At 41.9% G+C, this 52,015-nt stretch overlaps 2 protein-coding genes across 26 annotated transcripts; both read right to left on the minus strand.

The window, feature by feature from the left end:
- Positions 1-2,046: 2,046 nt before the first annotated feature.
- Positions 2,047-27,953, minus strand: LOC133555771 (gamma-parvin-like). Of its 24 annotated transcripts, none has more exons than XM_061905131.1 (13): positions 27,801-27,953; positions 25,978-26,060; positions 24,941-25,005; positions 24,448-24,553; positions 20,145-20,279; positions 16,270-16,385; positions 16,153-16,208; positions 16,058-16,089; positions 13,816-13,847; positions 8,593-8,637; positions 8,410-8,511; positions 4,318-4,390; positions 2,047-2,342 (listed from the first exon to the last, which is right to left on the minus strand). In XM_061905131.1, exons 2-13 carry the CDS (start codon positions 26,057-26,059, stop codon positions 2,272-2,274), a joined length of 915 nt encoding a protein of 304 aa, XP_061761115.1. In that variant the 5' UTR covers position 26,060; positions 27,801-27,953; the 3' UTR covers positions 2,047-2,271. The 24 variants fall into 24 exon arrangements, 20 of the variants coding, with proteins under 20 accessions (XP_061761115.1, XP_061761120.1, XP_061761113.1 ...); XM_061905136.1 differs by having other exon boundaries at positions 8,410-8,472; positions 8,564-8,637; XM_061905129.1 differs by having other exon boundaries at positions 13,807-13,847.
- Positions 27,954-36,272: 8,319 nt separating this feature from the next.
- LOC133555774 (beta-parvin-like) lies at positions 36,273-51,664 on the minus strand. Of its 2 annotated transcripts, none has more exons than XM_061905139.1 (5): positions 51,273-51,664; positions 51,117-51,185; positions 48,205-48,399; positions 48,056-48,128; positions 36,273-36,605 (listed from the first exon to the last, which is right to left on the minus strand). In XM_061905139.1, exons 1-5 carry the CDS (start codon positions 51,465-51,467, stop codon positions 36,529-36,531), a joined length of 609 nt encoding a protein of 202 aa, XP_061761123.1. In that variant the 5' UTR covers positions 51,468-51,664; the 3' UTR covers positions 36,273-36,528. The 2 variants fall into 2 exon arrangements, with proteins under 2 accessions (XP_061761123.1, XP_061761124.1); XM_061905140.1 differs by having other exon boundaries at positions 48,205-48,306; positions 51,273-51,563.
- Between the last annotated feature and the right edge of the window lie 351 nt (positions 51,665-52,015).

Below are 52,015 nucleotides of genomic sequence, written 5' to 3' on the forward strand. Positions count from 1 at the left end.
TTCCAGTAGCAATGTTGTAGACACATGAAACAAAAACCTCTATGTAGGTCTCAGTTAGACATATATTTCATACACTCATACCTTTTTTTTTTAATTGATGCCGTTTGACTATTTCTATGGATATTCCTTATTTTGTTTCGACTAGTTTTTTCATTTTCATTCATTGGGACGTTTTTTGGTTAATTTGTTTAACCTTAACTTTTGGGGGCGGCAGTGGCTTTTTTTTTTTTTTTTTAAATGGTGCCTTAAATAAATAAACCTGGGCTAAAAACGCCGCACATACTGAATACCTCATTTCCAACAAATTGTGTTTTACTCTGATTACATTTGTAAATGCCAAAATAAATAATTGAATCGTTAACATTTAGACCAAATGAATTTGACTAAAATTGACGATTCTGTTGTAGTCATTTGGAAAATGTGAGGAATAATCCACCCCCCCCCCCCCCCAAACAACAAAATCTAGCAAAAGAACCGCTTATTTTTATTTTATTTTTTTTACAGAAAATGTTTTAAGCTGTAATAGTTAGCCCAAAATAGTTTGAACAATGTTGACAATTCTGTAGGAATTAAAAAAATGTGAGGAACATCCCGCCTATATTTATTTTAAAATTTTTGTTTCGATACAACATGTGTAACTGTGAAAAATCAACTTGTAAAAGGTGACATCTTTAACTTGAAAAAAACATAATAATAATCTCTAACAGTGAGACCAAAGTAGTTTGACTAAAACTGACAATTTAGTAGTGGTTTGCAAAATGTGAGGAATCTAGCAAAAGACACTTATATTTTTGCCATTTTTTCTGTAATTAGGGACCGATGTCCCTTTGGGACAGAGGACCATATTGAATTTCTAAAGTTTTATTATTATTATTATTCTTTATTATTATACCGCCGCCTCTTTGAGCTGTAATTTAACCCCCTTAACATGCTTCAAAACTCACCAAATTTGACACACACATCAGGACTGGCAAAAATTACAATCTAATCAAAAACTGTCTCTAACTTCTAGTAGGAATGTCGGAAAAACATGAAACAAAAACCTCTATGTAGGTCTCAGTTAGACCTATATTTCATACACTCATACCTCGCACCTTAAATCAACAGGAAGTTTGCAATGCCAACTTCAATACAAAAGTTGGCTTAAAATTTTTCGCTTTTTTTCAAACATTATCTCCTCTGAGGCCGTTTGTTGTTTCCGCTTCTAATGAACACAGAAGAGAGATTGAACCCCTCTGATTAAAAGTTGATGAAAGAGTTTTAATTACTACCCCGGTTTGGATTTTATGAGCCCGCAAAGAACCGGAACGCTGGTGCACTGCTGTCACAAAATGGTGGATTCCTGCGTCTAACTCAATGTAGGATAGTCATACACACTTGAAACAAAAACCTCAAAATAGGTCTCACTGAGACCTATATTTCATACATTGACCGCCCCCAACTAAAATCAACAGGAAGTTTGCAATTCCCACTTCAATACAACAACTGCATTCCTTTCACAATGCATTAGAGTCTCAAAATGGCGGCACCAAGGCGTCCTTATAAAATGCCCAAGCCTATTTACAACTGTTATTACTATGAGACTGATGTATAACACATGTGTATACAACTTTTTCTCTATGTAATAATCAATCCATCCATCTTCTACCACTTATCCGGGCTTGGGTCGCGGGGGCAGCAGCCCAAGCGGTCCCGTCCATCGCTGCTTGCAGCTTTAATTACATTTGGAACTGTAAACAATCTCCTCTCTGAGCTGGTTGGAGAGGAGTCTGCGTGTCCCAATGATCCGAGGAGCTATGTTATCCGGGGGTCTCCATGCCCCCTGGTAGGGTCTCCCAAGACAAATAGGTCCGAGGTGAGGGATCAGACAAAGAGCAGCTCATCACTCATGGGAGGGGGCATAGAGGTCGGGTGGTTGTGATATAAATTAATATATCTAAAAATAAATCTTAAGTCATTGAATGTGAAAAACCTACAAAAAACTTGGTTAAAACAAAAAATAAAATGAGGTCTGTTGTAAAAAAAAATACACAAAAACAGAATAAATATCTTTAAATTGTTTATGTATTAAATATGTTAAAGTGATTGATTGAGACTTGTATTAGTAGATTGCACATTATAGAACATATTCCGTACAATTGACCACTAAATGGCTGTTATGTTACACTACATGCCCATCACTGCCCCCTGAAGGAGTGGGGTGGAAGGACTGTAACACTATGAGTGACAGCTGTGGTCACATGATGTTCTGCCTTCCACTTCCTGTTTGCATCATCCTCCATGCTTCCTAAAGAGCGCGTAGAGGACCTTCAAGGTGCCAGCCACGTCCTGAGAAACCACATCTACAAAAACAATGTTCATGTTCAGTCCTTATTGACAAAAATATTAGCTCATAAGCTCGAAAAAATCCACAGGATCTAGTGGGCGTGTCTTTACCTGGGCGCCGCCCATACTTGCCAACCCTCCTGGATTTTCCGGGAGACTCCCGAAATTCAGCGCCTCTCCCGAAAACCTCCCGGGACAAATTTTCTCCTGAAAATCTCCCGGAATTCAGGCGGAGCTGGAAGCCACGCCCCCTCCAGCTCCATGCGTACCTGAGTGACGTGTTGACAGCCTGTTTTCACGTCCGCTTTCCCACGGTATAAACAGCGTGACTGCCAAATGACGTTATAACTGTAGAATGAGCGAGTTCTTAGTTTCATATGTGGGTTTATTGTTAGGCAGTTTCATTAACGTCCAGCCAGCGCGGTAACAACACACAACAACAGCAGTCACATTTTCGTATACCGTAAAGCAGTTTGTCTGCCGTAAACAGCAATGTTGTGACACTCTTAAACAGTACAATACTGCCAACTACTGTACATGCATATGTGACAATAACATCTACGGCTTTCAGAGAGTGCAGTGCACAACTGCCCACACAACAAGGAGACGAAGCAGAAGAAGATACCGCATGTTCAGCATGGTTAGAAAAATGGTGACAGAGAATAGAACAAGGATGGACAATTCAACCCTTAACGCAACAATGAGTAGATGAGTGTTATGTGTGTGTATATGAGTAAATAAATGAAAACTGAAATTCAAGTATTTCTCTTATATATATACATATATATATAATAAAATAAATATATTGTGGAGACCGAGTGGAGAGGCGGGGCATGCCGGGAAAGACGCTACAAGCGAGATCAGGGATCAGGTGCGTTAATCGTGCACTGGGACTCAATTAATCTATCTCCTCTCGAGGTATAAAAGGGGAGAAGAAGTTGGAGAGCCCGCAGCAGTGCATGAGAAGCGAGCCGCAGACGACGACGACAATGACGTGGGCGGCTAAAGAGTGGACCGGAGAGCGAGCAGTGGAGGAGGAGCTGAAAAGCGACCCGACCGCAGACAAGCTTGTATTGAGAAATAAACAAGAGTAAAACCTGATCAAGCATGTCCTTCCTTGGTGGTCCATGGAACCCGCACAACAGCGACAGGCATTCACATATATATATATATATATATATATAATATAATAAATATATTGTGGAGAGGCAGAGCTGGCGAACAAGCAGCGGGGCAGGGCACGCCGGAGCCCGGCCCAAGATGGCGGCGAGGAGGCGGGGACGGCGACCGAGTGGAGAGGCGGGGCGTGCCGGGAAAGACGCTACAAGCGAGATCAGGTGTGTGGATCGTGCACTGGGACTCATTTAATTATATCTCCTCTCGAGGTATAAAAGGGGAGAAGAAGTTGGAGAGCCCGCAGCAGTGCATGAGGAGCGAGCCACAGACGACGACGACGTGGGCGGCTAAAGAGTGGACCGGAGAGCGAGCAGTGGAGGAGGAGCTGAAAAGCGACCCGACCACAGACAAGCTTGTATTGAGAAATTAACAAGAGTCAAACCTGATCAAGCATGTCCTTCCTTGGTGGTCCATGGAACCCGCACGACAGCGAGAGACGTTCACGTATACATATATATATATATATATATATATATATATATAGCTAGAATTCACTGAAAGTCAAGTATTTCTTATATACATATATATGAAATGCTTGACTTGGTGAATTGCAGCTGTGGATATACTCCTCACCTATTAACCACGACCCCAACCATGCCCCCGCCCCACCCCCGACTTCTCTCCCCCACCCCACCTCCCGAAATCGGAGGTCTCAGGGTTGGCAAGTATGGCGCCGCCATGCATTCATGATGCGGCGAGTGAGGTGAACATCGTTAGTGAGCACACGCCATCACTCAAACCTTGCGATAAGTGGCGCTTGTGCACCGAGCATCTCTAGCGCACCGAGTTGTGCTCTTCATGAAAGCACTTTCTCACCTTGGGCTTGAACAGCCGACACCTGCAGGCCCAAGTCAGCCAGGAGGCTCAGGGCCAGGCTGACATTGTGGAGCTGCAAGGGGGACAAACACACACACACACACACACACACACACACACACACACACACACACACACACACACACACACACACACATCAGAGAGTGCAACCTACCTCAACTCAAGAGTGCTTTGACTTAAGGGCTGTCATTCAAAGAAATGAGCATGCTTTAAGTTCCAAATAAAGTTTGGAGTTACAAGCATGAGTAAATGTCACAGTGGACCCCCAACCTCTGCGTTAGTTTGTAACACAACTTTCTTTTCCAAGCCAAGAAAGTGAGTATGAAGGGCGGTACTGAGAAGAAAGAAGGTCATTGACTTCAAAGAAATAAATCACAAGAAACATGACTTGGCCAAGCGTGTCACAGCTATTCTGAGGCACAAAACGTCGATTATACATACGTGTCCTTTAAAACCGACGTGGAAAATACAAACCCCGTTTTCATTTGAGTTGGGAAATTGTGTTAGATGTAAATACAAACGGAATACAATGATTTGCAAATCCTTTTCAACCCATATTCAGTTGAATGCACTAGAAAGGCAACATATTTGATGTTCAAACTCATAAATAATAATTAACTTAGAATTTCATGGCTGCAACACGTGACAAAGTAGTTGGGAAAGGGCATGTTCACCACTGTGTTACATCACCTTTTCTTTTAACAACACTCAATAAACGTTTGGGAACTGAGGAAATTAATTGTTGAAGCTTTGAAAGTGGAATTCTTTCCCATTCTTCTTTTATGTAGAGCTTCAGTCGTTCAACAGTCCGGAGTCTCCGCTGTCGTATTTTACGCTTCATAATGCGCCACACATTTTTGATGGGAGACAGGTCTGGACTGCAGGTGGGCCAGGAAAGTACCCGCACTCTTTTACTACGAAGCCACGCTGTTGTAACACTTGTCTTGCTGAAATAAGCAGGGGCGTCCTTGATAACTTTGCTTGGATGACAACAAATGTTGCTCCAAAACCTGTATGGACCATTCAGCATTAATGGTGCCTTCACAGATGTGTAAGTTACCCATGCCTTGGGCACTAATACACCCCCATACCATCACAGATGCTGGCTTTTGAACTTTGCGCCTATAACAACCCGAATGGTTATTTTCCTTCTTGTTTTGGAGGACACCACGTCCTCTGTTTCCAAATATAATTTGAAATGTGGACTCGTCAGACCACGGATCACCTTTCCACTTTGCATCAGTATATCTTATGTGAGCTCAGGCCCAGCCAAGCCGGTGGCATTTCAGGATGTTGTTGATAAATGGCTTTTGCTTTGCATAGTAGAGTTTTGACTTGCACTTAAAGATGTAGCGACCAACTGTAGTTACTGACAGTGGTTTTCTGAAGTGTTCCTGAGCCCATGTGGTGATATCCTTTACACACTGATGTTTGTTTTTGATGCAGTACCGCCTGAGGGATCAAAAGATTGTAAAAGCATCGCTTATGTGCAGTGATTTCTCCAGTTTCTCTGAACTTTTTGATGATTTTACAGACAGTAGATGGTAAAATTCCTAAATTCCTTGCAATAGCTCGTTGAGAAATGTTGTTCTAAAACTGTTCGACAATTTGCTTACAAAGTGGTGACCCTCACCTCATCCTTGTTTGTGAATTACTTAGCATTTCATGGAAGCTGCTTTTATACCCAATCATGGCACCCACCTGTTCCCAATTAGCCTGCACACCTGTGGGATGTTCCAAATAAGTGTTTGATGAGCATTTCTCAACTTTATCAGTATTTATTACCACCTTTTCCAACTTCATTGTCAGGTGTTGCTTGCATGAATTTCAAAAGTTAATGATTTTTTGCAACAAAAAAAATAAAGTTTATGAGTTTGAACATCAAATATGTTGTCTTTGTTGCATATTCAATTGAATATGGGTTGAAAAGGACTTGCAAATCATTGTATTCCGTTTATATTTATATCTAACACAATTTCCCAACTCATGGAAACGGGGTTTGTTGTTGTATTTGTCAAGTGAAACAACGTTGATGTCCAACGTTGGACCTACGTTGTTGGTCGGGAACAACTTTTACAAAAACGTGCTTAAAAAGCACGTTTCGGCGTTATGTTGTGTTGTGAAACATTGCTAGAGAAATGACCATCACTCAAGGTCAAATCAACATCACAACCTGAAATTGATTCAAGGTTGTCAAAAGCATGTTGTATTTGTGTTGTAGAATATTGGTTGGAAAATGACCACATTTCAATGGTCAAATCAAGCTGAAAAGCCAACATTGATTAAGCGTCGTCAAGCAGCTTCAACGTTACGCCTGAGTTGCTCAAGGTCGCCGCCTCATTCCACAAGTTCTCAGCGTTGCATTAAAGGCCTACTGAAATGAGATTTTCTTATTTAAACGGGGATAGCAGGTCCATTCTATGTGTCATACTTGATCATTTCGTGAAATTCCTATATTTTTTACTAGAGAACACCGATGATAAAGTTCGCAACTTTTGGTCGCTAATAAAAATGCCTTGCATGTACCGGAAGTAGCAGACGATGTGCGCGTGACGTCACGGGTTGTGGAGCTCCTCACATCTGAACATTGTTTACAATCATGGCCACCAGCAGCGAGAGCGATTCGGACCGAGAAAGCGACGATTTCCCCATTAATTTGAGCGAGGATGAACGATTCGTGGATGAGGAAAGTGAGAGTGAAGGACTAGAAAAGAAAAAGAAAAAAAAAAGACTAGAGAGCAGTGGGAGCGATTCAGATAGGAAAGATGCTGTGAGAGGCGCCGTGGCAGCCGTGGGGGTGGCAGGACCACTTGGCCAGGCCAAACCGCAACAAGGGAAAGAGCCATACCGCTTTGAACCCGACGTTGACGGACGCTGCTGATATTGATGCTGGAGTAGCACATGACATAGATCGCCTTCAGAATAGAGAATGGTAAAAATTATCGCTGCATAATACACTGTACCTTGTGTGTGTGATCCAATCCAACCGTGTTCGCTTGACATCTCTGTTCCATAGTAATGCTTCACCGTCATCTTTCGGGAATGTAAACAATGAAACACCGGCTGTGTTTGTTTTGCTAAAGCCGGCCACAATACACCGCTTCCCACCTACAGCTTTCTTCTTTGATGTCTCAATTGTTCATTGAACAAATTGCAAAAGATTAACCAGCACAGATGTCCAAAATACTGTGGAATTTTGCGATGAAAACAGACGACTTGATAACTGGGCACGATGCTGACACAAAATGTCCTCTACAATGCGTGACGTCACGCGCAGGCGTCATCATACCGAGACGTTTTCAGCAGGATTTTTTGGCGCGAAATTTAAAATTGCACTTTAATGAACTAACCCGCGGAGACCCCAGACTGTTGAGCGACTGAAGCTCTACATAAAACAAGAATGGGAAAGAATTCCACTTTCAAAGCCTCAACAATCAGTTTCCTCAGTTCCCAAATGTTTATTGAGTGTTTTTAAAAGAAAAGGTGATGTAACACAGTGGTGAACATGCCCTTTCCCAACTACTTTGGCACGTGTTGCAGCCATGAAATTCTAAGTTAATTATTATTTATGAGTTTGAACATCAAATATGTTGCCTTTGTAGCATATTCAACTGAATATGGGTTGAAAAGGATTTGCAAATCATTGTATTCCGTTTATATTTACATCTAACACAATTTCCCAACTCATATGGAAACAGGGTTTGTAGTACATCATATTGTATTGTTTTCATACAACATTTATTATCTAAAAAAATGTTTTATTATATTTTTAAATACATATTACATGTCAAAATGTTCAAGATAAGAAAAGGCCAAGCACCAAGCATTTCATTCTAATGGGAGATGTTGATTTGAGATACAAGCGTTTTGAGTTAAGAGCTCCGTCACAGAATCAATTAAGCTTGTAAATTGAAGTACTGTTGGAGAAAATGAAAAATGTTTTCTGTAAGTGATTGGTTAATGGAGGCAGTGTGTGTGTGTGTGTGTGTGTGTGTGTGTGTGTGTGTGTGTGTGTGTGTGTGTGTGTGTGTGTGTGTGTGTGTGTGTGTGTGTGTGTGTGTGTGTGTATACCCTGTGTTCATGACTGTCGGGGGTGAGCCTGAAGTCCGAAAGAGGAATGAAGAAACCTTCCAGCTGTCCAATGAGCAGAAGCAGAATGACGCCATCAGAGAACTGTGAAGTGTAAACAACAAGGTGTCACACGCTCCTGTCCGAACATTCTCACCTGTGTACCTGCTGGTCCAAGTCCCACACCTGCTGGTCCAAGTCCGACACCTGCAGTCCAACGCCGGCCATGGTCTTGTTTACAAAGTTAAGCATGGTCTTCAAGATGGAAGACAGACCACTCACAATGATGTTCCATGTTCCTCTCCATCACTGCCCTCAGGGACTTGTCCTCCATCTTCCGTTTATATATCTGCTTCACCTCCATCTTCTCCTTATATACCTGCTTCACCTCAATCTTCCACTTATATACCTGCTTCACCTCCATCTTCTCCTTATATACCTGCTTCACCTCCATCTTCTCCTTAGATACCTGCTTCACCTCCATCTTCTCCTTATATACCTGCTTCCCCTCCATCTTCTCCTTATATACCTGCTTCACCTCCATCTTCTCCTTATATACCTGCTTCACCTCCATCATCTCCTTATATACCTGCTTCACCTCCATCTTCTCCTTAGATACCTGCTTCACCTCCATCTTCTCCTTATATACCTGCTTCCCCTCCATCTTCCACTTATATATCTGCTTCACCTCCATCTTCCACTTATAAACCTGCTTCACCTCCATCTTCTCCTTATATACCTACTTCACCTCAATCTTCCACTTATATACCTGCTTCACCTCCATCTTCTCCTTAGATACCTGCTTCACCTCCATCTTCTCCTTATATACCTGCTTCCCCTCCATCTTCCACTTATATATCTGCTTCACCTCCATCTTCCACTTATATATCTGCTTCACCTCCATCTTCTCCTTATATACCTGCTTCGCCTCCATCTTCTTCTTATATAACTGATTCACCTCCATCATCTCCTTATATACCTGCTTCACCTCCATCTTCCACTTATATACCTGCTTCACCTCCATCTTCCACTTATATACTTGCTTCACCTCCATCTTCCACTTATATACCTGCTTCACCTCCATCATCTCCTTATATACCTGCTTCACCTCCATCTTCCACTTATATACCTGCTTCACCTCCATCTTCCACTTATATACCTGTTTCACCTCCATCTTCCACTTATATACCTGCTTCACCTCCATCTTCCACTTATATACCTGCTTCACCTCCATCTTCCACTTATATACGTGCTTCAGCTCCATCTTCTCCTTATATACCTGCTTCACCTCCATCTTCCACTTATATACCTGCTTCACCTCCATCTTCTCCTTATATACCTGCTTCACCTCCATCATTTCTTTATATACCTGCTTCACCTCCATCTTCCACTTATATACCTGCTTCACCTCCATCTTCCACTTATATACCTGCTTCACCTCCATCATCTCCTTATATACCTGCTTCACCTCCATCTTCCACTTATATACCTGCTTCACCTCCATCTTCCACTTATATACCTGCTTCACCTCCATCTTCCACTTATATACCTGCTTCACCTCCATCTTCCACTTATATACCTGCTTCACCTCCATCTTCCACTTATATACGTGCTTCAGCTCCATCTTCTCCTTATATACCTGCTTCACCTCCATCATCCACTTATATACCTGCTTCACCTCCATCTTCTCCTTATATACCTGCTTCACCTCCATCATTTCTTTATATACCTGCTTCACCTCCATCTTCCACTTATATACCTGCTTCACCTCCATCTTCCACTTATATACCTGCTTCACCTCCATCTTCTCCTTATATACCTGCTTCACCTCCATCTTCCACTTATATACCTGCTTCACCTCCATCTTCCACTTATCAACCTGCTTCACCTCCATCTTCCACTTATATACCTGCTTCACCTCCATGTTCCACTTATATACCTTTTTCACCTCCATCTTCTCCTTCTATACCTGCTTCACCTCCATCTTCCATTTATATACCTTTTTCACCTACATCTTCTCCTTATATAGCTGCTTCACCTCCATCTTCCACTTATATACCTGCTTCACCTCCATCTTCCACTTATATACCTGCTTCACCTCCATCTTCCACTTATATACCTGCTTCACCTCCATCTTCTCCTTATACACCTGCTTCACCTCCATCTTCTCCTTATATACCTGCTTCACCTCCATCTTCTCCTTATATACCTGCTTCACCTCCATCTTCCACTTTTATACCTGCTTCACCTCCATCTTCCACTTATATACCTGCTTCGTCTCCATCTTCTCCTTATATACCTGCTTCACCTCCATCTTCTCCTTATATACCTGCTTCACCTCCATCTTCTCCTTATATACCTGTTTCACCTCCATCTTCCACTTTTATACCTGCTTCCCCTCCATCTTCTCCTTATATACCTGCTTCACCTCCATCTTCTCCTTATATACCTGCTTCACCTCCATCTTCCACTTTTATACCTGCTTCACCTCCATCTTCCACTTATATACCTGCTTCGTCTCCATCTTCTCCTTATATACCTGCTTCACCTCCATCTTCTCCTTATATACCTGCTTCACCTCCATCTTCCACTTTTATACCTGCTTCACCTCCATCTTCCACTTATATACCTGCTTCACCTCCATCTTCCACTTATATACCTGCTTCACCTCCATCTTCCACTTATATACGTGCTTCAGCTCCATCTTCTCCTTATATACCTGCTTCACCTCCATCTTCCACTTATATACCTGCTTCACCTCCATCTTCTCCTTATATACCTGCTTCACCTCCATCATTTCTTTATATACCTGCTTCACCTCCATCTTCCACTTATATACCTGCTTCACCTCCATCTTCCACTTATATACCTGCTTCACCTCCATCATCTCCTTATATACCTGCTTCACCTCCATCTTCCACTTATATACCTGCTTCACCTCCATCTTCCACTTATATACCTGCTTCACCTCCATCTTCCACTTATATACCTGCTTCACCTCCATCTTCCACTTATATACCTGCTTCACCTCCATCTTCCACTTATATACGTGCTTCAGCTCCATCTTCTCCTTATATACCTGCTTCACCTCCATCATCCACTTATATACCTGCTTCACCTCCATCTTCTCCTTATATACCTGCTTCACCTCCATCATTTCTTTATATACCTGCTTCACCTCCATCTTCCACTTATATACCTGCTTCACCTCCATCTTCCACTTATATACCTGCTTCACCTCCATCTTCTCCTTATATACCTGCTTCACCTCCATCTTCCACTTATATACCTGCTTCACCTCCATCTTCCACTTATCAACCTGCTTCACCTCCATCTTCCACTTATATACCTGCTTCACCTCCATGTTCCACTTATATACCTTTTTCACCTCCATCTTCTCCTTCTATACCTGCTTCACCTCCATCTTCCATTTATATACCTTTTTCACCTACATCTTCTCCTTATATAGCTGCTTCACCTCCATCTTCCACTTATATACCTGCTTCACCTCCATCTTCCACTTATATACCTGCTTCACCTCCATCTTCCACTTATATACCTGCTTCACCTCCATCTTCTCCTTATACACCTGCTTCACCTCCATCTTCTCCTTATATACCTGCTTCACCTCCATCTTCTCCTTATATACCTGCTTCACCTCCATCTTCCACTTTTATACCTGCTTCACCTCCATCTTCCACTTATATACCTGCTTCGTCTCCATCTTCTCCTTATATACCTGCTTCACCTCCATCTTCTCCTTATATACCTGCTTCACCTCCATCTTCTCCTTATATACCTGTTTCACCTCCATCTTCCACTTTTATACCTGCTTCCCCTCCATCTTCTCCTTATATACCTGCTTCACCTCCATCTTCTCCTTATATACCTGCTTCACCTCCATCTTCCACTTTTATACCTGCTTCACCTCCATCTTCCACTTATATACCTGCTTCGTCTCCATCTTCTCCTTATATACCTGCTTCACCTCCATCTTCTCCTTATATACCTGCTTCACCTCCATCTTCCACTTTTATACCTGCTTCACCTCCATCTTCCACTTATATACCTGCTTCGTCTCCATCTTCTCCTTATATACCTGCTTCACCTCCATCTTCTCCTTATATACCTGTTTCACCTCCATCTTCTCCTTATATACCTGTTTCACCTCCATCTTCCACTTTTATACCTGCTTCCCCTCCATCTTCTCCTTTTATACCTGTTTCACCTCCATCTTCCACTTTTATACCTGCTTCACCTCCATCTTCCACTTATATACCTGCTTCGTCTCCATCTTCTCCTTATATACCTGCTTCACCTCCATCTTCTCCTTATATACCTGTTTCACCTCCATCTTCTCCTTATATACCTGCTTCACCTCCATCTTCCACTTATATACCTGCTTCGCCTCCATATTCTCCTTATATACCTGCTTCACCTCCATCTTCCACTTTTATACCTGCTTCACCTCCATCTTCCACTTATATACCTGCTTCGTCTCCATCTTCTCCTTATATACCTGCTTCACCTCCATCTTCTCCTTATATACCTGCTTCACCTCCATCTTCTCCTTATATACCTGCTTTACCTCCATCTTCCACTTATATACCTGCTTCACCTCCATCTTCCACTTATATACCTGCTTCACCTCCATCTTCCACTTATATACCTGCTTCACCTCCATCTTCCACTTATATACCTGCTTCACCTCCATCTTCCACTTATATACCTGCTTCACCTCCATCTTCCACTTATATACCTGCTTCGCCTCCATCTTCACCTCCATCTTCTCCTTATATACCTGCTTCCCCTCCATCTTCCACTTATGTACTTGCTTCACCTCCATCTTCTCCTTATGTACTTGCTTCACCTCCATCTTCTCCTTATATACCTGCTTCCCCTCCATCCTCTACTTATATACCTGCTTCACCTCCATCTTCTCCTTACATACCTGCTTCACCTCCATCTTCCATTTATATACCTGTTTCACCTCCATCTTCCACCTATATACCTGCTTCACCTCCATCTTCTCCTTATGTACCTGCTTCACCTCCATCTTCTCCTTATATACCTGCTTCACCTCCATCTTCTCCTTATATACCTGCTTCACCTCATCCTCTCCTTATGTACCTGCTTCACCTCCATCTTCCACTTATATACCTGCTTCACCTCCATTTTCCACTTATATACCTGCTTCACCTCCATCTTCTCCTTATATACCTGCTTCACCTCCATCTTCTCCTTATATACCTGCTTCACCTCTATCTTCTCCTTATATACCTGCTTCACCTCCATCTTCTCCTTATATACCTGCTTCACCTCCATCTTCTCCTTATATACCTGCTTCACCTCCATCTTCTCCTTATATACCTGCTTCACCTCTATCTTCTCCTTATATACCTGCTTCACCTCCATCTCCATCAGCTGCTCCATGGGATCATCTGCTGGTGGGCCAGGAAAAAAATGTGTACCGTCATTATAAAAAACTCCCCTCCATCTATCCATTTTCCACCGCTTGTCCCTTTTGGGGTCTTATCTTTCTGTTGTCTATTTTTTATTTATTTAAATCAAATTATAAACAAAACCAATACTTTTAAGAACCTTTATAAAAATAAAAAATATATATAAAATAAATAGATTCAAATATATACTAGGTGTTTTCTTGATAAGATAACTGTTGTATTCATTCTGTGTGGTTTTAATCATATTTGCATGTATTTAAAAAAAAATTACTTCAAATATTGAATAATTGTAAAATATTTTGTAAGTTGATAATAAATCATTGAAAAATAATATAACTGTTATAAAAACCTGTATTGTTTTTATTGGCTAATGGAAAGCACACAAGATCTGCCTAGCAACAAGCAGCCAATCAACAATATGACAGGAACAGCAAGTACAACTTCAACAACTTTGTCTCAATGAGGTGTTTTGTGTAGAACCTTGAAAATGTAAAAAAATACACTATTCTATATATTTGGTAATGTATTTTTTTAAAACAACCGTCCCAAATGTATTACATGTGAATAAATAAAATATTTACACATCGTGTTATATGTAAATATAAATGGAATGCAATGATTTGTAAATCCTTTTCAAACCATATTCAGTTGAATGCACAACAAAGATAAGATATTTGATGTTCAAACTAATAAACAAATAATAATTACCTTAGAATTTCATGGCTGCAACACGTGCCAAAGTAGTTGGGAAAGGGCATGTTCACCACTGTGTTACATCACCTTTTCTTTTAACAACACTCAATAAACGTTTGGGAACTGAGGAAACTAATTCTTGAAGCTTTGAAAGTGGAATTCTTTACCATTCTTGTTTTATGTAGAGCTTCAGTCGTTCAACAGTCCGGGGTCTACGCTGTCGTATTTTACGCTTCATAATGCGCCACACATTTTTGATGGGAGACAGGTCTGGACTGCAGGCGGGCCAGGAAAATACCTGCACTCTTTTTTTACGAAGCTACGCTGTTGTAACACATGCTGAATGTGGCTTGGCATTGTCTTGCTGAAATAAGCAGGGGTGTCCATGAAAAAGACAGCACTTAGATGGCAGCATATGTTGTTCCAAAAACTGTATGTACCTTTCAGCATTAATGGTGCCTTCACAGATGTGTAAGTTACCCATGCCTTGGGCACTAATGCGCCCACCTTACCATCATAGATGCTGGCTTTTCAACTTTGCGTCGATAACAGTCTGGAAGGTTCTATTCTCCTTTGGGCCGGATGATACGATGTCGAATATTTCCAAAAACAATTTGAAATGTGGACTCGTCAGACCACAGAACAATTCTCCACTTTTCATCAGTCCATATTAGATGAGCTCAGGCCCAAAGAAGCCGGTGGCGTTTCTGGATGTTGTTGATAAATGGTTTTCGCTTGGCATAATAGAGCTTTAACTTGCACTTACAGATGTAGCGACGAACTGTATTTAGTGACAGTGGTTTTCTGAAGTGTTCCTTAGCCCATGCGGTGATATTCTTTATAGATTGATGTGGGTTTTTGATACAGTGTCGTCTGAAGGATCGAAGGTCACGATCATTCAATGTTAATTTCCGGCCATGCCGCATACGTGGAGTAATTTCTCCGGATTCTCTGAACCTTTTGATGATATTATGGACCGTAGATGTTGAAATCCCTAAATTTCTTTCAATTGCTCTTTGAGAAACGTTGTTCTTAAACTGTTTGACTATTTGCTCACGCAGTTGTGGACAAAGGGGTGTACCTCACCCCATCCTTTCTTGTGAAAGACTGAGCATTTTTTGGGAAGCTGTTTTTATACCCAATCATGGCACCCACCTGTTCCCAATTAGCCTGCACACCTGTGGGATGAGCATTCCTCAAATTTATCAGTATGTATTGCCACCTTTCCCAACTTCTTTGTCACGTGTTGCTGGCATCAAATTGTAAAGTTAATGATTATTTGCAAAAAAAATGTTGTCTTTGTAGCATATTCAACTGAATATGGGATTTGCAAATCATTGTATTCCGTTTATATTTACATCCAACACAATTTCCCAACTCATATGGAAACGGGGTTCTTACATAATGTAAAGTAAGTGTGTAGTGACTCGGTGAAAGCGCCATATTTGGTGTGGCGAGGGACGATTGCAAAAGGAGAGAAAGATGGAGTGACTCACTTGTGTCGCTGACTTCCTGTGCGTTGTCTCCCCTGGGGAAGAAAGGAGAACAATTTTACAAGACAAGTCCGTCTGTGGCTCCCAACTGTCCTCACCTGTCCTCCGTCAGGACCTCTGTTTGAACGTCGGATTGGATTCCAGTCCTGCTCACCTGCACATATACAGTATTTACAGAGACTTTCTCAGGCGTAGTCCGAAGGCCGGCGACTTACTTCCAGCACCACCACTTGCACTTTCACGTTCGAAGGCAGCTCCACTTCAGGCTGGAAGCGTGTCACCATGGCAACCAGCAGGTGAAGAGTAGCCAGGAGGTCTTTTTTGTGGATGACTGAAAGGAGCAGCAGAATCCTCCATCAAGGACTGGCTACTAATTGCTCTCTGAAAAGGTTACGACAGGAATCAGGAAGCAGGAGGCGAGAATATGAAATGCCGTAAAGGGGACTTGTGCACAAATGATTCCAAAATAACAATTTGTTTTACAGGAAAGGGGTCAGCGTTTATTCAGCTCCTCTAATTGCTCTTTTCGATGCAAGTGAGCTTCATTCTCACAAAGGATTTACAAGAAACAGAAGATTAGTCAGCAAGTAAAAACCCCGTTTCCATATGAGTTGGGAAATTGTGTTAGATGTAAATATAAACGGAATACAATGATTTGCAAATCATTTTCAACCCATATTCAGTTGAATATGCTACAAAGACAACATATTTGATGTTCAAACTGATAAACATTTTTATTTTTTTGCAAATAATCATTAACTTTAGAATTTGATGCCGGCAACATGTGACAAAGAAGTTGGGAAAGGTGGCTATAAATACTGATATAGTTGAGGAATGCTCATCAAACACTTATATGTAACATCCCACAGGTGTGCAAGCTAATTTGGAACAGGTGGGTGCCATGATTGGGTATAAAAGCAGCTTCAGTGAAATCCTAAGTAATTCACAAACAAGGCTGTGGCGAGGGTCACCACTTTGTAAGCAAATTGTTGAACAGTTTTAGAACATTTCTCAACAAGCTATTGCAAGGAATTTAGGGATTTTACCATCTACGGTCCCTAAAATCATCAAAAGGTTCAGAGAATCTGGAGAAATCCCCGCACTTAAGCTGTGATTTTAAGGACCTTTGAACCCTCAGGCGGTACTGCATGAAAAACCGACATCAGTGTGTAAAGGATATCACCACATGGGCTCAAGAACACTTCAGAAAACCACTGTCGGTAAGTACAGTTGGTCGCTACATCTGTAAGTGCAAGTTAAAACTCTACTATGCAAAGCCGAAGCCATTTATCAACAACACGCGGAAACGCTTAGCTGGGCAGCTTCCATGAAATGCTAAGTAATTCACAAACAAGGATGGGGCGAGGGTCACCACTTTGTAAGCAAATTATCGAACAGTTTTAGAACAACATTTCTCAAAGAGCTATTGCAAGGAATTTAGGGATTTTACCATCTACGGTCCCTAAAATCATCAAAAGGTTCAGAGAATCGGGAGAAATCCCTGCACTTAAGCTGTGATTTTACGGACCTTTGATCCCTCAGGCGGTACTGCATGAAAAACCGACATCAGTGTGTAAAGGATATCACCACATGGGCTCAGGAACATTTCAGAAAACCACTGTCGGTAACTACAGTTGGTCGATACATCTGTAAGTGCAAGTTAAAACTCTACTATGCAAAGCCAAAGCCATTTATCAACTTTTTTTTTTCTTTTTTTTTTTTCTTCTTCTTTGTCATGAAAAAGGGAGTTTTTTGTGGTTGGTGCACTATTTGTAAGTGTATATTGTGTTTTTTATGTTGATTAAATAAATTAAAAAAAACATTGTACCGGGCCACGGCCCGGTGGTTGGGGACCACTGTTCTAAAGTGTGTGAGTATAAAAAGGATGTGATTGGATGGGATCAAGCTCTACAACATCACATGTCATTTATTGTAGCACTTTTTAGAAGTTCAACCTTCCATTTAAAGGACACCCATCCGTCCATCCATTTTCTACCACTTGTCCCTTTCGGGGTGGCGGAGGGTGCTGCATTTGGGGTAGACCCTGGGCAAGTCGCTACTTCAGCAATTCTAAATCGTCACAAAATTTAAAGGCCTACTGAAACCCACTACTGTCGACCACACAGTCTGATAGTTTATATATTGATGATGAAATATTAACATTGCAACACATGCCAATACGGCCTTTTTAAATTTCCCGCGGAGTTTCTTGTTGAAAATGTCACGGAATGATGACGCGTGTTTGTGACGTTATTAGTTGAGTGGACATTTTTAGCGCAGCACCACTTACGGCTAAAAGTCGTCTCTTTTCATCGCAAAATTCCACAGTATTCTGGACATCTGTGTTGCTGAATCTTTTGCAATTTGTTCAATTAATAATGGAGACGTCAAAGAAGAATGCTGTTGGTGGAAATCGGTGGATTGCAGCTGCCTCTAGCAACCGAAACACAGCCGGTGTTTCTTTGTTGTGAAGCTTTAATATGGAACAGAGCGGTCAAGCGAACATGTTTCTCTACCACATGTCAACCAGCAAGTTTTTGGGTGAGAAAATTGTGATATTACCGGAGACTTGTGCGGAGTTAGCGTCCTCCTGCAGCAGCTGTGGTCTTGGCTCCTCCATTGGCTTCTCTCAGAGACACTGGCGGTCCCCACCGCCCTCCGACTTTCAGGTAATAATAATAATAATAATAATAATAATGGATTAGATTTATATTGCGCTTTTCTATTGTTAGATACTCAAAGCGCTCACAGAGAAGTGGGAACCCATCATTCATTCACACCTGGTGGTGGTAAGCTACATCTGTAGCCACAGCTGCCCTGGGGTAGACTGACGGAAGCATGGCTGCCAGTTTGCGCCTACGGCCCATCCGACCTCCACCAATCATTTATCATTCATTCACCAGTGTGAGCGGCACCGGGGGCAAAGGGTGAAGTGTCTTGCCCAAGGACACAGCGGCAGAAATGTGGATGTCAATAGGTGGGAAGTGAACCTGCAACCCTCAGGTTTCTGGCACGGCCGCTCTACCCACTACGCCATGCCGCCCCCCAAATGTATAAAGGTATGACTTTATAATCTCATTAAAACACTATTAACACAATAAGCAGACAAGGTTATCATAGTCCTCATTGTCACCAACGTCCCACTGAGTATGAGTTTTCCTTGCCCTTATGTGGGCCTACCGAGGATGTCGTAGTGGTTTGTGTTGTGGTTTGTGCAGCCCTTTGAGACACTAGTGATTTAGGGCTATAAAAGTAAACATTGATTGATTTATTGATAAGGGATTTTCCAGAATTATCCTAGTAAATGTGTCTAATAAGATCTGAATCGTTCCCACTGCACTCGCCTTTTCTTTTTTAAATAATGCTTCACTCTAACTTTCCTCATCCACGAATCGTTCATCCTCGCTCAAATTAATGGGGAAATCGTCGCTTTCTCGGTCCGAATCGCTCTTGCTGCTGGTGGCCATGATTGTAAACAATGTTCAGATGTGAGGAGCTCCACAACCCGTGACGTCACGCGCACATCGTCTGCTACTTCCGGTACAGGCAAGGCTTTTTTATTAGCGACCAAAAGTTGCGGAGTTTATCGTCGATGTTCTCTACTAAATCCTTTCAGCAAAAACATGTCAATATCGCAAAATGATCAAGTATGACACATAGAATGGAGCTGCTATCCCCGTTTGAATAAGAACATCTCCTTTCAGTAGGCCTTTAAGAGTACAAGGGCGTACAAATACATTTGTAAAGTCGAAGGCCTCGACAAGGACTTTTTGTCAGTGTGATTTTATGTGACGCAATGATGAAAAAACACATTTTCAAAGCCTTTTCAGAATTGCTTCTGACAGTGGACGTGTTGTGGCGGTTGCCCCCGGCAACACAAAGACTGTGAAGATGCTGCAGCCAACATTTCATCTCCTCCATCCATCACGGCTGATCATGGGTCCGAGCAAGGAGCAGATGGAGGACAAATTGTTGACTCGGCAACACAAAGACTGTGAAGATGCTGCAGCCAACATTTCATCTCCTCCATCCATCACGGCTGATTATGGGTCCGAGCAAGGAGCAGATGGAGGACAAATTGTTGACTCACGGCTGACCTCCCACTTGGTGTCCTGCTGCTCCAGTCTCTTGTCCAGCTCCTCCAGGACCGCTTCCAGTTTGCGGATCTGAGCCGAGGCGGTCAGAGCCATCTCCTCCAAGGTCAAGTGGACGCCGGCAAACCTGGCTGGAGGAAGAAAAATCTCTATTATTATCATCATCCTTTGGAACGACAACCACAGAAGTCTCTGTGAGGACAAAATGTTGGCCTTCTAGATACAATTTTATCTGACTTTTCATTTAAAAAAATTTATTTTTACCACACAATATGCTATCATGACAAATTGACTTTGTCTTAATGCTTAAGCCAGGAGTGTCCAAAGTGCGGCCCGGGGGCCATTTGTGGCCCGCAGCTAATCGTTTACTGGCCCGCCATATATTCTGCAAATATGGCAAAATTGATAGTATTGCAAAAATAAAAAAATAAAAACATTTTAAAAAAGTGGAATGAGGTGAAATTTAATGAGAAAAAGTGGCAATGTTGACACAAAGCTGCCATGCAGGCAGTTTTTTGTTCCTTTTGTCTTTATTTTCTTTTTTTTTCATTGCTCCAAAAAGTAAAGGACAAAAAAATCTATGTTATAATGAATTACTACTTAAAAATGATCACTTTAAAATGTTTTATGTGGAAAAAATATTGCATATGTTGTGTGGTTGCCATATAAAAACATCAACGTTTTGACAAAAGAGCATAAAACGAAATAAACAATAGTTCAAACTTCAAATCGACAGATATATCGGAAGTTGATCTTGAAATTTAAGTTTTAAAAGTAAAAAAATAATAATAAAAATGAATCACTTTGAGTGGTGAACTTTTCGGATCTCAAATATATTTAATAGGATTTGATTTGACTTTTCACTGTGATTACTCAAAAATATTAAATAATTAAAATCAATGGTGTCCTGTATTATTGATCTTTGAGGGCTTTAATTGCTAAATAAAGGAACTCTTCTGAAGGAATCAATAAAGTACTATCAATCTATCTATCTATCTATCTATCTATCTATCTATCTATCTATCTATCTATCTATCTATCTATCTATCTATCGATCTATCTATCTATCTATCTATCTATCTATATACTGCATATTTCAGTTTTACTATAAAAAACAAAGTTGTCTTTGCCAGAAAAGGTATAAAACATTATTTGTTTTACTTTATATCAACCTCAAGTTGATATAGAGCAGGGGCGCTCACACTTTTTCTGCAGGCGAGCTACTTTTCAATTGACCAAGTCGAGCAGATCTACCTCATTCCTATTTATAATTTATATTTATTTATTTATGAAAGAGACATTTTTGTTAACAAGTTAATGGTGTTTAATGATAATACAAGCATGTTTAACACACATAGATTCCTTTCTTTCATGAAGACAAGAATACAAGTTGGTGTATTTGATTCTGATGACTTGCATTGATTGGAATCAGACAGTGGTGCTGATAACGTCCGCATTTTCAAATGGAGGGAAAAAAAAGTCCTCCTTTCTGTCCAATACCACATGAAAGTGGTTGGATTTGGCATCTCATTTGTCCAACTTGCATACTCGTTTTTAAACACTTTGTTATGAGAGTAGCATATGTGTGTGGCCCTTTAATGTCTGGCAGCAGGTGAGTGACGTCAGTGAGTGTGCGGGTGGGCAAGCAAGTGACAAAGCGGTCGCTGAGGGCGGGGGAGAAATACATTGGCATCAAACTCCGTAGCTTGCTAGCTTGTGCAGGCTAGCTTTCTGAGACTCTTATTTTGTTAGCACAGGCAGGATGAAACAGGTCTTTTATGGTGAAGACAGGAACTGTGCAGTCGGTCTTTAGAGTTTTGACAGTAGGTACGGAGTCTCTAGAAATAAAATGTGTTTCTCTGCGTCCGCCCTGTTAGTGATTTTTTTCTTAAATATGAGCTCGCAGCAGCCAGCGTCATCTCACAAGATCCTCGGGTGCCGAGAATGTCAAACAAGTGACGAAAGTGAAGTCTTGGTATGATTGATGATTGCTCATTTTTATGTATATTTTTTAATGCCTGGCTTGAGATCGACTGACACACCCTCCGAGATCGACCAGTCGATCGCGATCGACGTAATGGGCACCCCTGATATAGAGATTTACTGTAAGCATTATATAAATAATAATAATGATTTGACTTCTTTTTTACATTTTATTGACTGAGACCCGCCTTGTGATGAGGTGGCGACTTGTCCAGGGTGTACCCCGCCTTCCGCCCGATTGTAGCTGAGATAGGCGCCAGCGCCCCCCGCGACCCCAAAAGGGAATAAGCGGTAGAAAATGGATGGATGGATGACTGAGACCCTCTATGCTCCCCAGGAGCCCTAAGGATTATAAAAAAAATACATATATTTTGTTATGGTTTGAAAATGAAAAATATCAAAGTGGCCCCCGCATGCTTAAATTTTTCCGTGTGCGGCCCTCTGTGGAAAAAGTTTGGACACCCCTGGCTTAAGCAGATTGCAAATATTACATAGCATTAATATTGTGTTCCTAAACATTTGCAAATTATTAAAAAATAGCTGTTTTCCCTTTTTCATCATGAGGTGTGTAAAACATACATTATTCTATATTTCTACAAATGTATTTCCAAAAAAAAAATTCCCCGAATGTATCACATGTGCATAAATAAAATAAATCCTGAAAAATTATTCTAAACATCACTTTCATTGTTGAGGATTTTGAACATTTTGCCATTTATCCATCCATCCATTTTCTGCTGCTTATTCCCCTTTGGGGTCACGGGGGGTGCTGGAGCCTATCTCAGCTACAATCGGATGGAAGGCGGGGTACACACTGGACAAGTCGCTATCTCATCGCAGGACCAACACAGATAGACAGACAACATTCACACTCACATTCACACACTAGGGACCATTTAGTGTTGCCAATCAACCTATCCCCAGGTGCATGTCTTTGGAAGTGGGAGGAGCCTATTCCCAGGTGCATGTCACTTGAGGTGGGAGGGGCCTATCCCCAGGTAAATGTTTTTAGAGGTGGGAGGGGCCTATCCCCAGGTGCATGTCTTAGGAAGTGGGAGGGGCCTATCCCCAAGTGCATGTCTTTGGAAGTGAGAGGAGCCTATTCCCAGGTAAATGTCTTTGGAGGTGGGAGGAACCTGTCCCCAGGTGCATGTCTTTGGAAGTGGGAGGGACCTATCCCCAGGTGCATGTCACTAGAGGTGGGATAGCCTATCCCCAGGTGCATGTCTTAGGAAGTGGGAGGGGCCTATCCCCAAGTGCATGTCTTTGGAAGTGAGAGGAGCCTATTCCCAGGTAAATGTCTTTGGAGGTGGGAGGGGCCTATCCCCAGGTGCATGTCACTAGAGGTGGGATAGCCTATCCCCAGGTGCATGTCTTTGGAGGTGGAAAGGGCCTATCCCCAGGTAAATGTCTCTGGAAGTGGGAGGAGCCTGTCCCCAGGTGCATGTCTTTGGAAGTGGGAGGGGCCTATCCCCAAGTGCATGTCTTTGGAGGTGGGAGGGGCCTATCCCCAGGTAAATGTCTTTGGAGGTGGGAGGGGCCTATCCCCAGGTGCATGTCTTTGGAAGTGGGAGGAGCCTATCCACAGGTGCATGTCTTTGGAAGTGGGAGGAGCCTATTCCCAGGTGCATGTCTTTGATCCCGAGCCCGGGATTGAACCCTGACTACCAGGACCTTCGTATTGTGAGGCAGACGCACTAACCCCTCTTCCACCGTGAGGCCCATGTGTATGTATGTATGTATGTGGATATATATGTGTGTATGTATATACATATATATATATATATATATATATATATATATATATATATATATATATATATATGTATATATATATATATGTATATATATACATATTTATATATATACACATACATACATGTATATATATATATATGTATATATATATATCGATTTATATGTATCCTATTTTATTTATGTTTATTATTATTATTAATGTATTATCTAGTTTTTGTTTATTTAATTGATGTATTTGTAGACACTACTTTTTTTGTTTAGTTTTGTTTAGGTTTTTTTTTGCTTTTTTTGATGGGCGTGGTACGATGGAGATATAAAAAAATACTTCTGACATTTAGGACAGACAACAGCTATATGATGTATGTGAATATGATGTAATGGATAGAAATGTCTGATGCTGGATGTCAATAAAAAATAAAATAAAATAAAAAAAATACATATATATATACATATATATATATATATATATATATATATATATATATATATATATATATATGTACCATTTTAGGGTGTGGCATGTTTTTTAAAAGTGTGACGAGAAAGAGATGATGTAACCCAGCAGGTGATGAAGGACCAGGCCGTCGTAGAGATCCTCCTCCACACTCTGGACCACGATGTGCTCTGCCTTCAGACTCTCATTGATCCAACCCAGCAAAACCTGCTGAGACAAATGTCATCAACACTTGCATCTCTGCAGGAGACACATTTCTTCTCATCTCCCAGATAACCGATTGACATTTCTTATACAACTAATTGTCTGACTTCAAAGAAAGGTGGGCTCGACGCAGGCAAAAGTCATGTTGGACGACAAATGAAGCAATCGGCTTGCTTTGTTTCTTCATCTGTGTGATAATAATGTTCATGAGCCTTCCACCTTCTGTGCTATTATTCATGTCCTGTCAGCCCAGTGTAGTGATTGTGAAGTGTGTGTGTGTGTGTGTGTGTGTGTGTGTGTGTGTGTGTGTGTGTGTGTGTGTGTGTGTGTGTGTGTGTGTGTGTGTGTGTGTGTGTGTGTGTGTGTGTGTGTGTGTGTGTGTGTGTGTCCCACCTCCTTCAGCTTGTCCAGTTTGGGGTCCTTCAAGGAGTCTGGCTGGATCATCTTCATCTTGCCCGCTGGATAAAACACAAACTTACGCTGTAAAAACTTCACAGGATTTCCCATCATTGTTTCACAGTGACCGTCAAAAACATCCATCCATCCATCCATTTTCTACCGCTTATTCCCTTTCGGGGTCGCGGGGGGCGCTGGCGCCTATCTCAGCTACAATCGGGCGGAAGGCGGGGTACACCCTGGACAAGTCGCCACCTCATCGCAGGGCCAACACAGATAGACAGACAACATTCACACTCACATTCACACACTAGGGACCATTTAGTGTTACCAATCAACCTATCCCCAGGTGCATGTCTTTGGAGGTGGGAGGAAGCCGGAGTACCCGGAGGGAACCCACGCATTCACGGGGAGAACATGCAAACTCCACACAGAAAGATCCCGAGCCTGGATTTGAACCCAGGACTGCAGGACCTTCGTATTGTGAGGCAGACGCACTAACCCCTCTTCCACCGTTATAATTGTAATTAATTATAGACACGCAACTGTGAGGTTACGCATTTGGTTGGGACTTTTTTGTAGTTAAGTGTTAAATCATAGCTCTGCAGTTCCAATAAATTGCTGCAAAGATTTTTTAAATTAGATGACCGTAAAAGTTGTTGTGAAAGGAATGTAATTATTAGCCAGTATTTTGCTGTGAATTTACAATGAACGTGTTTACAGTGCATTAATGTATTTGTGTGCTTTGTTTGCAATGAAGCTAATGTCGCTCTACATTCTTCTGAAGTAAAAGGTGGGTGTGCCAAGGTTTGCCACTGAGGGCCACATATTCTCCTTCTCTCGATTGCTCTTTAACGCCATGCCCTTTTTGAGCTTTAGCAAAACTATATGTACAACAGTAAAATTGATAGAAAATAACACCACGTCTGGGCTTCCCTGCTTAGGCTGGAGCCCCCGCCACCCGGAAGAAGATGGATGGATGGATGGATGGACAAAGCGAAAACTTCACTGCTTTTGGGTTTGTAGAAACAGACCTTTGAAGGTTTGAGCGTCCATATGCTCGTCTTCTTTGGCGTTGTGAAAGGGGTCCGCCTCCATAGCGCCCCCTCCGTCCATCCTAGAGACAAACATCTTCAGCATAATGGTACAAACAAGGTGACCCACAATGCAACACTGAATTGGGATGTTATCAGGAAAGGGAATGGCAACACGTGCACAGAGCCAGTATGTACACTTTAATAAAGAAATATGAATACTGCTAATAATATTTACAAACCCCGTTTCCATATGAGTTGGGAAATTGTGTTAGATGTAAATATAAACGGAATACAATGATTTGCAAATTTTTTTCAACCCATATTCAGTTGAATGCACTACAAAGACAAAATATTTGATGTTCAAGGTCATAAATGTTGTTTTTGTTTTTTGCAAATAACAATCAGTTTAGAATTTCATGGCTGCAACAAGTGCCAAAGTAGTTGAGAAAGGGCATGTTCACCACTGTGTTACAGTTTCCAAATATAATTTGAAATGTGGACTCGTCAGACCACAGATCACTTTTCCACTTTGCACCAGTCCATCTTTGATGAGCTCAGGCCCAGCGAATCCGTCTGCGTTTGTGGGTGTTGTTGATAAATGGGTTTTGCTTTGCATAGTACAGTTTTAACTTGCACTTACAGATGTAGCGACCAACTGTAGTTACTGACAGTGGTTTTATGAAGTTCCTGAGCCCATGTGGTGATATCCTTTACACACTGATGTCGGTTTTTGATGCAACACCGCCTGAGGGACCAAAGGTCCGTAATATTGTCGCTTATGTGCAGGGATTTCTCCAGATTCTCTGAACCTTTTGATGATTTTACGGACCGTAGATCGTAAAATCCCTAAATTCCTTGCAATAGCTCGTTGAGAAATGTTGTTCTAAAACTGTTCGATAATTTGCTTACAAAGTGGTGACCCTCGCCCCATCCTTGTTTGTGAATTACTTAGCATTTCATGGAAGCTGCTTTTATACCCAATCATGGCACCCACCTGTTCCCAATTAGCCTGCACACCTGTGGGATGTTCCAAATAAGCGTTTGATGAGCATTCCTCAACGTTATCAGTATTTATTGCCACCTTTCCCAACTTCTTTGTCACGTGTTGCTGGCATCAAATTCTAAAGTTAATGATTATTTGCAGAAAAAAAAAGTTTATCAGTTTGAACATCAAATATGTTGTCTTTGTAGCATATTCAACTGAATATGGGTTGAAAAGGATTTGCAAATCATTGTATTCCGTTAATATTTACATCTAACACAATTTCCCAACTCATATGAAAACGGGGTTTGTAGTAATTTTTTTTTTTTTTAATACAAATATAACGAGGAAAAAACAAACATTATTAAAGTTATTCACACTCCCCATTATTAAATGAACAACTAAGATATGGGTGACCAAAACTGCAACAGTAATCAAATATTAAAATGAGTTCAAATAGTTATTAACAACAACACTTGACATAGGTATACAAATATGTTTTTTTTTTTTTTTATTATTATCAACTCACTCTTGAAAAATGTGACAAGTTTGGCAAAAATGTTGTCTAGACAGGAAGAAGCTTTTTCATGTTACTATAAAAGAAAAAAATGCATGACGTCTTGTTGAAAATACTCCAAAACTGTGGTTGAAGGAGTGCCGTGTTGATGTTTTCTTTTTACTTTGCTGCCGTCAAGCTTTGTGAGAATGATTGACATGTTTTCACAGGGAAGTAAAAAGAATGGTACGGGGGTCAGAATATTTAAAAGGCATGAAAGTAAGAGATGACAGGAAGGAAAAAGAAGCTCTTGCACATATTCCAAATATTGAAGTCTCTTACCTTGAGTGGGACTAAGTCGTCAGGCCTCAAGGCAGCGATCAAAGAAGGAGTCAGCGCTTTATTTCTTTTCAAGAAAATAAAATGTCACCGTGTGGGAAGTGAAGCTGAGCACCAGGACAGGAAGTGGTAGAGGTTGTGCAAAAGTACAACTTCCTCTTTTGCAACAGTCACCATTAAATTCACTAAAATACAACAGAACTAAGCTGCTGAAATTCCAACAAATAATCCATCCATCCATCCATCTTCTTCCGCTTATCCCAGGTCGGGTCGCGGGGGCAGCAGCCTAAGCAGGGAAGCATAGACTTCCCTTTCCCCAGCCACTCCGTCCAGCTCTTACCGGGGAATCCCTAGGAGTTCCCAGGCCAGCCGGGAGACACAGTCTTCCCAACGTGTCCTGGGTCTTCCCCGTGGCCTCCTACCGGTTGGACGTGCCCGGAAACACCTCCCTCGGGAGGCGTTCGGGTGGAATCCTGACCAGATGACCGAACCACCTCATCTGGCTCCTCTTGATGTGGAGGAGCAGTGGCTTTACTTTGAGCTCCTGCCGGATGGCAGAGCTTCTCACCCTATCTCTAAGGGAGAGCCCCAAACTCATTTGGGCCACTTGTACCCGTGATCTTGTCCTTTCAGTCATAATCCAAAGCTCATGACCATAGGTGAGGATGGGAACGTAGATCGACCGGTAAATTGAGAGCTTTGCCTTCCGGCTCAGCTCCTTCTTCACCACAACGGATCGATACAGCGTCCGCATTACTGAAGACGCCGCACCGATCCGACTGTCGATCTCACGATCCACTCTTCCCTCACTCGTGAACGAGACTCCGAGGTACTTGAACTCCTCCACTTGGGGCAAGCCCCGATGTCCACGCGATGCTGCAGAGTCTTGTCAACCAAGACAGCCCCACAGCATCCAGAGCCTTAAGGAACTCCGGGCGGATCTAATCTAAAACAAATAGAAGTTGTATATACAGTGAGACCTCCACTTGAAAGTGTTTTGATATAAGAGTTGTCTCAGCTATGTCTTATGCTTTAAGTTGAAGCACAACTTTTAAAGTTACAAGCATTATGAATAATTTATACTAGTCTCGTGCTTTTCTGCCTTCATGGTACTCAAAGCACTTTAAAACCACTTCCACATTCACCCATTCACACACACACATTCACACACTGATGGCGGGAGCTGCCATGCAAGGCTCTAACCACCACCCATCAGGAGCAAGGGTGAAGCGTCTTGCTCAAGGACACAACGGATGCGACTATGTTGGTAGAAGCTGGGGATCAAAGCAGGAACCCTCAGGTTGCTGTGCCAGTTGCTGGTGTCCCACCTGGTGACCCTCTGTATCGCCATGGCCACATTGCCACAAGGCTGATAATAAACAAGCCAACAATTCCTCAGTTTTTAGGCTGGTACTAAGTAAGGATCAATCAGACAGTTTTTAGGCTGGTGCTAAGTAAGGATCAATGAGACAGTCTTTAGGCTGGTGCTAAGTAAGGATCAATCAGACAGTCTCTAGGCTGGTGCTGAGTAAGGATCAATCAGACAGTCTTTAGGCTGGTACTAAGTAAGGATCAATCAGACAGTCTTTAGGCTGGTGCTAAGTAAGGATCAATCAGACAGTCTTTTGGCTGGTGCTAAGTAAGGATCAATCAGACAGTCTTTAGGCTGGTGCTAAGTAAGGATCAATCAGACAGTCTTTAGGCTGGTACTAAGTAAGGATCAATCAGACAGTCTTTAGGCTGGTGCTAAGTAAGGATCAATCAGACAGTCTTTAGGCTGGTAGTAAGTAAGGATCAATCAGACAGTCTTTAGGCTGGTGCTAAGTAAGGATCAATCAGACAGTCTTTACGCTGGTACTAAGTAAGGATCAATCAGACAGTCTTTAGGCTGGTGCTAAGTAAGGATCAATCAGACAGTCTTTAGGCTGGTGCTAAGTAAGGATCAATCAGACAGTCTTTTGGCTGGTGCTAAGTAAGGATCAATCAGACAGTCTTTTGGCTGGTGCTAAGTAAGGATCAATCAGACAGTCTTTAGGCTGGTACTAAGTAAGGATCAATCAGACAGTCTTTAGGCTGGTGCTAAGTAAGGATCAATCAGACAGTCTTTAGGCTGGTAGTAAGTAAGGATCAATCAGACAGTCTTTAGGCTGGTGCTAAGTAAGGATCAATCAGACAGTCTTTAGGCTGGTACTAAGTAAGGATCAATCAGACAGTCTTTAGGCTGGTGCTAAGTAAGGATCAATCAGACAGTCTTTTGGCTGGTGCTAAGTAAGGATCAATCAGACAGTCTTTAGGCTGGTACTAAGTAAGGATCAATCAGACAGTCTTTAGGCTGGTGCTAAGTAAGGATCAATCAGACAGTCTTTAGGCTGGTACTAAGTAAGGATCAATCAGACAGTCTTTAGGCTGGTGCTAAGTAAGGATCAATCAGACAGTCTTTTGGCTGGTGCTAAGTAAGGATCAATCAGACAGTCTTTAGGCTGGTGCTAAGTAAGGATCAATCAGACAGTCTTTTGGCTGGTGCTAAGTAAGGATCAATCAGACAGTCTTTAGGCTGGTACTAAGTAAGGATCAATCAGACAGTCTTTAGGCTGGTGCTAAGTAAGGATCAATCAGACAGTCTTTAGGCTGGTAGTAAGTAAGGATCAATCAGACAATCTTTAGGCTGGTGCTAAGTAAGGATCAATCAGACAGTCTTTAGGCTGGTACTAAGTAAGGATCAATCAGACAGTCTTTAGGCTGGTGCTAAGTAAGGATCAATCAGACAGTCTTTTGGCTGGTGCTAAGTAAGGATCAATCAGACAGTCTTTAGGCTGGTACTAAGTAAGGATCAATCAGACAGTCTTTAGGCTGGTGCTAAGTAAGGATCAATCAGACAGTCTTTTGGCTGGTGCTAAGTAAGGATCAATCAGACAGTCTATAGGCTGGTGCTAAGTAAGGATCAATCAGACAGTCTATAGGCTGATACTAAGTAAGGATCAATCAGACAGTCTTTAGGCTGGTGCTAAGTAAGGATCAATCAGACAGTCTTTTGGCTGGTGCTAAGTAAGGATCAATCAGACAGTCTTTAGGCTGGTACTAAGTAAGGATCAATCAGACAGTCTTTAGGCTGGTGCTAAGTAAGGATCAATCAGACAGTATTTTGGCTGGTGCTAAGTAAGGATCAATCAGACAGTCTTTTGGCTGGTGCTAAGTAAGGATCAATCAGACAGTCTTTAGGCTGGTGCTAAGTAAGGATCAATCAGACAGTCTATAGGCTGGTGCTAAGTAAGGATCAATCAGACAGTCTATAGGCTGGTACTAAGTAAGGATCAATCAGACTTATCATCTTATTTAATCCTACCCCTTTTCATATCATAACAATTTTATCACATTTCCTTGTTCTGTTTGTAACAGAACAGTGACTCAATATATAACATATGAATAATACATACATAGATAAATACATAAATAGATAGATAAGTAAATAAATAAAAAATATATCAGAGTACGTAAACACATTAAATACATAAACCTTTATCTCTAAACGCTCGCCCTTGTCATTCTTGATCTTCTACGATCAATAATCCTTCTTGATCTTCTACGATCAATAATCCTTCTTGATCTTCTACGATCAATAATCCTTCTTGATCTTCTACGATCAATACTCCACATTCGCCAACATGCTAGCAGGCCGGTCCTTGTCCAATGTCCACTGACCAGAGATATTTTTTGGGGGAATACAATTAAATGTATTCAAACAAATTAATCAAGAATTGTATTAACAAACAATAATGATGTAATAAATATGGTGAAATCACAAATTAACAGGAGAAAGGTGACACAAAGGTGAACTTGGTGGATCAATGGAGGTTTCATCTGGACGTGTCCATCTGTGGATCAATGGAGGTTTCATCTGGACGTGTCCATCTGTGGACTTGGTGGATCAATGGAGGTTTCATCTGGACGTGTCCATCTGTGGATCAATGGAGGTTTCCTCTTGACGTGTCCATCTGTGGACTTGGTGGATCAATGGAGGTTTCATCTGGACGTGTCCATCTGTGGACTTGGTGGATCAATGGAGGTTTCATCTGGACGTGTCCATCTGTGGATCAATGGAGGTTTCATCTGGACGTGTCCATCTGTGGATCAATGGAGGTTTCATCTGGATTTGACCATCTTTGGACTTGGTGGATCAATGGAGGTAAAAGTTCGAGATGCCACCTCAGTAGAAGCATTTAAGTCTCACCTTAAAACTCATTTGTATACTCTAGCCTTTAAATAGACTCCCTTTTTAGACCAGTTGATCTACCGTTTCTTTTCTTTTTCTCCTATGTCCCACTCTCCCTTGTGGAGGGGGTCCGGTCCGATCCGGTGGCCATGTACTGCTCGCCTGTGTATCGGCTGGGGACATCTCTGCGCTGCTGATCCGCCTCCGCTTGGGATGTTTTCCTGCTGGCTCCGCTTGGGATGTTTTCCTGCTGGCTCCGCTGTGAACGGGACTCTCGCTGCTGTGTTGGATCCGCTTTGGACTGGACTCTTGCGACTGTGTTGGATCCATTATGGATTAAACTTTCACAGTATCATGTTAGACCCGCTCGACATCCATTGCTTTCCTCCTCTCCAAGGTTTTCATAGTCATCATTGTCACCGACCTCCCACTGGGTGTGAGTTTTCCTTGCCCTTATGTGGGCCTACCGAGGATGTCGTAGTGGTTTGTGCAGCCCTTTGAGACACTAGTGATTTAGGGCTATATAAGTAAACATTGATTGATTGATTGATTGATCTGGACTTGTCCATCTGTGGAGTTAGTGGATCAATGGAGCTTTCATCTGGACTTGTCCATCTGTGGATCAATGGAGGTTTCATCTGGACTTGTCTATCTGTGGATCAATAGAGGTTTCATCTGGACTTGTCCATCTGTGGACTTGGTGGATCAATGGATGTTTCTTCTGGACATGTCCATCTGTGGATCAATGGAGGTTTCATCTGGACTTGACCATCTGTGGACTTGGTGGGTCAATGGAGCTTTCATCTGGACTTGTCCATCTGTGGATCAATAGAGGTTTCATCTGGACTTGTCCATCTGTGGACTTGGTGGATCAATGGAGGTTTTATCTGGACTTGTCCATCTGTGGACTTACTGGATCAATGGAGGTTTTATCTGGACTTGTCCATCTGTGGACTTGGTGGATCAATGGAGCTTTCATCTGGACTTGTCCATCTGTGGATCAATGGGGGTTTCATCCGGACTTGTCCATCTGTGGATCAATAGAGGTTTCATCTGGACTTGTCCATCTGTGGACTTGGTGGATCAATGGATGATTCTTCTGGACTTGTCCATCTGTGGACTTGGTGGATCAATGGAGGTTTTATCTGGACTTGTCCATCTGTAGACTTGGTGGATCAATGGAGGTTTTATCTGGACGTGTTCATCTGTGGATCAATGGAGCTTTCATCTGGACTTGTCCATTTGTGGACTTGGTGGGTTAATGGAGGTTTCATCTGGACTTGTCCATCTGTGGACTTGGTGGATCAATGCAGGTTTCATCTGGACTTGTCCATGTGTGGACTTGCTGGATCAATGGAGGTTTCATCTTCCCTCCACTGAAAACCAAGAGGAGAAGGGAACACCTGATGAAGGTCTCATTTAGAGAGGGGACTTGGAAGGTTACCATAGCAACAAAGGGTCTAAAAAAAGCCACACTTTGAATGGGCTGCAAATGAAATCCAATTGAATGTGGTTATTTCTAGCTCTGACGCAATACTTTAGGCTGGATGTGGATTGCCCAGCGAGAGGTCTGCTCTGAAAGGTCAGTCCATAGTCCGCCTCTCTGGGGGGGTAAGCAGGCTTTTAGGATGCATCATAAACATGCAGCTTCACACCTGCGACCACTGACGTCAGGAACATTCTTCACCAGACACAGTCCAAACATGCACAAGAAAATAGAAGCACTAACACTCATGAAAATGCAATAGAGTAAGAAAAAAAACCCACTGCCTAATAAACGTAAAATAAAGAATAATACCAACAATAATAAAAAAAAATGCAATAAAGTAAGAAACAAACACTGTCTACTAAATGTAAAACCAAGTAAAATACAAAAAATAATAAATATGCAATAAAGTTAGAAAAAACACTGTCTAATAAATGTACAAACCCCGTTTCCATATGAGTTGGGAAATTGTGTTAAATAAAATTAAATATAAACGGAATACAATGATTTGCAAATCCTTTTCAAAACATATTCAATTGAATGCACTGCAAAGACAAGATATTTGATGTTTAAAAAAATAAACTTAATTTTTTTTGCAAAAAAAAAATGTATTTATAACTTAATGGCTGCAACACATGCCAAAGTAGTTGGGAAAGGGCATGTTCACCACTGTGTTACATCACCTTTTCTTTTAACAACAATCAATACACGTTTGGGAACTGAGGAAACTAATTGTTGAAGCTTTGAAAGTGGAATTCTTTCCCATACTTGTTTTATGTAGAGCTTCAGTCGTTCAACAGTCCGGGGTCTTGTTGACGTATTTTACGCTTCATAATGTGCCACACATTTTCGATGGGAGACAGGTCTGGACTGCAGGCGGGCCAGGAAAGTACTCGCTCTCTTTTTTTACAAAGCCACGCTGTTGTAACACTTGATAACGTTACTTGGATGACAACATATGTTGCTCCAAAACCTGTATGGACCTTTCAGCATTAATGGTGCCTTCACAGATGTGTAAGTTACCCATGCCTTGGGCACTAATACACACCCATACCATCACAGATGCTGGCTTTTGAACTTTGCGCCTATAACAATCCGGATGGTTATTTTCCTCTTTGTTCTGGAGGACACTATGTCCACAGTTTCCAAATATAATTTGAAATGTGGACTCGTCAGACCACAGAACACTTTTCCACTTTGCCTCAGTCCATCTTAGATGAGCTTGGGCCCAGCGAAGCCGGCGGCGTTCCTGGGTGTTGTTGATAAATGGCTTTCGCTTTGCATAGTAGAGTTTTAACTTGCATTTACAGATGTAGCGACCAAATGTAGTTACTGACAGTGGTTTTATGGCTGGTGCTAAGTAAGGATCAATCAGACAGTCTTTTAGCATTTCCATGAAATGCTAAGTAATTCACAAACAAGGATGGGGTGAGGGTCACCAATTTGTAAGCAAATTGTCGAACAGTTTAAGAACAACATTTCTCAACGAGCTATTGCAAGGAATTTAGGGATTTTACCATTTACGGTACGTAATATCATCAAAAGGTTCAGAGAATCTGGAAAAATACTGCACGTAAGCAATGTTATTACGGATCTTTGATCCCTCAGGCGGTACTGCATCAAAAACCAACATCAGTGTGTAAAGGATATCACCACATGCACTCAGGAACACTTCATAAAAGCACTGTCAGTAACCACAGTTGGTTGCTACATCTGTAAGTGCAAGTTAAAACTCTACAATGCAAAGCGAAAGCCATTTATCAACAACACCCAGGAACGCCGCCGGCTTTGCTGGGACCGAGCTCATCTAAGATGGACTGAGGCAAAGTGGAAAAGTGTTCTGTGGTCTGACGAGCCCACATTTCAAATTATATTTGGAAGCTGTGGATGTGGTGTCCTCCGGAACAAAGAGAAAAATAACCATCCGGATTGTTAGAGGCGCAAAGTTCAAAAGCCAGCATCTATGTTGTCATCCAAGTAACGTTATCATGGACGCCCCTGCTTATTTCAGCAAGACAATGCCACGCCACGTGTTACAACAGTGTGGTTTCGTAGTAAAAGAGTGCGAGTACTTTCCTGGCCCGCTTGCAGTCCAGACCTGTCTCCCATGGAAAATGTGTGGCGCATTATGAAGCGTAAAATACGACAGCGGAGACCCCGGACTGTTGAACGACTGAAGCTCTACATAAAACAAGAATGGGAAATAATTCCACTTTCAAAGCTTCAACAATTAGTTTCCTCAGTTCCCAAACGTTTATTGAGTGTTGTTAAAAAAAAAGGGATGTAACACCGTGGTGACATGCCCTTTCCCAACTACCTTAGCACGTGTTGCAGCCATGAAATTCTAAGTTAATTATTTGCAAAATTATTTGAACATCAAATATGTTGTCTTTGTAGCATATTCAACTGAATATGGGTTGAAAAGGATTTGCAAATCATTGTATTCCGTTTATATTTACATCTAACACAATTTCCCAACTCATATGGAAACGGGGTTTGTACATAAACACAGAGAAATGTGCATTCAAATGTCTTTTTGAAGGCTAAAAGCTAATGCTAAAGCTAACGGCTAACAGCTAGCCTAAAGTACACAAATAAATTCCGCCATTTACCTTTCGACATTCTTCGAGAAGAATTAATAATATCATTTTGTTTTTGGTTTCACAGCTAAGTGACGCTAACTGCGATAAAAAACAGTTTGAAAGTTACCAATGCTAACAGACTTTAGCCTACCGCTACATCCAGGCGGGAGGTATTGAATAAAAACATGACGAAGATGTCGGAACCATCATTTAATATTCATACAAAAGACATTAGAGCATTTTAGATGGCAGGGTGAATTTAATATTCATGTGTTGCATTTGAAGGCCGCGCTGCGCCACACGGAGACAGGCTAAGCTCAGCCAGACTAAACTTGCGTGAAAAGAATAAATAATCAAAGCAGGTTTAAGGGAAGATGAATGAGTCGCGACTCTCATCCACTTGTGCGTAACATTCCTTTAAGAGTCGATGTTTGTCATTCCTTGCAGACGCTGTCAGTCAGAGTTCTTGTAGTTGGTAAAAAGGTTGTAGAGGACTCTAAGGGTGGACTTCAAGTTCAGGTTGACCACATCTGAGGAAAAAAAACACAAAATAAGTAAACATTTCATTCGACAAAATTGTTCCTTATGGTGGTTGAGGAGTTTGTGTGTCCCAATGATACTAGGAGCTATGTGGTCCAGGGGCTTCTATGCCCCCTGGTAGGGTCTCCCAAAACAAACAAGTCCTAGGTGAGGGATCAGACAAAGAGCAGCTCGAAGACCTTTATAAAAAGTAAAAATCGAGGACCCAGAGTTCCCTCACCCAGACGCAGGTCACCAGGGTTCCCCTCTGGAGCTAGGCCCAGAGCGATTCTGGACCACCATCCGCCGCCTCAGGGGGAGAAGCAGTGCACTGTCCACACTGTGTATGGTGAGGATGGTGTGTTGCTGACCTCGACTGCGGATGTTGTGGATCGGTGGAGAGAATACTTCGAAGACCTCCTCAATCCCACCAGCACGTCTTTCTATGAGGAAGCAGTGCCTAGGGAAATCTGTGGTGGGCTCTCCTATTTCTGGGTTTGAGGTTGCCGAGGTAGTTAAAAAGCTTGGATGAGATCCTTAAAGGGGAACATTATCAGCAGACCTATGTAAGCGTCAATATATACCTTGATGGTGCACAAAAAAGACCATCTATTTTTTTAACCGATTTCCGAACTCTAAATGGGTGAATTTTGGCGAATTAAACGCCTTTCTGTTTATCGCGCTGGAGGCGATGACGTCAGAATGTGACGTCGCCGAGGTAACACAACCGCCATTTTCATTTTCAACACATTACAAACACCGGGTCTCAGCTCTGTTATTTTCCGTTTTTTTTTACTATTTTTTGGAACCTTGGAGACATCATGCCTCGACGGTGTGTTGTCGGAGGGTGTAACAACACTAACAGGGAGGGATTCAAGTTGCACCACTGGCCGGAAGATGCAAAAGTGTCTGCCGCCAGACCCCCATTGAATGTGCCAGAGTGTCCCCACATTTGACCGGCGATGCTACATGGCACAGAGATGTATAGATAACCTGCAGATGCATTTGCAACGATAGTCAACGAAATCACAAAGGTGAGTTTTGTTGATGTTGGCTGCCAGCTAATCGATGCTAACATGCTACGCTAATCGATGCTAACATGCTATTTACCGGCGGTGCTAAAGCAGACATGGCACAGAGATGTATGGATAACCTGTAGATGCATTTGCAACTATATAACGTTTCCTTCCACCCACATTTAATGCGAAAAAAACACTTACCAATCGACGGATTTAAGTTGCTCCAGTTTCAAAAGATGCGAAAGTCCTGATCGTTTGGTCCGCACATTTTACCGGCGATGCTAACGCAGCTATTCGGCCATGCTATGGCTATGAATAGCGTCAATAGCTATTTGCTCAATAGCTTTAGTTTCTTCTTCAATATTTTCATACTCCAATCATCTGTTTCAATACATGCGTAATCTGTTGAATCGCTTAAGTCGCTGAAATCCGAGTTTGAATCCGAGCTAATGTCACTATATCTTGCTGTGCTATTTGCCATTGTTTGTTTACATTGGCAGTACTGTGTGACGTCACAGGGAAATGGCCAGTGTCTTCGCAGAGAGCCGAAAATAAGGCACTTTAAAGCTTTATTTAGGGATATTCCGAGACCGGTAAAATTTTGAAAAAAACTTCAAAGAATACAACAAGCCACTGGGAACTGATTTTTATTGTTTTTAACTCTTTTGAAATTGTGATAATGTTCCCCTTTAAGGCTCTGGATGCTGTGGAGCTGTCCTGGTTGACAAGACTCTGCAACATCGCGTAGCCATCGGGAGCGGGACGTCTGGATTGGCAGACCGGGGTGGTGGTTCCTCCCTTTAAGAAGGGGGACCAAAGCATGTGTTCCAACTATTGTGGGATCACACTCCTCAGCCTTCCTGGTAAGGTCTATTCAAGTTTACTGGAGAGGAGGATACGCTGGATAGTCAAACCTCTGATTCAGGAGGAACAATGTGGTTTTTGTCCTGGTTGTGGAACGGTAGACCAGCTCTTGGCAGGGTCCTGGAGGGTGCATGGGAGTTTGCCCAACCGGTCTACATGGTTGGAGAAGGCATTCGACCGTGTCCCTCGGGAAGTCCTGTGTGGAGTGCTCAGAGAGTAGGGGGTATGGGACTGTCTGATTGTGGTGGTCCGCTCCCTGTATGATCAGTGTCAGAGCTTGGTCCGCATTGCCGGCAGTAAGTCGGACACGTTTCCAGTGAGGGTTGGACTCTGCGAAGGCTGTCCGTTGTCACCGATTCCGTTCATAACTTTTATGGACAGAATTTCTAGGCGCAGTCAGGGCGGTGAGGGGATCCAGTTTGGTGGCTGGAGGATTAGGTCTCTGCTTGTTGCAGATGATGTGGTCCTGATGGCTTCAACTGGCCAGGATCTTCAGCTCTCACTGGATCGGTTCGCAGCCGAGTGTGAAGCGACCGGGATGAGAGTCAGCATCAGAAAATCCATGATTCTCGCCCGGGAAATGGTCGAGTGCCATCTCTGAGTTGGGCAGGAGATATTGCCCCAAGTGGAGGAGTTCAAGCAGTCTTGTTCACAAGTGAAGGAAGAGTGGATCGTGAGATCGACAGGCGGATCGGTGCGGCGTCTTCAGTAATGCAGACGCTGTATCGATCCGTTGTGGTGGAGAAGGAGCTGAGCCGGAAGGCAAAGCTCTCAATTTACCGGTCGATCTACGTTGCCATCCTCACCTATGGTCATGATCTTTGGGTTATGACCGAAAGGACAAGATCACGGGTACAAGCGGCCGAAATGAGTTTCCTCCCTTAGAGACAGGGTGAGAAGTTCTGTCATCCAGGAGGAGCTCAAAGTAAAGCCGCTGCTCCTCCACATGGAGAGGAGCCAGATGAGGTGGTTCAGGCATCTGGTCAGGATGCCACCCGAACTTCTCCCAAGGGAGGTGTTTAGGGCACATCCGACTGGCAGGAGGCCATGGGGAAGACCCAGGACACGTTGAGGCTGGCCTGGGAACGCCTCGGGATCCCCCGGCTGAGGAGAGGGTAGTCTGAGCTTCCCTGCTTAGGCTGCTGACCCCGCTACCCCACCTCGGATAAGTGGAAGAAGATGGATGGATGGATGTTCCTGTTTGACAGGAACCTGCTGAGTTACAGATTTTTATTATTTAATAAATATATTTGCATTATACCAATTCATTATTAAAATGAAGAAATATCGCACACATTAACATTAAAAATATGAATATTTAAAACATAATAATACAGTATGAGAAAATAATGAGAATATTTACAATTAATTACATGTACTAAATAGTAAAAGGAATATTAAAGAATAAAATGTATGTGTGAACAAAATTAATTGATTTATCCATCCGTCCATTTTCTATCGCTTATTCTCTTGGGGGGTAGCGGGGGTGGGGGGGGGGGGGGGGGGGGCGCTGGTGCCTATCTCAGCTACAATCGGGCGGAAGGCGCAGTACACCCTGGCCAAGTCGCCACCTCATCGCAGAGCCAACACAGGTAGACAGACAACATTCACACTCACGTTCACACACTAGGGAGCATTTAGTGTTGCCAATCAACCTATCCCCAGGTGCATGTCTTTGGAGGTGGGAGGGGCCTATCCCCAGGTGCATGTCTTTGGAGGTGGGAGGGGCCTATCCCCAGGTGCATGTCTTTGGAGGTGGGAGAGGCCTATCCCCAGGTGCATGTCTTTGGAGGTGGGAGGAAGCCGGAGTACCCGGAGGGAACCCACGCAGTCACGGGGAGAACATGCAAACTCTACACAGAAAGATCCCGAGCCTGGGATTGAACCTCGGACTACTCAGGACCTTCGTTTTGTGAGGCAGACGCACTAACCCCTCTGCACCGTGCTGCTCAATGAATTGATTTAGAATAACGATAATTAAAAGCACAGGAAATAACAACCATCAATACTATCAACATTAAAATGAGGAAAGCAAAAATAATTCACTGGAGAAACGTGAAAACAATAAATGCAAAAATAATAAAATTTATATATACATTATTGTTTAAACAATTATTTTTGAAATTTTCTCAAATTGCGCGCTCACCCTTTGAAATAAACCACTGATCCATGAGTTGCCGCATAAAAACACAATACAAACCCCGTTTCCATATGAGTTGAGATTGTGTTAGATGTAAATATAAACGGAATAAAATGATTTGCAAATCCTTTTCAACCCATATTCAGTTGAATATGCTACAAAGACAAGATATTGGATGTTCAAACTCATAAACTTTATTTTTTTTTGCAAATAATAATTAACTTAGAATTTCATGGCATGTTCACCACTGTGTTACATCACCTTTTCTTTTAACAACACTCAATAAATGTTTGGGAACTGAGGAAACTAATTGTTGAAGCTTTGAAAGTGGAATTCTTTCCCATTCTTGTTTTATGTAGAGCTTCAGTCGTTCAACAGTCCGGGGTCTCTGCTGTCGTATTTTACGCTTCATAATGCGGCACACATTTTCCATGGACGACAGGTCTGGACTGCAGGCGGGCCAGGAAAATACCCGCACTCTTTTTTTACGAAGCCACGCGGTTGTAACACGTGCTGAATGTGGCTTGGCATTGTCTTGCTGAAATAAGCAGGGGCGCCCATGAAAAAGACGGCGCTTAGATAGCAGCATATGTTGTTCCAAAACCTGTATGTACCTTTCAGCATTAATGGTGCCTTCACAGATGTGTAAGTTACCCATGCCTTGGGCACTAATGCACCCCCATACCATCACAGATGCTGGCTTTTGAACTTTGCGTCGATAACAGTCTGGATGGTTCACTTCCCCTTTGGTCCGGATGACACGATGTCGAATATTTCCAAAAATAATTTGAAATGTGGACTCGTCAGACCACAGAACACTTTTCCACTTTGCCTCAGTCCATCTTATATGAGCTTGGGCCCAGCGAAGCCGGCGGCGTTTCTGGATGTTGTTGATAAATGACTTTCGCTTTGCATAGTAGAGCTTTAACTTGCACTTACAGATGTAGCGACCAACTGTATTTAGTGACCGTGGTTTTCTGAAGTGTTCCTGAGCCCATGTGGCGATATCCTTTAGAGATTGATGTCGGTTTTTGATACAGTGCCGTCTGAAGGATCGAACGTTGCGGTCATTCAATGTTGGTTTCCGGCCATGGCGCTTACGTGGAGTGATTTCTCCAGATTCTCTCAACCTTTTGATGATATTATGGACCCTACATGTTGAAATCCCTTAATTTTTTGCGATTGTAGTTTGAGAAACATTGTTCTTAAACTGTTTGACTATTTGCTCACGCAGTTGTGGACAAAGGGGTGTACCTCGCCCCATCCTTTCTTGAGCATTTTTTGGGAAGCTGCTTTTATACCCAATCATGGCACCCACCTGTTCCCAATGAGCCTGCACACCTGTGGGATGTTCCAAATAAGTGTTTGATGAGCATTCCTCAACTTTGTCGGTATTTATTGCCACCTTTCCCAACTTCTTTGTCACGTGTTGATGCCATCAAATTCTAAAGTTAATGATTATTTGCAAAAAAGCATATTCAACTGAATATGGGTTGAAAAGGATTTGCAAATCATTGTATTCCGTTTATATTTACATCTAACACAATTTCCCAACTCATATGGAAACGGGTTTTGTATATTGAAGATATTTCCTTTCAAAAGAATAATTTTTATATGAAATGAGGAGACAAGAATAGAAAAGTGAAGCATGTACAAAGTGCGTATTGTCTGTTGAGATACACAAAACTCCAAATGGGTCAAAAACAGAAAGCAGTGACAATTATCATACGGCTTATTTGCATATTGTAATTTATTTCTGCAGAACTAGGTCTTGCTGCTCAATGGGAGATAAATAGATTTGCTGAATAACATTACTATGGAACATCCAAGCTTAGACAATAGTTTCCTGCACAACGTGAGTGTAATGAGAATGAAATGTGATGAATAATGTTTTTCATGATTGTTTCAATGTCAAAGTGACCTGAGTGGATCGCAGTATGACGACGCCGATGTTAACTTAATAAAAACAAACGCATCGTTTCATCTTTGCCATTGCATGCAGACACTAAAACGACCTGCACGGCATGAAATGTTGATTAAACCTTAAGTGGGTGATCAGTCACTATGACTTCATTACATTTACAGTATGTTGTTCGTGTAGGTTTATGGATGGCACACTACAGGCTCATGTCAACCTAACACAACATTGCCATCTAGTGGACATTTCTTCACACTACAACGCTATTTCAAGGTAGAATAGAACACCAACAAATATTTTTGACTACTTTATGACATACTTGCCAACCTTGAAACCTCCGATTTCAGGAGGTGGGGGGCGTAGTTAAGAGTCAAGTATTTTATATATATATATAGATTCCAAGATGGCGGCGCCCGGACGGGCTGCAACATCGCGGAGCTCTTGCTAAAGATGGAACATTTGGCAGAAATACCAGACAATTCTGCAAACATCATGGCTGGCTCACATCGTGGTCACTCCGTGATCACGTACGACCGCCAGACACTTCTGGATGTGGACATATCGGGCCGTTTTGGACTGATAGACGCGTGCTTGCTAGACGTACTAACTAGCATGGGAATAATTCGGCGGCTACATCCAGCGGCCTGTGAAGCAGGGGAGTATAGTAGCAGCGGGGGCCATCTACGGAGCAGACGCCAGCGGTGTGATCGGAAACGCGGATGTCGAGCGGGGCTAAAAACAAAGCAGAAGGCTAATCCCCACAGAACACAACTTCCCTCCATCCTGAAGCCGGATTTAAATGGAAGATGCGAGACTACTGGTCTGGGTAAGGAGTCAGTTAAATTAGAACAAGTTTTTTCTGCTTTGAGTGTTTCAGAGTTGGACATGTGTTTTACTGAGGTGGCTAACTATGATGCGTGCAGTTTATCAAAGCAACAAACAAACAATCGGAAAATCCCCGTTACTGAGGTGGCAAACCATGATGCGTGCAGTTTATCAAAGCAACAAACAAACAATCGGAAAATTCCCGTCGTATCAATTCCTAGATATGGTCGTAATTATACTAAATGCACTGGGCATAATAAACACAACATTATTAATATTGCTACTACGGATAATTTGATCAAAAATTCCCTAAAACAGCCCACTACCTATAATATAGGTTTTTTAAACATAAGATCATTGTCTCCCAAAACGTTGTTAGTTAATGATATCATCAGAGACAACAATCTTAACGTCATCGGTCTCAGCGAAACCTGGCTTAAACCAAACGACTTTTTTGCGCTAAATGAGGCATGTCCTCCTAACTTTACACATGCGCATATTGCCCGTCCGCTTAAAAGGGGTGGGGGGGTCGCACTAATATACAACGAAAACTTTAACCTTAGTCCTAACATAAATAATAAATATAAATCGTTTGAGGTGCTTAGTATGAGGTCTGTCACACCGCTGCCTCTACACCTGGCTGTTATCTACCACCCCCCAGGGCCCTGTTCGGACTTTATCAATGACTTCTCAGAGTTTGTTGCTGATCTAGTGACACACGTCGATAATATAATCATAATGGGGAACTTTAATATCCATATGAATACCCCATCGGACCCACCATGCGTAGCGCTCCAGACTATAATTGATAGCTGTGGTCTCACACAAATAATAAATGAACCCACGCATCGCAACGGTAATACGATAGACCTAGTGCTTGTCAGGGGTATCTCCGTTTCCAAAGTTACGATACTCCCGTATACTAAAGTATTGTCCGATCATTACCTTATAAAATTCGAGGTTCAGACGCATGTTCGTCAAACTAATAATAATAATAACTGCTATAGCAGCCGCAACATTAATACGGCCACAATGCAACTCTTGCTGACCTACTGCCCTCGGTAATGGCACCATTCCCAAAATATGTGGGCTCTATTGATAACCTCACTAACAACTTTAATGACGCCCTGCGCGAAACCATTGATAACATAGCACCGCTAAAGTTAAAAAGGCTCCAAAAAAGCGCACCCCGTGGTTTACTGAAGAAACTAAAGCTCAGAAATTATTATGTAGAAAGCTGGAACGTAAATGGCGCACGACTAAACTTGAGGTGCACCATCAAGCATAGAGTGATGGTTTAATAACTTATAAACGCATGCTTACCTTAGCTAAAGCTAAATATTACTCAAATCTCATCCACCGTAATAAAAACGATCCTAAATTTTTGTTTAGTACGGTAACATCGCTAACCCAACAAGGGACCCCTTCCAGTAGCTCCACCCACTCAGCTGATGACTTTATGCAATTCTTTAGTAAGAAAATTGAAGTCATTAGAAAGGAGATCAAAGACAATGCGTCCCAGCTACAACTGGGTTCTATTAACACTGACACGATTGTATATACGGCGGATACTGCCCTCCAAAATAGTTTCTCTCGTTTTGAGGAAATAACATTAGAGGAATTGTTACAACGTGTAAATGGAATAAAACAAACAACATGTTTACTTGACCCTCTTCCTGGGAAACTGATCAAGGAGCTCTTTGTATTATTAGGTCCATCAGTGCTAAATATTATAAACTTATCACTTTCCTTGGGCACTGTTCCCCTAGCATTCAAAAAAGCGGTTATTCATCCTCTTCTTAAAAGACCTAACCTCGATCCTGACCTCATGGTAAACTACCGACCAGTGTCTCACCTTCCCTTTATTTCAAAAATCCTCGAAAAAATTGTTGCGGAGCAGTTAAATGAACACTTAGCGTCTAACAATCTATGTGAAACCTTTCAATCCGGTTTCAGGGCAAATCACTCCACGGAGACAGCCCTCGCAAAAATGACTAATGATCTATTGCTAACGATGGATTCTGATGCATCATCTATGTTGCTGCTCCTCGATCTTAGCGCTGCTTTCGATACTGTCGATCATAATATTTTATTAGAACGTATCAAAACACGAGTTGGTATGTCAGACTTAGCCCTGTCTTGGTTTAACTCTTATCTTACTGATAGGATGCAGTGTGTCTCCCATAACAATGTGACCTCGGACTACATTAAGGTAACGTGTGGAGTTCCCCAGGGTTCGGTCCTTGGCCCTGCACTCTTCAGCATCTACATGCTGCCGCTAGGTGACATCATACGCAAATACTGTATTAGCTTTCACTGTTATGCTGATGACACCCAACTCTACATGCCCCTAAAGCTGACCAACACGCCGGATTGTAGTCAGCTGGAGGCGTGTCTTAATGAAATTAAACAATGGATGTCCGCTAACTTTTTGCAACTCAACGCCAAAAAAACGGAAATGCTGATTATCGGTCCTGCTAGACACCGAACTCTATTTAATAATACAACTCTAACATTTGACAACCAAACAATTGAACAAGGCGACACGGTAAAGAATCTGGGTATTATCTTCGACCCAACTCTCTCCTTTGAGGCACACATTAAAAGCGTTACTAAAACGGCCTTCTTTCATCTCCGTAATATCGCTAAAATTCGCTCCATTCTGTCCACTAAAGACGCTGAGATCATTATCCATGCGTTTGTTACATCTCGCCTCGACTACTGTAACGTATTATTTTCGGGTCTCCCCATGTCTAGCATTAAAAGATTACAGTTAGTACAAAATGCGGCTGCTAGACTTTTGACAAGAACAAGAAAGTTTGATCACATTACGCCTGTACTGGCTCACCTGCACTGGCTTCCTGTGCACTTAAGATGTGACTTTAAGGTTTTACTACTTACGTATAAAATACTACACGGTCTAGCTCCATCCTATCTTGCCGATTGTATTGTACCATATGTCCCGGCAAGAAATCTGCGTTCAAAGGACTCCGGCTTATTAGTGATTCCCAAAGCCCAAAAAAAGTCAGCGGGCTATAGAGCTTTTTCATTTCGGGCTCCAGTACTCTGGAATGCCCTCCCGGTAACAGTTCGAGATGCCACCTCAGTAGAAGCATTTAAGTCTCACCTTAAAACTCATCTGTATACTCTAGCCTTTAAATAGACTCCCTTTTTAGACCAGTTGATCTGCCGTTTCTTTTCTTTTTCTTCTATGTCCCACTCTCCCTTGTGGAGGGGGTCCGGTCCGATCCGGTGGCCATGTACTGCTTGCCTGTGTATCGGCTGGGGACATCTCTGCGCTGCTGATCCGCCTCCGCTTGGGATGGTTTCCTGCTGGCTCCGCTGTGAACGGGACTCTCGCTGCTGTGTTGGATCCGCTTTGGACTGGACTCTCGCGACTGTGTTGGATCCATTATGGATTGAACTTTCACAGTATCATGTTAGACCCGCTCGACATCCATTGCTTTCCTCCTCTCCAAGGTTCTCATAGTCATCATTGTCACCGACATCCCACTGGGTCATTATTGATGTCCCACTGGGTGTGAGTTTTCCTTGCCCTTATGTGGGCCTACCGAGGATGTCGTAGTGGTTTGTGCAGCCCTTTGAGACACTAGTGATTTAGGGCTATATAAGTAAACATTGATTGATTGATTGATTAATATATATATATATATATATATATATATATAAATAATAAATGGGTTGTACTTGTATAGCGCTTTTCTACCTTCAAGGTAGTTGACACTACTTCCACATTTACCCATTCACACACAAATTCACACACTGATGGAGGGAGCTGCCATGCAAGGTGCTCACCAGCACCCATCAGGAGCAAGGGTGAAGTGTCTTGCTCAGGACACAACGGACGTGACGAAGTTGGTACTAGGTGGGGATTGAACCAGCGACCCTCGGGTTGCGCACGGCCACTCTCCCACTGCGCCGCGCCACGGCGTCCCATATATATATATATATATATATATATATATATATATATATTTTTTTTTTTATATATATATATATATATATATATATATATATATATATATATATGTATATATGGGACGGCACATATATATATATATATATAATACTTGACTTTCAGTGAATTCTAGTTTTTTATATATATATATATATATATATATATATATATATATATATATATTTACACATATACACACACATAAGTTGAGTTAAGGGTTGAATTGTCCATCCTTGTTCTATTCTCTGTCACCATTTTTCTAACTATATGCATGTACAGCAGATGGCAGTATTGTTGCCGTTTACGGCAGACGAACTGCTTTACGATAGACGAAAACGTGACTGCTGTTGTTGTGTGTTGTTACCGTGCTGGGAGGACGTTAATGAAACTGCCTAACAATAAACCCATATAAGAAACCAAGAACTTGCCCTCAATCATTCTACCGTTATAACGTCATTGGGCAGACACGCTGTTTATATTGTGGGAAAGCGGACGTGAAAACAGGCTGTCCTCACTCGGGTCCGCATGGAGCCGGAGGGGACGTGGCCTCCAGCTCGGCCTGAATTTCAGGAGATTTTCGGGAGAAAATTTGTCCCAGGAGGTTTAGGGGAGAGGCGCTGAATTTCGGGAGTCTCCCGGAAAATTCGGGAGGGTTGACAAGTATGCTTTATGATAATATTAATAGTAATACTTTATTGTTATTGGTGGCAATTTACCTTCTGGTCTGGCTTTGGGTTTTTTGAGCCCGCCGTCCTGCATCAACTCAAAAGCAAATGCCACATTGTGCACCTGAGTCGGGGACAGGAAGCAGATAGTACAAATAAAACGCGTACAGAAAGTCACCTGAAGAAGTCAAACCTCATACCTTCTGGTCGAAGCTTTCTGGGGTGAGGAAGAAGTTGTAGAGAGGCACAAAGTAGTCCTCCAGCAGCCCCATCAACAAGATGAGGTAAACTCCGTCTGCAAACTGAGTGCGGGACAGCAGGAGATGTACTGTACGTCTATACCAGGGGTGTCCAAAGTGTGGCCCGGGGGCCAATTGCGGCCCGCAGGTAATTTTCTAATGTCCCCCACGGCACATTTTAAAAATAAGATTGAAAAAATTTTAAAAATAAAAAGTGGTATAAAAGACAAAACGGGTGAAATGTAACATGAAAATGTCGCAATGTTTACTTTAATAACACAAAGCTGCGATGCAGGCTGTTTCTTTCTTTAAAAAATAATAATGAATCAAAATCAATGTCATAATGAATTATTGACCTATTCAAGGCTCCAATTACGTCACATTAAATATTCCACTTTGAGATATTTTTTGGGGGAAAATGTTGCATATTTTGTGTTTGCCATATAAAAAACTGAGCTGTTTTTTAAAGGGCCTAAAATGAACAAACAAAAAACATAAACAACAATAAAACTTATAATTGGAGGATGGATATGAAGTTGATCTCGAGATTATTGTCTTAAAAGTAAATAGTAAAAAAAAATTAATGAGTAGGACCCTTTTGGATCCCCAATCATTTTAGTGAGATTTGTTTTTAAGTGGCATTGCTCAAAAAATAATAATGAATTAAAATCAATGGTGTTATGAGTTATGGACCTTTTTAAGGCTCCAATTATTATAGAATCTCAAATATTCCACTTAAAAAAATTATTGGGTGATAATATTGCTTATTTTGTGATTTTTCCATAAAAAAACTGTTTTTTTTTGTGACAAAAAGAGCATACAACTTAAATCTTTAAAATCATTATATTGACAGATGGACCTAATGTTGATCTAGGGATTTAAAACTATAATAATAATAAAAATAATAATACTGAATAATGACACATTTTTAATATTTTTTTGACCAAAACCCTTTGGGGTCCCTGGGATCATAACTAAGTAGAGGCCGAAATGTATATTTTTTATACATACATTGTATTGTTTTTTAAAATAAAAAATATCAAAATAGCCCCCTCTTGCTTTGATTTTTCAGTTTGCGGCCCTCAGTTGATAAAGTTTGGACACCCCTGGTCAATATAGTAGGAGATGTACAAACCCCTTTTCCATATGAGTTGGGAAATTGTGTTGGATGTAAATATAAACGTAATATAATGATTTGCAAATCTTTTTTAACCCATATTCAGTTGAATGCACTACAAAGACAAGATATTTGGTGTCCAAACTCATAAACTTAATTTTTTTTTTGCAAATAATAATTAACTTAGAATTTCATGGCTGCAACACGTGCCAAAGTAGTTGGGAAAGGGCATGTTCACCACTGTGTTACATCACCTTTTCTTTTAACAACACTCAATAAACGTTTGGGAACCAAGGAAACTAATTGTTGAAGCTTTGAAAGTGGAATTATTTCCCATTCTTGTTTTATGTAGAGCAACAGTCCAAGGTCTCTGCTGTCGTATTTTACGCTTCATAATGCACCACACATTTTCGATGGGAGACAGGTCTCCCATTTTAACACGTGCCTTGGCATTGTCTTGCTGAAATAAGCAGGGGCGTCCATGATAATGTTGCTTGGATGACAACATATGTTGCTCCAAAACCTGTATGGACCATTCAGCATCAATGGTGCCTTCACAGATGTGTAAGTTACCCATGCCTTCGGCAATAATGCACCCCCATACTATCACAGATGCTAGCTTTTGAACGTTGCGCCTATAACAATCCGGATGGTTATTTTCCTCTTTGTTTTTGGAGGACACCACGTCCACCGTTTCTAAATATAATTAGAAATGTGGACTCGTCAGACCACAGAACACTTTTCCACTTTGCATCAGTCCATTTTAGTTGAGCTCGGGCCCAGCAAAGCCAGCGGCGTATGATGGTGTTGTTGATAAATGGGTTTTGCTTTGCATAGTAGAGTTTTAACTTGCACTTACAGATGTAGCAACGAACTGTAGTTACTGACAGTGGTTTTATGAAGTGTTCTTGAGCCCATGTGGTGATATCCTTTACACACTGATATCGGTTTTTGATGCAGTACCGCCTGAGGGATCAACGATCCGTAATATCATCGCTTACCTGCAGTGATTTCTCCAGATTCTCTGAACCTTTTGATGATTTTACGGGCCGTAGATGGTAAAATCCCTAAATTCCTTGCAATAGCTCGTTAAAAATGTTGTTCTAAAACTGTTCGACGATTTGCTTACAAATAGGTGACCCTCACCCCATCCTTGTTTGTGAATTACTTAGCATTTCATGGAAGCTGCTTTTATACCCAATCATGGCACCCACCTGTTCCCAATGAGCCTGCACACCTGTGGGATGTTCCAAATAAGTGTTTGATGAGAATTCCTCAACTTTATCAGTATTTATTGCCACTTTTCCCAACTTCTTTGTCACGTGCTGACTAAAGTTAATGATTATTTGAAAAAAAAACATCAAATATGTTGTTTTTGTAGCATATTCAACTGAATATGGGTTGAAAAGGATTTGCAAATCATTGTTGGCCCTAGTGTGTGAATGTGATTGTGAATGTTGTCTGTCTATCTGTGTCGGCCCTGCGATGATGTGGCGACTTGTCCAGGGTGTACCCCGCCTTCCGCCCGATTGTAGCTGAGATAGGCGCCAGCGCCCCCCGCCACCCCGAAAGGGAATAAGCGGTAGAAATGGATGGATGGATGGATTTGCAAATCATTGTATTCCGTTTATATTTACATCTAACACAATTTCCCAACTCATATGGAAAGGTGGCGTGTACTATACGTCCATACAGCAGGAGATGTACTGTACCTACAACTAATCCCAATGAAATCCAGGTGTGTGGAGACAAATACCTGAGATTCCAGCTCAGTCACCTCCAGGTTCAACTTGTTCAGGTGCTTGTTGACAAAGGTGATGAGGGACTAAACAGGCAACAATGACACAAATGAGAGTACGTTTCCACTGAGGATGATGATGACGATGACGATGATGACGATGATGCTTCTGACCGTTTTCACCACATTGAGCTTGTCAGGTGCGTGATCCAGCAGCGTGTCGAAAGCATCTCTTTCTAGTGGAACAAGAGGAAATGGATTCATCTTTAGCGAGAATACATTTGAACTTTGACTGGAGTAGTTTGGGACTAGGAATAGTAAGGGGGGTAGGGGGTTAAAATGGATTGACAGCCCAATCGCAACTCTCATCTATTGCGAGTTTTCAAGAATCGATTAAAACATTTTTTTCTTTTAAGCTATCTCCGCGCCTAATTATGTATTTATTCATTTTTAGAGCCTGCAACATAAAAGGTAGCACTGTAATGTACACACCAGGGGTCACCAACGCAGTGCCCGCGGGCACCACGTAGCCCGTAAGGACCAGATGAGTCGCCCGCTGGCCTGTTCTAAAAATAGCTCAAATAGCAGCACTTACCAGTGAGCTGCCTCTATTTTTTTAAATTGTATTATTTACTAGCAAGCTGGTCTCGCTTTGCTGGACATTTTTAATTCTAAGAGAGACAAAACTCAAATAGAATTTGAAAATACAAGAAAATATTTTAAAGACTTGGTCTTCACTTGTTTAAATAAATTCATTATTTTTTTACTTTGCTTCTTATAACTTTCAGAAAGACAATTTAGATAAAAAAATACAACCTTAAAAATGATTTTAGGATTTTCAAACACATATACCTTTTTACCTTTTAAATTCCTTCCTCCTCCTTCCTGACAATTTAAATCAATGTTCAAGTATTTTT

This window comes from Nerophis ophidion, linkage group LG07, assembly GCF_033978795.1.
Source record: "Nerophis ophidion isolate RoL-2023_Sa linkage group LG07, RoL_Noph_v1.0, whole genome shotgun sequence".
Classification (NCBI taxonomy): domain Eukaryota; kingdom Metazoa; phylum Chordata; class Actinopteri; order Syngnathiformes; family Syngnathidae; genus Nerophis; species Nerophis ophidion.

Excerpts from the sequence above, each read along its gene's own strand:
- LOC133555771 (XM_061905117.1), bottom strand. The coding sequence starts at position 26,059 with ATGGACGGAGGGGGCGCTATGGAGGCGGACCCCTTTCACAACGCCAAA. Across the intron at positions 24,554-24,940 it reads AACTGGACAAGCTGAAGGAG|CAGGTTTTGCTGGGTTGGAT; the intron begins GTGGGACACACA and ends CATTTGTCTCAG. Across the intron at positions 20,280-24,447 it reads GGTCCTTCATCACCTGCTGG|CCAGGTTTGCCGGCGTCCAC; the intron begins GTTACATCATCT and ends TTCTTCCTCCAG.
- LOC133555774 (XM_061905139.1), bottom strand. The coding sequence starts at position 51,467 with ATGAGAGTTGCGATTGGGCTGTCAATCCATTTTAACCCCCTACCCCCC. Across the intron at positions 51,186-51,272 it reads AGCTCAATGTGGTGAAAACG|TCCCTCATCACCTTTGTCAA; the intron begins GTCAGAAGCATC and ends TTGCCTGTTTAG. Across the intron at positions 48,129-48,204 it reads CAGAAAGCTTCGACCAGAAG|GTGCACAATGTGGCATTTGC; the intron begins GTATGAGGTTTG and ends TCCCCGACTCAG.